Source organism: Adiantum capillus-veneris, chromosome 27 (assembly GCF_014529385.1).
Source record: "Adiantum capillus-veneris isolate H3 chromosome 27, ASM1452938v2, whole genome shotgun sequence".
NCBI classification, from domain to species: domain Eukaryota; kingdom Viridiplantae; phylum Streptophyta; class Polypodiopsida; order Polypodiales; family Pteridaceae; genus Adiantum; species Adiantum capillus-veneris.
The window spans coordinates 81805091-81877179 of record NC_140957.1 but is presented as its reverse complement, the minus strand read 5'-3'; the positions used below and the strand labels follow the sequence as shown (position 1 = coordinate 81877179).

At 41.0% G+C, this 72089-nt stretch overlaps 1 pseudogene; it reads right to left on the bottom strand.

The window, feature by feature from the left end:
- Window positions 1-19904: 19904 nt before the first annotated feature.
- LOC147422274 (uncharacterized) lies at window positions 19905-68852 on the bottom strand (annotated as a pseudogene).
- Window positions 68853-72089: the final 3237 nt, after the last annotated feature.

Genomic DNA, 72089 nt, shown 5'->3' with positions numbered 1-72089 from the left:
GCATTACGAAGGCACGACGACGGCGAAGCGGTTGAGCGCGGCACGACTGCAGCTTCTTCTTCATCGCGGTGAGGAATCCACCACGAAGGCGAGCGTAGAGCGGTGAGTGACACACCCTTTGTTTTCTTGAGCTTGCTAGTTTAGGCTTGTTGTGTGCTTGGAGCCGTTTGTGGCTCACATACGGTGTATTGGTAAGTCCCTTGCTTCGACAGTGCGGCAAGGAGCGCACATTTTTGGCGCCGTTGCCGGGGATATGCCCTACACTAAGCTCGGTTAGCACTTTACGCTTCCTTGTGGTGCAATTTCTATCATAGGAAAGGCAGGGAAGGAGTGTGTGGAAGGTTTCTGTTTTTTGCGTTTTCTGCAATTGACGCGAGCGAGTGGGTGGCGATATTTTTCGAAAATAAAAAACGTGACTCTTAAAACGTACGGGTTGGTTTGTACAAAAGATAGATCGGGATCGTTTTCCCAAGCCCAAGCCCAAGCCCAAGCCCAAGCCCAAGCCCAAGCCCAGGCCTCAGTCCTCAGTCTTATGATATATACTAGACTCACTCTTATATATATACCCTACTCCCTCAAGAGAGAATGAGAGCATGTGGGACAAGTCCTCCACTCTCCTCCTTTCTCTTCCCACTTGCACCCTTAGACTTTCTAGTTTGGGCCTAGTTCCCTACTGGAAATTGACAGTTTTAGGGATTCCGAGGGCATAGAGTGACCAAACGGAGGGCTATAAAGCACGACACGACCCTCTGACCGATACGCTCGTTTCGAGCTATCACACGGCCCATTCCACGACACGCTCTAAAAAATCTAGCAAAAAAACAAACAAAAAACACGCTAAAAACTAGTCACAAGGCCTCCTAGAGCAGCTTTTTGACACCTTAGGGTATCAAAAGCACATGCACTTACGCTCTGGGCGGGTGCTAGAACACGAGCATATTGAGGGTGCCTCTGTTCATACGGACACCCATTACCCATCCACGATAAGCTCTAGACCCTCAGCGGGGACACAAGGTAGCACCACCCAAGACCCTAAAATAGCCGCTAGTGATTCCTCCTCCGACTCAGAAATCATGGAAGCATACCCTAACCAAAACACTGAGAGAGAAGTCCATGCACCTCCTGAAGCTCCACAGCCTAGTACTAGTATGTTTAGCCGTTTGATGGAAACATTAGGTAGAGCTACTCGCTCGGAACCTGATGCAAATGAAGCACACGAAGAGGATGGGTTGGACTCTGACACACCTCTACGATACCCCATTGAGTTAAATAGTGCCTATGGAAAAGTGCTATATAACGCCTTATTGGACACGGGTGCTAAATACAATCTGTTATCCTATGGGGTGTGGTGTCAGTTAGGGAAGCCACCTCTATCTGAGAGTATTATCCAAGTCAAGGGTGTCAACAAGAAAAAAACTGCGGTTTTTGGAATCTGGCACACTTCTGTCAGTTATGACAATGGGGTGGTAGCTCAAGACTTTTTGGTCATGCCTACTGGAACTATGGAGGGTAATATAAACCTAGGCCGCACGTGGATGATAGCCACCAAATGCACTATTGATTGGGGGACTGGGGGTGTTACAATGCAAAAACCAACTCTTAGCCCTACCACTCAAGCCATAGTCCCTGAGATATTGCCCAAGGAAATAAAACCCAAGACATTGCATGTCCAGGAGGTTGAACCATACGTCCCCATAGCCCAACTCTCTAGAGCTTCAACTAATGTAGTTGAAAGAAAGCTTGAGACACACAAGAACCATCCTAATATAACAGAGAAAACATACAAGTGGGTCCCTAAAGCTTCCTTAGTGACCATAGCTAGTGCTAAAAAACAGAAGCCTTGTAAGAAACGTACCACTCGCTCCAAGAAAAGTAAGAAAATGTTGCGATGGATTCCTAAACGACTATTGGAAGCCCAAGGATACTATGAAGGAAATGATCAAATCTGGGTGCCAAAATGTAGATTGTGCTCTTACCTATCACCTGACCCATGTAAACCCAATCCCGTAGCTCCAAAACGAATCAATGATCGTGGAAAGGAAAAAATCACAGAATGCTACACACCCGCTCCCGAGCTAGTTTGGGTACCAAAGAAAGAACGATTTGTTCCACCTAGCTCAGGAAGGGGGGAGTCCCATGAAGATTCTAGCTCCTCATGTAATACATCCATAGAGGTAAAAGCTTCTACACAGCCTCCATCTATAGTAGCGGACCTCCATGAAGCTACAAAAGAATCCACACCTCCCAGTGTTCAAGAATCACCTAATGAACCACTTCAAGTTCGATCCTGCGAGAGTACCTTACCACCGTTGCAACTTGACAAGGCACCTAGGGTAATAGCAAACTACTGGCAAAAATCCTCACCTATTACCAACTGGAACAATTGGTTTCAAAGGGTGACAAGCTCATTTCAAACGGTATGATCTACCCAAGGAAGGGGGGAGTGTTTGCTGACAGTCATCATTCACTTGTTTCCCTCTCAACCTTTTTCCCTGACCTCTCAATTCCAATCTTAGGGAATGTACATATAAAGCTTTATACTCACAAAAAAAAAAAAAAAAAAGAGCAAGAGCAATTAGCAAACGAGTATGCACATTAAAAGTCAAAACATTGACTCAGACCTACACATGTCACATCTGGTACAGTGAAACAGAAACCTATGCCATGAAACACCTTTGATCCTCATCACTTGAGTGATGGAGGGTAGGTAAGATTAGTACGATAGGAGTGTTTCTGTTTTAGAGTTGAGTGATTAGCAAAGTTCTCTTTTCCCACTGATGTGCCTCCTGGAGGTATTCCTTGTGTTTCCTAGTGTGTACAGGAGCGTATTGCTATTGATAGGATTTGGACCTTCATGGAACCTTCAAATCAAGCGCGACCATCAACACAAACAGGTGTTTCTTGTCCATTAGCATTGCCCTTATCTTTTTTGCATCCATGTTTGTCTGCTTTGATTGTGATTGGTAGCATAATATTCAGCGCATTGGCTTAGTATCAAACATTTAATTCAATGTAATCTTTTGTCATAATCACTTGTTTAGGTGTAAAAATCAAGCAGTCCGACTAAGCTAGTTTGACCAAGTTAGGTGTTAGAGATTTTCTCTTAATACCATGGGAAATGCCTTCCTAATAAGCAATGGTTACTTAGGTTCTTAATCCGATTTAGGCAGCATTGTATGAAATGTACTAGGGCTTTCTAGTGGGCTTAACCCTATTGACCTTTAGCTTAAGTATTATAAAGGGAGTTTACTAATGTGATGAGCCTGGGGAGTGTAACAGTGTTATATGACCCCCCAAAGTTACAAAATTTAAATGCTGAAAATGAACAAGCAAAAAAATCAAAGTGCCACAATGTAAAATTTTAAGCTGGAAGAGAAATCTCAGCTTGATTTGGTACTTCACTCACATGTATCGCCTATGGTACTAGAGCCCTAGAGGTTCCCAGTGTGGGCGCTTTTCCTTGAAAAGCAAAAAACCCAAGGCATACAAAATAAGCACACACATCATAATTGAATCACTGTGAAAAGACTTTGGGGGGTCAAAGAAAAAGTAATCAGTCAGGCGATGATTTCATGAGAAATTCCTTTTATGGTAGCTTAACTACAAAGTCTTCTAGGTATAGCCTCTAGTCAGCCCTTGAACATGAATACTTGGCTCTCGCGATTAAACAACTTAATTGACCACTGAAAATTAAGAAGCTTACCCATGGTATTAATATTCGATCTCTAGTGCCTTTCGACCGTCAAATTAGTGACCCCAGACTTGTTTAATTTTTTACCTTTACATCTGTTTATGCATTTGATTACATTGCAATTTAATGTTCATTGCTAACAAATTGTTTGAAATTCTTTTACCAATCAATGTGTCTATCTAAAACCGCATATGCTTTTTAAGAGAATGCAATTACTGTGCCAATGTTGTTTGATTTTGCAGTGACTGAAGAAGGCTAAGGACATTCATCTCAAATGCTCTTCCACCTCGACGAACCAGCTTCAACTCAATAGCTTCCGAGGACGGAATCTACATCAGGAAGGGGGGCATGTTAACCCTCACGGCACACGGACACCGATCACCTACGATGGACGCGTATTATGTATGATTTAGAGTCAGGTACCGGGCTTGTCGGACCAATAGGGAAAGGTAGAGTGATCGCCGATGAGAGGCGCACTTTAACTTGGACATTCAAGGGATTAGTTGGTTAAGCATGGGCGCCCAAGTGTGAATGGGGTGAGCTCCTATAAAAGCCAACTAAACCTAATTTTTACTCATTCTCTCATTTGTGCAATTGAAGAGTGCTCTTGCTCCATCTCCATCTTCTTCTTCTTCACCTCCTTGTGTGTGTGTGTGTGAGAGAGAGAGAGAGAGGGAGAGTGTGTGTGCGATCGAGCATTACGAAGGCACGACGGCGGCGAAGCGGTTGAGCGCGGCACGACTGCAGCTTCTTCTTCATCGCGGCGAGGAATCCACCACGAAGGCGAGCGTAGAGCGGTGAGTGACACACCCTTTGTTTTCTTGAGCTTGCTAGTTTAGGCTTGTTGTGTGCTTGGAGCCGTTTGTGGCTCGCATACGGTGTATTGGCAAGTCCCTTGCTTCGACAGTGCGGCAAGGAGCGGCGCCAAAAATGTGCGCTCCTTGCCGCACTGTCGAAGCAAGGGACTTGCCAATACACCGTATGCGAGCCACAAACGGCTCCAAGCACACAACAAGCCTAAACTAGCAAGCTCAAGAAAACAAAGGGTGTGTCACTCACCGCTCTACGCTCGCCTTCGTGGTGGATTCCTCGCCGCGATGAAGAAGAAGCTGCAGTCGTGCCGCGCTCAACCGCTTCGCCGCCGTCGTGCCTTCGTAATGCTCTATCGCACACACACTCTCCCTCTCTCTCTCTCTCTCTCTCTCACACACACACACAAGGAGGTGAAGAAGAAGAAGATGGAGATGGAGCAAGAGCACTCTTCAATTGCACAAATGAGAGAATGAGTAAAAATTAGGTTTAGTTGGCTTTTATAGGAGCTCACCCCATTCACACTTGGGCGCCCATGCTTAACCAACTAATCCCTTGAATGTCCAAGTTAAAGTGCGCCTCTCATCGGCGATCACTCTACCTTTCCCTATTGGTCCGACAAGCCCGGTACCTGACTCTAAATCATACATAATACGCGTCCATCGTAGGTGATCGGTGTCCGTGTGCCGTGAGGGTTAACAGCAAGTGAGGAGGAGGAGGGCAAGAGAAGAAGAGAAGAAAGGTGGGAAATGTGCAAGAAAGACCCGTGGTTGAAATTTGAGGACCAGTATGCGCGCCGGTATAGTCATTGATATGAGCGGCGGTATGAGTGCCTCAAATTTAGAAATTAATTTTAAAAAAAACTTGATCTCCCTCCAGATTTACCAACGCAAGCCATTTAAGCCTCATTATTTGACGTTGGAATTTAAGCAAGCTCTTGTAGTGATGTGTCTATGGGTGGATGCACGGTGACCATGTGAGCTTCATTGATGACCATAAAAATGTATGGGGTCCAACAAAGAATGTGTCTATGGGTGGATGCGAGGTGACTATGTTTCATTTAGGACCATACAAGGAAGGTATGTGTCTATTTCATGAAGTAGAAAACTAGTGAGGCATTTATGCACGTCTAAACTTATGAGGAGACATTTAGCCCTCTAAACAAGATGGCTACCATTCATGTATTTATTGCACTGATTGTAGCTTCAAGATGCGTGTGGAAATAGATGGATGTAAAAAATTCTTTCTTGAATGGAGACTTGGAGGAGCTCACATATATGATGCATCCATAAGGCTATATGGACATGAGTGTATGTGACTTTATATGCAGGTTAAAGAAAGCCTTATATGGGTTGAAGTAAGTACATAGGGATTGGCATGCGATGATTGAGGCATTCCTAATCTCTTAGGACTTTTAGATGCCCGATGCAGAACATTCTTTGAATGTGCGAAATAATGATACAAGAAATGTGATTATTTGCTTTATGCGGATGACTTGATTGTGGGTAGTGCTAATGTGATTGAAGTAGAGGGTGTAAATGCTCTACTTATGCAAGAATTTGAGATGAAAGATATGGGAGATTTGCATTACTTTTTAGACATTGATTAATTACAAACAAGAGTGTGTATGGTTGTCACGAAGGCAGTATGCTTTGGGAATGTCAATAAAGTATGGTATGGTTGATTGTAAGTCCAACTCCTCCCTTGGAGAAGTGTTTTTGTCCTAAAAAACAAGAGTGATGACACACTAATGTTTTCCACAGTGGAATCCTTCATGGATCCAGCTACTTGCTTGATAGGAACACGATTCAGTAGGAGCCTCCATGAAACCAAGAGTAACCTTTTGATTTTCCACATTGTTATCCATTTGCAACCATATTTTCTTACCGATTCCTATCCAATCACAGTGTATAGAATCCATTTAGAATGCACACGAGCATGCTAAATGAGTTATCACAACAAAGATGTACCCAAAAGAGTACCTCTTTTCACTTTCCATGAAAGTAACTTGCTGACATAACTCATGAACCAAGTTTAAGTCCTTGACTTGTTCTGAAATTTCATCAGTAAAACAACCCCACCATAACTAGTGTTCAAGGTTAAGAATAATTTATACATAAAGATACTAAACCTAGTTGTTGTAAACATGTTTTAATCAAATTCCAAGTAGAGCAATAAATGCTTACTAATTTGATTGATTGGTGATAACGTACGCACTTTGCATATCCTTTAGCACAAGATTACACTTTGTAATCTGACTATCCCATTGGATAACTGACAGTACTAAGGTGTTTTTCCCCACGGGTTACAAATTGTCTTCCGAGATGATTGGTAAACGGGGATCACAATAATGTACAACATTGATGAGGAATCAACAATGTCCTAAATAACCATCTTGGTTAGCTTGAAATATCCACAAGCACCCAAACAAATCCATGACCTCTATTGGTGATTGGTACACCCAAAAGTAATCTCATAGAGATACTACACATAGAGCACAAAATGCTTCATAAGCAACTAATGTGATGAATATGCATGCCGCTCCAAATCGGCCTTTGTTTAACACTAGGGCCCATAACACCTAGTGTGCATGCATTTAGCAAAAAGTAGATCCGAACCTGTATATCCATGATCATCCTTGCCAACACTTATGGAGAATGTGATGCTCCTAGCACACACTAAAGAGGAGTGTAAATAGTTTTGAAAAGAAATTAAATCACTTCTAGGTACAAACAAGGAAACTTTTTCATTAACAACTCATAGCCATGCTATATGCATAAACAACCATCCATTAATGTTGTTTAGCAGCACTTGTACCATAGCAAGTCATTCTGAGTATCATGCAATTTCTTGCCACTACAATTGTTTGAGACACATCGGGCTAAAAATGGTCTATAAGATGGATTCAACCAGCACCTAGGGACTTTGTCGTGACACATACTTGAAATAGTGGACGCTAGTGTCAGTCCCAGATATTCATATTCTCCAGATGTGAAATATGTCTCATGTAAGGGTGTCTGAAAAAACAACATCCTTTAAGTTGTACTTGTGCATGGAGGTAACTCCAAACACTCTATGACGAGATTGAGAGGGACCCTCATTAGCCTTGCTCCACACTAGCTAAATCAAACTCCTTGAGTTCCTAGACCATGTTGCATCCCGTGTAAGGACATGTGCCAAATAAACCCGACAAGTGGGTCTGTAGCTGCATAATGCAAAAATCTATGTTGGACACTACAACCCAAATTTTTTGGGTCTTACCTGACCTTGTCATCTCGCTGAAGAGCAAAAATGGATGAAACATAGAAGTTTATGCATCCTACTTGGAAAAGGAAATATACAAAAATATAGAAATAAAACTAAATCAGGTGCATCCTTTGATGTTTAACATAGTGTTCTCTTATTCATAGTGAAAGACATCTAGTGCTATAGATAAAATAGAAGACCCACTCAAGTTTGAATCATATTCACAACTAGATCTTATCTAGACCCAAAAATCCATAATGTTGGATTTTGGTGAACAGTCTTACTGTCTAAAATGTTGGTTTCATCCATACACCTTGGTAGAGACAAGCCCTTATGAGTTTAAGACGTTTAAAAACTCAACTTGACTTTCACACTTAGAGTGTGGAGTGCTAAAATAATGCCCAAAATATCACTAATAGAAAGACTCTTGCTTGTCCATTATAATCGATTGGTACTCAACTGGATAGAAGTGCTCGATCTTGAAATCAATTACTGGTGAACTACAAACAGATGGATATTAGACATGAAAAAAAAGGTGGTAATAGATGGCTCTTAGCCCTTCTGTATTGTCATAGAAAGATTTCAATAAAATCATGTCCAGTTTCACCTTTCTTGCATAGAACCTAGGAAGACAGAGAGAGAGAGAGAGAGAGAGAGAGAGAGAGAGAGAGAACTCTAGGCTGAGGAAAACCCCTTATTTGAATGTGTGGTAGGCCCTGTGCAGACCATGTCTATGTCTTAGCTTACTATATAAGCGAACAACTACATGCCCTCAAAGAGAGATGATTACCTTATCCTTGAAGTGTACGACATGTACGTGTACCTTGCTCTTGTAGAGAGAGGTACCATAAGTCACATCATTACCCTCTTACCTTGTATGTGATTGTGACTGTATCCGAGTAACTTTAAATACGACATTTTGCAGTGAGTAACATAAAAAATGTTTTAACTTTTAAGAGATCATTTACTTACCTTGTACTTGACGGAGTATTTAGTGTTATATTGGAAGCGTATACAATGATGGAGCATCATACATCCAGCGGACTAGTATGCCGTGGATACATACAGAAAACACAATAATAAGCATGTCGCTTCAATGAGAGTCACAACCATGTGAGCCGTTTGTATACGTGCCGTGCACGATTACATTGGCATGGATACATCATAGAGCAACGTTGCATAAATTGTGAGTGTATATCCATATAGTGCTAAATACATGTGCCATTTTCATTTATCTAAAGTCAATCAAGAATACCTTGGCACAGAAGAAAAGTAGTGCTTCACATGAAGACAGGAAAAGCACTATTCTTTATACAGTGGCTTCTTATGGAGTCTGCCCAAGCACTTTGCTTTGCACAGTAGAGAGATCTTTCCAAAAATGAAAAGTAAAGCATAGAAAAAACAAACATAACATGAAAGTTGACTAACCTTGTCGCCCACTTGTGGCAAGGTTTTTGGTAGTGCGCTCAAATCTGCTCAAGTGAGTGAGCGTATGTATCATATACACGCGCATGGGATGTAAAAACCTGCAACATCTTGGCAAGTTTTCCCAAGCTCGTATGCTAAGAGCATATTCCAAACTGTGGAAATCGCGATGCCAAATACCAAAAGGAAAGTCTTGCTTCACATAAGTACTCATGTTGTTCTAGTGGGCATAGCTACTAGATACTCTTGCCGATTTACAATTGCATAGTAAGAGAAAGTCGATCGTGCTGAGCATTCACAGATAATCAACCTTGTCAAATTGTGCAATGTATTTGAAAAGAAAAAAAATACTTGCAAGGTATGTACCTCATACCTGCTTAGCTTGATTACTGTTGTCCTTTACCATATGGATTTGTCTTGATTGACGGATGTGAGTGGTGGCGGAAAGGAATGGTGATCAAAGTAGTTCTGCAGTGTGTTGTTGAGCAGGTACATGATCTGCTAGACGAGGATCTAGCTTTACATGGATGGGAGGGCGGGTCAGGTATGTCGTGAGTGTTGATTGAGCAGGATGGTGAGCACGAAGGTGCTCTATTTGCTGTTCTTAGAGATGCTTTGTTGCGAGTGGGTAGTTTTCCAAGGAGTGCTTGGAGTGGTAGAGGTATGATGTTGACAGTTTGGATATGCAGTTGGGTGTGTGCCTTAGTGTGGCACTATGCGAGGGTGTTGCAGGTGGATGGAGAAGACCAATGGAAGGTGTTTGACCCAGGTGGTCGGTGAGAGGTAAAGCAGGGGGTTGGGCAACCCTCATGAGCAAAGACAATGGGTAGCAGGTACCATTGGTGTACATACGTTAGGTAATTTTGCAGCGTACAAAAAGTCTGTTTTTGGGGTGCAGAATTTTAGTGCAATAAGGCCATGTGTGGTTGAACATAAATGTTCAACGAGGGGGTGGGCAATGTTGGTGCAGCCAAAGTTGGTCGAAGCTAGTAGGTGGTCTATGCCATGCAAAGGCAGCATGTGAGTGCAGTGCAGAAGGCTAGGGCAGGTACCAAGGCCCTAGGAAACCAAAGGGTAGCGGAGGTGTATACTCGAAGTGGGATTTTAGACCAAAGGTGTGCTGCAAAGATCCAAGCAAGCAGGCAGCCTATTGTGCCCGAGATGTGGTTTTTATGTGTGAGAATGTAGTATTTAGTGTGATTTCCAAGCCAGTCCAGATGGCTCGTCAAACGGAGCCCCGGTGCTCAAGATATTGCAGTTTAAAGCTAGAGTGTGTAGCAGATCCCCGACGGACAGGGCAACTAGGGACAGGTGGATCGGGCTGATGTCAGAGTATACATGTGTAGTGCTCGAGTTGTGGAGCGTGCATGTCTTCTCGAAATGCGAATCGGAGCTCTGGTTAGAAAGATATGGTCAGTTGAATATTTTCTAGGGGCCCTATCTGAGCTCATTTGACTGCAATGGGAAATGTGCCATCTGGCGTCTTTTGAGCCTCGCTAAAGTTCTCGGTGATAGAGTGAGCCATGTGGAGTTAGCACGAAGTGACGGCACGTGAATTGGAGCTCGGAAGGGGGAGTTGTTGTAAGTCAAAGTCAACAGTTAAAAAAATGAAAGCAGGGTGCCAGACGATTTTTTGGTTTTTTGCACACACTGTTCGAAGGCACACTAAAGCCAAAGGGGAATGAGGTCTAGGTGGTCTGGAGTCGGCAAGAGGTTCTTCCCATAGGATTTGATGGTCTGTGCATTGAGCATGGGAGCAAATAAATGCTCCATATTAAAAGGGACACAATGGGAAAGTTTTTAAGAGGTTTTTTGAATACTCAAGGGAGGCCATGGAAGGAAACTCACAATCGAATGCCACGTGGCGGAAGGGAATTTCCCCACATGCGAGATGCGCTGCAAGTTGGGCGGGGTATGTAGCCCAGGGCGTGAGCCCTCTTTGGGTTGTGTGAAGGGCAGTGGGCTCCTTTGGAGCTCATGGCTATGGCACAGGGCTGTGGCGGCGCCTGGGGCGCTGCATTGGGCGGAATGTCGGCGGTTTTGGCAGTAGCCGATGAGGTGGAGCGGTGCGGTGATGCGCGAGTTGGTGGCGCACTGGCGGCCGGTAGTGGTGACGTGGCATACCCGTGGGGGGTCCCTTCCCGCGGCCCTAGGGGCTCCAAAATTTTAAAGGAGAGAGAGGAGGCAATAGCGATATGGCTATTGCCTCCCCCCCTCAGGTAAGAGGAAGGTCCCATGGGGATTAAGCATACAGAGAGAGGGCCCAGAGGTCTACAAGGTGTGCAAAGCCAAACAAAGCTAAGGGCCAAAGTGAAGGCCAATTGGGCTAGAGAGCAAAAGGGTTGATAGAAGCCGGATAAAATCAAAACAAGGGCAAAAAATGGAAGTCAAGGCCAAATGAGGGCAAGGAGGATTCTGATAGAGGGAGAAGTCAAAGTCAAAAATTGAGTAGTTCAAGGCTAAGCCCAAAGATGGTAAAAATTGAAGGATAAAAAATAAAAAAATGCTAGGGGGAAATAGCGACATCGCTAATGCCCCCCCCCAAGTGCAAAGAGTGAAGAAAAGAGAGCAGATAGATCAAAGCGGTGCCCCCTTTCCCAAGAGATACCAAAAAAGGGTGCCCCATGGACCAATGAAAGTGCAATTTCCCAAATTGAACCCCCTACCCTATTAAAGTCAAAAAATGATCAAATAAGTGGCTTCTTCTTAGTTTTTCCTTGGCTTTTGGAGCCCGTTTTGAAGCCTGCAAAGTAGAGCTTTTGGACAGAGGAGTGTGCATGTCAAAGCCCTTTGTATCCCTCTTGTGTAAATGCCACGGTGATGGCATTGCGAGTCTATATAAGTGTTTGGTGAAGTGAAATCTAGCCACTGTTGCTCCTTTGCGCTGTTGTTTCCCCTTCCCCCTATCTCTTTCTCCTGCTTTCATGGTTCTCCTCGGTGCCGGTTGTGTGGAAGTGTGTTCCCCCCCGGACGGACGGTGTGTTGTGTGAGAGAGTGATATTGAGTTACTGTGTGTGAGTGTAAGGGTGGAGATAGACCATGGCAACATGTGTGCATCGTGTGGTGGTTTTGTGGAGTGTGTGAGCAATGGAGATCAAGCAGGCGGTGGTCTGCTAGTGTGAGTTGTGTGTTTGAAGGTGTTTTCCGAGAGGATAGGGGTGCTATGAATACCCTGAGCTATAGACAGTCCCTTGTGTTTTTGACGGGCGTGTTCCCCCATTCCCCCTCTCCAACGTTTTCCAATTCGGAATGAAAAAAATAGAGTTCAAAATCCCTCAAAAATATGGGTCTGTCTTTTCCCTTCCAAAAGTCTTCCAAGTGGTCCCCTCTTGACTTCATGTGCAATCCTTGTGTCCACAAGTGAATTATGATTGAATTTGATAATATTTTGTTGACTCCAACTCAATAATGAAAAATATTATCCTCCCTTTCACTATTAACTTTTACTCTTCACCTGTCGTGATCGTCAGGTAGTGACTGTCAAGTAGAATAATGCAAAAGATTCTCCTTCGTTTCACTATTAACTTTTACTCTTCACCTATAGTGATCGTCAGGTAGAATTAGCATCCTGTGATTTTTTCCTTTTCATAGGGTTTGTTCCTACCTCTCCTTATTTTGAGATCCAAATGTGTCAAAACCATAGCTATGTACAAAATGAATACATAGGTTTTTTTTTTTCATGCATCAAGTACATACCAAGAGAGAGATGGAGCAAAATTTGAAAAACAACCCTTATTAGCCCTCCCTTGAAGCTAGAGGCATTTATGTCTCTAGCTCTATACTTGATTCTTCTTCAGTTGAGGTGGAGGAGTCTCCATCCTCACGGATTTCCACCATAGGTGCTTGATCAAACCTCAAAAATTATTGTTTTAACCTCCATCCATTGGCACGTGTTGTGGAGCCTACCCTCTAAATCCATCAATCCGTTAATTGTCATTGCTGTAGTGCTTTCTAATGACAAATGGCCCCTCCCATCTAGGTGAAAACTTTTTATCCTTCCTAGTGTCAAACCTGTTATCATACCTTAGGATGAACATACCTTTCTTGAGACCTTTTTCCCTAAGTCCCTTGTTGAAGGTAAGTTGATGTTGCTCTATCTGTGCTGCATAATAGTTGATAGAATCTTCTCTATCTAGTTGAAGCCTCTATAGATTAAGAATGTGGTTATGAGGATGAGCATTACGGCATTCCATCTGCCTAGCTAACACCTTGAGACTAGCTGTCTGGTAAATATCTAGATGAGCAAGGCAAAGAGGAAAAAGACCCAAAGAACCCCCCAGATACCCAACAAAGATATATAATAAGTGTAGTATGTACCCCCCTCCAAAACCCAATGAGAAAGATGGAGGGAACTTAGAGATAAAATAATGTGCTAGATGTCCGCTCTGCCAGGGAGCACTGGAATGGTGGAAGTATAGACACAGTTGCAAATAACAAACACGACACGGGCACAAATATGGTGATGATTTGTAACAAAATATTATAGTGAACGCTTACGAACCGACACAATGAGAATATACACAAATTGTGTTTGTATTATGACGTCGGAGCGTAAACCGCTTTTACAAATGTTTGCTTTATTTTCAATGGAGCGAGAGAGAGAAAACTTAGCTTTGAAATCACTACGTTGAAAGTAAAAACTCAACGGAGAGGCTCAGATTGATTCTCACAACCCTTGAGGATTAAGTTTTCCAGAGGTTCACTATTTTTGTTAAATTACATTTTTTTACGAAAGTTTGCTACGAGTGGCTATATGAAAACGATAGGGCGTGAAGTGTGCGAATAGCTAGGCAAGGAGTCTTCCCTTTAATGGCAATTGTTGCTTTGTCTCTGGTGCGGTTTGATAGTAGTCCAAGCTAGCTTCAATGGCCGTCTTTGTAATAATGCTTGAAATATGTGAATGAAATAAAAAACTAGTGGGAGAGCACCTCTCACCGTTTGTTGATGGTGACCCACTCTCTCCCCTTTAATTTGGATGCAACTTCGTTATCTCTCACTCTCGCTTGGTTTGTGTGCAGGGCAAAACCCTCTCTCTCTCTTTTTCCCTCTTTCGAGCCCGCACGGCGACTCTATCTGTCTCTTTATGTTTTCTGTGGGGACTGTCCCTTAGAGGGGTTAATGACTACTTTCAGGCAAAAAGAAGCAAATCATTTTCTCTCTCTCTCTCTCTCTCTCTCTCTCTCTCTCTTCGTATGAGTGCTCGCGCTCTCTTCTTGCACGGTTTAGACAACCTTAGTGGGTAAGCCTACTCTCTCTCTCCTAGTCTCTGTTGCGGCTTGCAACAGAGCCTACAGGCTCTCACACTCCTTCTTGGGCTGTTTTGCAGCCCCCCAACCATGTTTGGCTCCTCCCTCTTCTCTTTGATTGGCCTGCAGCCCATGTGGGCTCCTCTCCCTTTATTCCTTGCTATGCAGGCTTGGATGCAACCCCAATTCTCTCTCCTCAATTTCACACAGAGAGACAATCTCTCTCACTCTATTAATCACTCTCTGTAGCAAGCATACAATGGATCCCTCCCAGATTTGCAGCAAGGCCGAGGCTTCTCTCCCTCGTTCAATTTACAACAGGGCCTCGTATGCAAAGCACTCATATAAACTCCCTCTCTCTCTCTTTGTAGAATTGAAACAGAAAACGGAGGTCTTTCTCTCGGCTCAATGAAGAACACACACACACAATGGTCATGATGCTCATAGCTTGCTCTTCCAGCAGCGGCAAAGCACAAATGGAACCCCATCTCCCTCTTCTCTCTCACGAGCAGGCACGAGCCCCCAAAGGTATCCCTCCATTTTATTTTATTTTGTTATCATGCCTGCTCTAAAAACTCCAACCTTATAACTTTGTAAATGGAATAACCTTATAACTTTGTAAATGGAATGAGCACTTGAAACCAAAATGTAAACTACAAGAATCATTTTGGTATTTCATGTTGATCCGTGTCACGACCATCATTTGCGATCCTCCTGTCAAATTTGAGTTTCTCGAGCACTGCAAAAACGGCCAACCTTCCTCGACCAAGATTAAGCATGGCATCTCAAACAATCACAATATTGATAGTGATAATACTGATGCAAACAAATGCAGCACAGTGGCGGTGACAAAAGTGCGTATGCATGCCGTGGTGCAATGATGTGGGGATATAAATATAGCATTCGCTCACGAAAAAAATGCAACAATGGTATCCTGCGGGGAAAACTAGCCTGCTAGTGTGAACCCAAAATTTTAGATTAGACGTGTGCCTTATCCATTGGGCTACAAAATCATAAGCAAATGGCATGGGTCAATAGTGATAAAAATAATATCAGAAAGGTGCATAAGTCTAAGAGTCATGGATAAGATGGGGGAATCAAATGTGGTAGGGTCGGTGCTTTGCAAACTCTTAAGATGACTATTTAAACCCTCAAATCCCAAGCATTAAAATTTTGAAACATATCCCAAGGGTCATCATGGATGGACGAGGTTGTCACCAAGGAAGTATCAAAATTTGGGGTGAAAGATCCAGATAGGGCCATCAAAGCGAGCGAATCAGCAACACGGTTATCTTGACAAGGCAAAAAGTTAAGGGTGGAAGAGGTAAAATTCATGAAGAGGTTACGGGCTAAAAGGCTATAGTAGTGCATCAAAGGGTGAAGGGTGCGGGCATGGCCATGAAATTGGTGTACCACAAGCTATGAATCTCCATAAATATGAACATCTGCTGCTTCCAAAAGAAGTAGTGCTCTCAAACCAATCAAAAGTGCTAAATACTCTGCAATATTATTACTCAAATGATTGCCTAAAAGAACCCCCAAGAAAATAGCATCCCCCTTGGGTGGGTATATGACGAGACCAAAACTTCCAAACTTCTCTTCACCGCAGGAAGCTCCATCAAAGTAGAGAGACCAAAGAGAAGACTCGTCACCATCTTCTGCAACAAGGAACAAGATCACATCCAATAAGGTTTAATTTTATCAAAATTGGTTTTCATGGAAAACCATGACCTTTGCAAGTTGGTCTTTGTTCCTAGGAAAGACCTTCACAATACGATAAGGACCAGACCGCACATGACTCAACTTCCCGGGGAATAACTCATGGCGTGCATCATATAAGAGAACTAATTGCCCATCCTCAAAGTTGTAGGTTTTAGCCTTCTTTGCTCTTTTTTTTGTTTGATGCTTCTTTGCTACCTCTTGGTGTAAATAGGCCCTCAACCTCCACTCATCTAGGTGCTCTAATGTCCCCAACATCTCTTTCAAACTCTCTTCCAAAGGCAAGGAATGTGCATGCATAAACCGCAATTGGCAAGCTTGTTCTCAATTGGTAGCACACACTCTTGACCATAGACCAAAGAGAAAGGAGTGAAACCTGTGGCCTCCTTAAAAGTAGTGTTATATGCCAACACAACTACTGGTAGTTTCTCATCCCAATCCCGCTTGTTCATAACCACTTTTTTCCTCAAAATAGTGACTAGAGTCTTATTAGTTCTCTCAACTTTCCCATTGGTAGAAGGCTTGTAAGGGGTGGTTTTAACAGGTCTAATGTTAAAATAAGAAGTGATATCCTCAAGAACATCATTTGAAAAGTGTGTCCCCCTATCAGATACAAGTTCTACCGATGTCCCAGAACAACAAATAACATGCTCAGTCAAGAATGAGTAGTGCGTGCATCATCACTCCTCACCGCTCTAGCCTCAAACCACTTTGTCAAGTAATCAGTTGCAACAATGATGTAGGATTTCCCATGCTTAGATGTAGGAGTAATAGGCCCAACATAGTCAATGCCCCTCTTCTTAAATGGTAATGTGTCAATAATAGGATTGTTAGGGCATAAATGATTCTCAAGGTGAGTGGATCTCTGGCAAACATCGCACCTCTTACACCACTCAAAGGAGTCCTTAAACACACTAGGCCACCAATACCCAGCTCTCAAAATCTTCATTGCAGTCAACTTCTTTGCAAAATGCCCCCCACATGCACTATCATGACATTCTTTTAGAATTTTAAGGATCTCTTCCTATGCAACACAATGGCAATAAATGCCCTCAAACCCCTTTTGATATAGAGACCCATCAATAATGGAAAATTGCTGTGCATGGGTGACTAGTATTTTCTTAGCATCCTTACTCATGTCTGGGGGAAATTCTAGGGTAGACAAATAATGAGCAATTGGGTCATACCACTCCCACGAAGGCTCAATGTGAAACAAATGAGGTTCATGCATGAGAGGCTGATAAGCACACAGAGACACATGAGTCAAGCAATCCACAAGCTTTTGCAATGCATGAGGTTTGGATTTAAGTACATAATCAAAGGTTTGCAACTCAACAAGCCATCACATGATACATTCAGGGGGCTCCAACTTATTCATCATAAGTCGTATTGAGTCCTTCATCACATATATAATGGAGTGTTGCATGGATAAATATGTGTGAAACTTCCTAGCACTCTCAGCAATAGCTAAACAAGATCGTTCTACCCAAGTGTAGCATGTCTCCGCGTCTTTAAGCTTGCCACTATACTATGCAACGGGATACATTTCTTTATCGTAAAGTTGGGCAATGCAACGAGATAAAACTGAATGTGAGCAAGCGAAAAATAAATGAAAAGGTTTGGAAGCATCTGGTGGCTTAAGAATAGGGGCCTTAGTAAATGCACTTTTGAGGGAAGAAAAAGAGGTCTCTAGAGGTGTCCCCCAACTAAACTTTTGCTCAACCCTCAAAAGGGTATCAAGTGGTAAAATAAGATGATCCATATATTTAATTAAGCGGCTATAATGCTTAGCAGCCCCAAGAAAACCCCTAACCTGACAAAGAGTGGTAGGTGCAGTAAATGCAAGGAGGGACTCAACCTTTGTAGGGTCCATAGCTATCCCATGTGCACTAATAAGGTGTCCCAATAAAATGCCATAGGAAAATCCAAACACACACTTGCGAGCATTCAATGCAATGGACTTCTCTTCACACTTTTGAAACACATAATGGATGGATTTAAGAAAATACACTCGCGTGGTCCCCACGCCTATGTAGTCCATACACATTTTGGGAAAGTCTATAAAGTCATCACAAAAAATCTCATGCTTATACTTTAGATAAGATTCCCCAGCATTGCATAACCCAAATGTCATGACATGATATGCAAATGTCCCAAAGATGGTGGTAAAAGTGGTTTTAAGCTTGTCTTAATTAGCTATGGCCATCTGGTTGTATATTGAGAACCCATCCATAAAATCCATAAATATCCCTCCCAGCTTAAGCATCTAAAATTTGATAAATAGAATGCAAAGGGTAGTAGTCTTTGATGGTATCCTTATTAAGTTGTTTATAATCAACACATATACAAAGCTATTTGTTTTTCTTAGGTAGAACAACAATAGGGGAAACCCACTCAGTGTTATCCACGGGAAAGATTAACCCAGCCTCTAAAAGTTTTATTGATCTCCATATAAACCCCCTCTCTATAATGCTCTAGAAATAGACATTGACGTTGACGCACACGAACAACACCAGGATTAAGTGGGATGCGATGCACAACTAACTCGGTTAGGAAACCTTTAAACTTCGTGTAATCCCATGCAAAACTGTCCTAGTAATCTTGACATAAACAACTAACCTCCTCCCTTACTGGTGACTCTAAAGAACCACCCAAAATCACGACTTTGTCCTCCCCTTTTATAGGAACCCTCATAGTGTCTTCCTCTCTAGCCAGAGGTGGAGTCTCCACGTTTTCATCAAGGCTAATCTCAATAGCATCATGGTAAATACAATAAGAACTAGGTGTACAAGATGAAATAGAACTACGGTCATCATCAGCATCACTCTCAATTTCTGAAGTAACACCAGGACTCGTAATAGAAGAAGGGTAAGCTGGCAGAACTATCCGTGAAGATCCGGTACCCAACAAAAATTGTCCTCTAGGGATATCAATAACGCAATCGGTCCGCCATATCCAAGGTCTCCCCAAAAGAAGCTGGTATTGCCCAGGTCCCAGACTAAGCCGCAAAACTTAACAATCAATCTCCATAGTTCGTCTTGCCACAGTAATGGGCAAACCCTTGATGAAACCCTCAGCACTCACGGAACGGTGATCACCCATGCGTAACTGAGTAACTGGAACCCCATTAAAAGATAACCCAAGCTTGGAAAAAGTTGTGTAACTCAAAACATTGACATCGGACCTGCCATCAACTATAGTATGTGGGATCACAAGTTGGTGGATCATGCACTCCACTCAGGGACACTCTCTCTCAGCAAGAAGGGAATCCACCTTTTGAACAGCAGGAACAATAAGACTCACTCTCTTTGAAGAAACCAAATCTCTGTAGTACCTTCTTAAAAGGGCACGGCTAGAAGGAGAAGTGAGAAGGTATTGTGGAAGGGACATGGTAAAATCCACTCGATTAAGAGCAGCAACAAGGTCAAAAGAAGGTATAGGAGGGAATAACTTACTTGGGGTAGGGTCGAGAATGGAAACAACAACACGAGTGGGTGGGTGGGTAGCAATATCGGGTGTAGGGTCTCTCTCCTCCTCAACAATTTTCTCTTTTCCATTTCATGTAATGGCATGCACAGGCAATGAAATAGAATCAATCATATTAACTTATGGATTAGTGGTTGTTGTGGGTGCCAAACTAGAAGAATCCATGGTTGGAGAACTAGGAGACCCTCTTTGTAAATGTGTCCAACTCAAGCCTCGAGGTCTCTCATTCCTGCTACGATGGTTCATGGGTCCTGGCGGTGGTATTGTTGAATTGTTATGCCTCATGTGGTGCATCTTAATATAGCAATTTTCTTTAGTATGTCCCTTTTCCAAACATCTCTCATAAGTGCAAATGACTGTGCGATAGTCTTTGGAAAGATGGCCGGGTACGCCACAAGCATGAGACACAGTCTTAGTGGGATTAGGCTCACGGCGGTGAGCGGACAACAAATTTTGTTGGCGCTTTAAAAAGTTCACATCTGGAGTCACAGCTTTCATGTTTTCATTTAATTGGTTCATGTAATTAGTCATCATGTCTTTCAAGTCCACAATACTAGATGCAGTGCTCTCATAACCATCCCCACCCTTGTGATGCATGGAAGGTGTAGTGGTAGAAGTAGATTGAGGATAAGTCACAAAAGGTTGGGGAGCGTGAGAAACCGGTGCCGAGAGATGTGGAGAGGTGAATGAAGAGGAAGTGTCTATAACAGGTGTGGGTGTTGGGAGTAAAAGAGGCGAGGGTGTAGCTTGAAGTTGGAGTGGGGTAACAGATGGTAATTGTAGAGGTCGTGTCGATTGTAATTGGGGTACATAAGATGGGGCTGGTAAAGATAAACTAGGAGTGGACATGGGTAAAGAGTGTGGTACTAGCCATGGGTAATACAATGGAGATGGTGTTGCAACTAGTTGTGGTTCATAAGCGCACCTGTAGGAAAAAAGAGAAGAAAAAAAGAAAAAAAGAGAATGCTACCAGTGAAAGTGGATATTGACAATGGATGGGGTATGGCTTTCAAGAGTCTAGGAGACCAGTTGTTAGTCATGGATGGATACAATTATTCATTAGAAAGGACTAAACAGGGTGCATCAGCCAAGAAAGCAGTAACATGGCAAATTCAATTGGTACCAGGTGGGTAAGTATTCAAGAGAACCCTATTGTAGCACAACCTACAGCTAGAGGCATCAAATACCTCAAGCTTAAGGGGGAGGGCTATATGATGCATGGTTTTTAGGACCCCTTCTGAAGATGCAATAAAGGCACAGTCAGTTGTCGGGCAGATGAGGATACTCTAGTCCAAGGGATCTCGAAAGAGAAGAAAAAATCTACTTCACAAGCACCACAGAGTAAAAAGTGCCATGGGCAGAAGATACGTGGGAACGAGCTCTTATGCATGCCTACAACCTATATCTTACTGAATAGCCCATTCTAGGTGTGAATTTCTAGTGAAATTTACACGAGGATGTTCGTGTGGACTCACAGCACAGCATACTCCGTTTTCACTTTTTACCGACAGTAAATATTTTTTACCACAGTAAATATTTTTTACCTATAGTAAATATTTTTCACCTACATGGTAAATACAAATCAATTTTTACCTGCAGTAACTTTTTTTACCCATGGTAAATATTTTTTACTACACAATAAGTATTTGGTAGGTAACAGTTCACTGTTACTAGAAGCAGTGATTGGGCATCAACAATGCAGTTACAAGAGGAGAAAAGGAGAAAATATTATGGTAAAGGTGAGTCAACAGGGATAAAGACTTTTGATTTGAAAAGAGACATGCTGATTTTTTCAAAGAACACATGTCAAAAGAAGCCATGGTTGAGGATTTTTTGAGAATTTGATATTCAGGAGGACCCAGCTGCCACCCCCCCCCCCGCAGGTCCCCCCCTGACATGTGCAGAACCTCTAGTTTCAACATCCACCTTACCTGCTCTTAAATAATGGTCAAGGCCTTATCCCCATGTGTCACAATCAGAAAAATCAGCATTTACCCTCCCCTCTCACATCACTCTAGAGAATATCTTGATGGTGACATATCAGGTGACCTCAATCTGTTGACCACCCTAAGCAAAAAGTAACCCCAATCAGCGGATTTAAGCATGTTTATCCCTAATCCAAAACCCTCTCAGAAACCTATATAAGGAGGCCTTCTCTCACTCAAAACCAACACTTCACCCACTTCACCAAGCAACGAAGCTATGACGACATTGCTCACAACGAGGAGCTATGGATGGAGCTCTACTCTCTCTCCCTTTCTCTCTCTCCCTCTAGTATGCTACATTAATAGCCCTAAAACCTAAATAAGGAGTCTTCTCTCATGCTCCATGGCCACCATCCTCACCATCATTCTCTAAGGTATTGATGTGTTGCTAGTAGGATCATACCTACTTGCTGGGTTGATTGTTTTTGACAAGGGATTATGCCATCCTTGGCTTGCTTCTCTATATCCTTGTTATGTATGATCAGATGCCGTTGTATTGTTAAGCTAATGTCTTGTGTATATATATGCTACATAAAGTCTCAAAGCTTGGTTTCTATGTGTTTTTCCATATGTTTTGATGCCATCATAATGCCAGAAGTTTCACTTGCCTATGTGCACTATGTGTGAGGTCCCTAAACGTCTTAATTTAGGGTGGTGCCCCCTTTGTTTTGTTCTTTGCTTGTTTGCATGAGGTGTGGTTTGTGGAGTGTGCACGAGTACAGAGGCCACCCGATTGCACTGCCCTTTTTCCGCTATCATTTTGGTGCCCCCATGGAGGAGGGCTACACAGACCTTCAGTTCACAAGCAATGAAGATGTGCAATCTACAACATGGAGGAATGGCGTGAGGAGTTTGCAAATTGGAGAACAGAAGAGGAGGAGGCTTTAGAGGCCTTAAAAGCTTTCATCGAGGTCTTGTTACCAGGTTGCAGTGTCATTGAAATTCAAGAAGTAAGTTCTTCTACATGCCTTGTTCGTGATCGTCGCCAACGAAGGAGAGTGAGAAGAAGAGCTTGATATACCTCTCCTCTCAACCTATGAGTGCTCCAGAAACCTCCAACGCACACGAGCTTGAAATATTCTACATCAACATACACGAAGGTACTGTGACACACATTAAGGGAAGAGAAAGCATCACCAGACCTCTCTTTCCTGAGGAGCCGACTAAGAGGAGGAAGATCACCTCTACACCTAAGTGGCCCAAGGCCGCAGCGCGTGCTCAAGCGTAAGGTAACATTTGGCTTAATCTCATTAATAAGGGATTACATGACCACTACAGGCAAGAAAAAGGCTAGTGAGCAACCAACTTCAACCTCCAACTTGCAACCACGACTCTCACCCTAAATCCTTCTGAAGCAAAGAGGCGAAGGCTTGCCTACAAGATTGCCGCCCGTCTGCGAGTGCTCCCAGTGCACTTTGTGAATCCAGACACCACCAATCCCAAGCCAACCTCCTGTCCGCGTGAAGATCACTTTGGATATTGTCCAAAGTGCTTTGGAGAGACGGGTGAAAAGACTCCCTGCCCTACCTTTGCTGCTAATTTTCAAGAAGTTATCTCAATCTAAGGAAACTATCTTAGTTGATGATGTGCTGCACATTAATGGTGTCACTTTCATTCGTCATGCTGATTATGGTAATAGCATCCAATTGTTGCTTGCTAAAAGGCTCAGCATTGTACAAAGTGTTCCATCACGCCTTACGTCTTCACAGATGCATCAGGAAGATGTCGAAGTGATTGAGGTGCTGACCTTCTGTGGCTGATCAGGCTCATTGGTCCCAAGGTGGTGCAACTAAGCTAGGTTCTTGTGTGTAAGTATGGATGCCAATAATGAGAATGATGATCCCCGCATGTTTCCTTTCCATTTTGTGCGTCATATCCGTGTGAATATTTGTATTGATAGAAAAATCTTTATCAGCACAAAAAATAGCCGTGTTGTTTGGAGCCGAGAGACTTGGGGAAATCTTGCACTCTCCTCATCCTGTCATTCCTACCCTTACTAGACTATTACCATTCCTTTGATGTGTCGATCTTCATCTTATTTTGAGCTAAGTTGTGCTAAAGCTCCAAATTGTAATTACCATACTCTATTTTAAAATAAATTGGAGCTGTTTGTGTAATTGTTTACTCTCTCACTTATGGCCTTCCCTAATTTTTATGGTAAGCCTGGGGAGGTTGCTCCAGACTTTTTGGATAATTTGGAAATGGCCTTTCTGGTATTGGGAAGGGATGACGAAGCTACTAAGTTAAGGGCCTTTCCTTTGGTCTTGAGGGAAGGTGAAAAATTATGGTATCGAACATTGGCACCTGAGGAAAGAAGAGACTTGGAGTCCTTAAAGATGGCCTTCATCGAAGAATTTCGTCGCCATGAGCCTCCAGAGGAGATATGGAGACAACTCTTAGAGCTACGCCAAACATCACCCAATGACTATGGAAGCTATGAAGGAAAGTTTTCCAACCTGTGAGAGAAATGGTGTGCATCACTAGGTGAAGGAGAAAGGGCGCCAGAATGCCTAAAGAAGGACTGTTTCTTGGCAGGGCTTTACCCCATCCTTCAAGAAAAGGTAAAAGGTAAATTCCCAGATACCTTTGATAAAGCTATGACTTATGCAAGGGAGAAGGATAGGAAGTTAAAATTCCAAGCTCAACTACAAGGGGGAATGGAGCCTCCACCGCTAGCTCAACCTACGGCAAGGATAGTAGCAGGGACAGGAGCAACAGACCAAGAGTCCTCTCACCAAGAATTACTTCAACAAATCACAATCAACTAGAGAGCCTGTCCATCAATCTGGTTCAAGGTGTTAGGGCTCCCCCAGCCAGGAAATGAACGAAATAGACAAGAAGGACAAAGGCAAGCACGTGAGTACATTTGCTACAACTATTGAGAGGTAGGTCACGGCATGTATTATTGCCCCCATCCACGACGCTATCAAGGAAATGGTAATCAAAGACGGCCTCCTCGCCAGCAAGTCACTCCTCCTCGAGCTAGGCCACTAAATGGACAAAATGCACACGTGGCTCCACCAATCCAAATATTGAGACCCCCTCCTCCACCACCACAAGCACCAATAGAGATCCCTCCACTACCATCGGGAGGGGAGGACAGGGCTGTCTCTGTCATAAGTCTTGACAATAGTAAGGATAAAGGGAAAGAAAAAATGGAGGAAGCTGTTGCCATGCCAATAAAGAGAGTTAGGAGACAAAGAACTGATGAAATGGAAGCTTCAGAGCCGGATAAAGGGAATGAGGGTTCCTCCCAAGTGATAGGAGACAAGAAAAGGAAGAGTAGTTCAAGGAGGCACATAGGAGTAGAAGACTTTCCACTTGGGGTAGGATCCATACCTTACGACCTGGTAGCAGATGTGAGTAAGCAAGGACCAAAGATTTCATGGCAGCAACTCCTCCACCTTTCCCCAAAGATGCGTAGAACCTGGTCTAAGATGGTCAGCACCAGGAGGGATAAGGCAAAGTCAGTTGGGTCTATTAGTGCAAGAGGCATGAAGGATATCGTGCCAGTCATTGATGTAGAGATTAAGAGTCAGCGAGTCTCCAATGTGTATGTAAATGGTGGAGCCGAGATTTGTGTTATGACAGAGAAATTAATGCACAGGTTGGGTTTGGAAGTAAACGAGCAAACTTCCTTACAAGCTAAGATGGCAAATAATGTAAGGGTGGCTTGTGTGGGAAAGGTTAATGGAGTGAAGGTTTTAGCTTTTGGTGTGGCAATCTCAATTGATGCTTATGTGATCCAAACTAAGGGGGAGGGCTATCCGCTAATCCTGGGAAGACCTTGGCTTATGGCTATGAAAGCTAGGAAAAATTGGGAGACAGGTTCCCTTGAGTTGCGACCAAATCATAAGGTAGGTGGCAAGCAACAAAAAATTGTGTATGACATGAAGCAGGGTAGACAACAAGACCTAGAGATGGAGACTTGTATGGATGAATGGAGCACAAGCAGCTGCTCTTCATCTGAGGATGAGTCATCTGAGGATGAGTCATCTGAGGAGGATGCTAGCTCTTTGTAAGTCATGGGTATAATACTGCGAAACCCAAAAGGAGAAGGTGGTCAAGACTCTCTAAACAAGGAAGAATCCACAGGCTTAGAGGAGATGCTAGCTAAGGGCCTACTAGAAGAAGAGAGAGAACCCTATTTGCAGGTACTAAAGAAGCATGCTGGCCTCTTTATAACTGATTACAAGCACATTAAAGGAGTGACGGTAACCCAACACCATATCCAATTAAAGGAAGGTTCCAAACGAGTGGTGCAAAGGCTAAGTATATTAGGGCTAGTGCAACAAGATGCACTCTTAAAAGAAGTAAAAAGATTACTCAAGGCAGGATTTATCTACCCAATGGAAGATTCTGAGTGGGTGTCTCCAGTTGTGGTAGCACTAAAGAAAAATGGGATGTCGAGGGTATGTGTGGATTACAAGGCTCTAAACGCAGCCACAAAAAGGGACCATTTTCCTTTGCCTTTTCAAGATGAAATACTAAATGAAGTGGCTGGTCATGAAAGGTACACAGTGTGTGATGGGTACTCAGGCTACTTCCAAATGAGAATTGCAAATGAAGACCAAAGAAAGACTACCTTCATAACACCTTGGGGGTGTTTTGCTTATAGAGTTATGCCTTTTGGTTTAACTAATGCCCCAGCTACTTTCCAGAGGTTTATGAACTTGGTGTTTCAACCTTACTTTCGTAAGTCCATACGAGTCTTCATTGATGATTTTTGCATTTACAGCTCTAGGGAAGTACATCCGTCCAAGGTTGATGAAGGTTTCACCCGTCTGGCCCAATTGGGTGGGCAATTGAATAAAGACAAGTGCCACATAGGTGAGAGCAAGGTCACTCTACTAGGCCATGTTGTGTCTCAAGATGGTATTGAGGCTGACCCTAAAAAGGTAAAGACATTGTTAGCTTTACCTACTCCTTCAAACGTGAAGCAACTAGTCTCCTTCATTCAAAAGGTTCGCTACATGGGACGATTCATACATCTCCTTTCTCAGGCAATCTATCCTTTGCAGCAACTCACTAAACACACTACATTGACATGGAGTGAGGAGGGTGAAAGGTGCTTTCAAGAAGTTAAAACCATTTTGAGCTCATTGCCTGTCGTCCTAGAACCCACATGGGGTGAATTATTCTATGTAAATCCTAGTGTAGGTCCAGAAGCTCTAGGAGCTGTCTTGATGCAAAAAGACCGAAAGACATCTCTCATGAGACCAGTCTACTTCTCTAGTAGAGTGATGACAGCTGCTGAAAAGGGTTTCAGCGCAACTGAGCAATTGGTGCTAGCTCTTAAGTTTGCAGTGGAGAAGTTTCGGGCTTACTTACTTCCGAGACAATTTGTGGTGATCACAACTGAGGAGGTTTTTCCATATGCCCTACAACACATGGAATTGTCTCAAAGAATAGCAAAGTGGGTGGTGCAGCTTCAAGAGTTTGACTACACACTACAAGTAGAGGATTCCACCCGTGCTTGTTTGGCAGATGTCCTCACACAAAGGTGTTATGAGAAGGCCAAGAAAGAGGCACCTAGTAAGGTACCGCCTATCCCAGAGCCTGACGTTCTACTGGGAGCACACAGTCTGTATTTTGATGGGGCTTACAAGAGGACCAAAGACAAGGCATCAGCAGGCATAGTAATATTAGGTCCAGAGAAGGAGAAGATCTTTGCAAAAGGGTTTCATCTAAAAGAGGTTCATTCTAACAATGAAGCAGAGTACCATGCCCTTGTTTTAGGGTTACAATGTTGTCTTTCTCAGGGCATCACAAAGCTAAATGTCTTTGGTGAATCCATGTTGATTGTTAAGCAAATGGTTGGTGTATGGGCCTGTAAAAATGACAAATTGTCTGTTAAGATGAGGGAAGCAAAGGCCTTGTTGAAGGGTTTTAAAGAAGTTCGAGTGCACTTTGTACCTAGTGCTCAGATACGACAATCGCTTTGATCGCAGGAAGGATGGTAAGTTCTTGCTTAAGTGGGAAGGCCCTTTTGTAGTGATACAGAGATTCTCAAATGGTAGTTACCAACTAGGTGACCTAGATGGTAAGGTACATCAGACCCCGGTAAATGGTTGGCGATTGAAGGCCTACCAATGTCGTCTTTCACAGCCATATGCTGGTGAAATCAATGCTAAGGATGGTTCAGAGGAGAGATCATCATACTCGAGCTCCAACTAAGGTACCAATCATATACATAGTCGTTTCAAATTTAAAAAAAAAATTAAAAAAAAGAGAAGAGAAAAAAAAAGAATTTAAAAAAAAGGAAAAAAGAGAAGAAAAAAAGAAAAAAAGAGAATGCTACAAGTGAAAGCGGATATTGACAATGGATGGGGTATGGCTTTCAAGGGTCTAGGAGACCAGTTGTTAGTCATGGATGGATACAATTATTCATTAGAAAGGACTAAACAGGGTGCATCAGCCAAGAAAGCAGTAACATGGCAAATTCAATTGGTACCAGGTGGGTAAGTATTCAAGAGAACCCTCTTGTAGCACAACCTACAGCTAGAGGCATCAAATACCTCAAGCTTAAGGGGGAGGGCTATATGATGCATGGTTTTTAGGACCCCTTCTGAAGATGCAATAAAGGCACACTCAGTTGTTGGGGAGATGAGGATACTCTAGTCCAAGGGATCTCGAAAGAGAAGAAAAAATCTACTTCACAAGCACCAAAGAGTAAAAAGTGCCATGGATAGAAGATACGTGGGAACGAGCTCTTATGCATGCCTACAACCTATATCTTACTGAATAGCCCATTCTAGGTGTGAATTTCTAGTGAAATTTACACGAGGATGTTCGTGTGGACTCACAGCACAGCATACTCCGTTTTCACTTTTCTACCGACAGTAAATATTTTTACCACAGTAAATATTTTTTACCTATAGTAAATATTTTTCACCTACATGGTAAATACAAATCACTTTTTACCTACAGTAACTTTTTTTACCCATGGTAAATATTTTTTACTGCACCATAAGTATTTGGTAGGTAACAGTTCACTGTTACTAGAAGCAGTGATTGGGCATCAACAATGCAGTTACAGGAGGAGAAAAGGAGAAAATATTAAAGGTGAGTCAACAGGGATAAAGACTTTTGAGTTGAAAAGAGACATGCTGATTTTTTCAAAGAACACATGTCAAAAGAAGCCATGGTTGAGGATTTTTTGAGAATTTGATATTCAGGAGGACCCAGCTGCCACCCCCCCCCCCCCCCCCCCCCCCCCCCCCGCAGGTCCCCCCCCTGACATGTGCAGAACCTCTAGTTTCAACATCCACCTTACCTGCTCTTAAATGCTGGTCAAGGCCTTATCCCCATGTGTCACAATCAGAAAAATCAGCATTTACCCTCCCCTCTCACATCACTCTAGAGAATATCTTGATGGTGACATATCAGGTGACCTTAATCTGTTGACCACCCTAAGCAAAAAGTAACCCCAATCAACGGATTTAAGCATGTTTATCCCTAATGCTAAACCCTCTCAGAAACCTATATAAGGAGGCCTTCTCTCACTCAAAACCAACACTTCACCCACTTCACCAAGCAACGAAGCTATGACGACATTGCTCACAACGAGGAGCTATGGATGGAGCTCTACTCTCTCTCCCTCTCTCTCTCTCCCTCTAGTATGCTACATTACTAGCCCTAAAATCTAAATAAGGAGTCTTCTCTCATGCTCCATGGCCACCATCCTCGCCATCATTCTCTAAGGTATTGATGTGTTGCTAGTAGGATCATACCTACTTGCTGGGTTGATTGTTTTTGACAAGGGATTATGCCATCCTTGGCTTGCTTCTCTATATCCTTGTTATGTATGATCAGATGCCGTTGTATTGTTAAGCTAATGTCTTGTGTATATATATGCTACATAAGGTCCGTAAGCTTCGTTTCTATGTGTTTTGCCATATGTTTTGATGCCATCATAATGCTAGAAGTCTCACTTGCCTATGTGCACTATGTGTGAGGTCCCTAAACCTCTTAATTTAGGGTGGTGCCCCCTTTGTTTTGTTCTTTTCTTGTTTGCATGAGGCATGGTTTGTGGAGTGTGCACGAGTACAGAGGCCACCCGATTGCACTGCTCTTTTTCCCGCTATCACCATGATGTTATACAATTTACCTTATTGTCTCCCTTGCAAAGTCCGAATGCATCAATTCCCCATTTCTCAAATGTTCCATATGCGATTATAGGAGTGTGTGGCTCATATGTGAACCTCCTATCACCATTATTCTGACACTCTTTTTGCATGTTTTGCACTAGTGATGCACGTCTCTCTGTAAACTAGCCCACACAAACCCGGCTTGTAGAACCTTCCTATTGGTGATGTCAAGTGCAAAGTGCGCTCCACAAAGACCATCATGGAAATTTGTAGTTATTTATGTGATTTTCCTAGAGAGAGGTACATGCCTAAGAATTTGATCCTTGCCCTTGCAGTAGACGTCATCATTGATAAGGCGGTATTCTATTGCCTTGCGCAAAGCCACTGCTTGTGGCCCTTAGCAAGATCTTTAGGACGCTCTCCTGTGTCCAAGAAACTCATGATGTCAGGCATAGCATCGCTACCTTGGAAGAGAGGCATCTTCAACTTGATAGCACCCACCACTGGAACATGTTGTAGCTTCTCTCTAGCTAGAGCATCTACTTCTTGATTTTCTGCTCAAGGGACATGATGTAATTGTACAACTTGAAACTTCCCCAAAAATTCCTTAACTTTGTGCAAATGGCCTAGCAAGCTATGATTTTTACAAGCCCACGTTCCTTGTATTTGTTTTATTAAAAGCATGGCATCACCAAATACACTCAATCGTTGAATGCCTTGTGAGTCACACACCATTCTAACCCAAGAGTAAAGACTACATATTCTGCTTCATTGTTGGATTGGGAATCCCAGAGATGCCCAATAGAGAATACTTTTCCACTTTGTTCATTGAAGAGGACAATGCCTGCTGCAGCTTTGTCCACTTTCCTCTTATAGGCTCCATCAAAGAAAAGAGAGTGAGTCCTCTCTATCTTAGGGACTTCCAACACAAGTGTTACTTCCTTTTCACTAGTCTTGATTTTCAGCTTCTTTTCATAGTGGCAATGGGTGAGAATGCCTCCTAGACTCGCTCTTGTGGAGCTCTCCACTTGCATTGTGTAGTCAAACTCTTAGAACATTTTGATCCATTCGGAAATCCTAGAAGAAACATCCATGTGGTGCTGCATTACATAAGGAAATACTTCTTCCATTGTTAAGATTATGAATGGTCTAGACAATGAATAAGAGAAAAATTTTGTGGTAGCAAACATTAATGCAAGCACCATGTGCTCCACTTCCATGTATCCCTTTTTTGATGGAGTCATCATGCGACTAGAGAATTCGATAGGATGCAATCCTTTTGCATCAATATCGCTCCAAGTGTGTCATTTCCCACACTAGGGTTTACATAAAATGGCTTGTCTCACTTTGGAGGTGCAATGGTGGGAAGTGAGGCTAGAATTTTTTTTAACTCATTGAACTCTTGTTCATTTTCTTCACTCCAAGTGAACATTTCTTGATGGGTAATTTGTTGTAAAGGGAGAACCACTTGAGAGATCAGGTGAATGAATCTACTCAAACACCTCACCTTTTGAAGAAAAAAACCAACTGCTTTGTTGTGGTGGGAGGGGGCAAAGCCACCAAGGCTTGAACCTTGCTTGGGTCAGCTTTAATTCCCTTGGCAGGGATTACATAGCCAAGAAGAGTAACCTTGCTTTCACCAATGTGGCAGTTCTCCACATTGAGTTGGCTACCCACAGCTTGCGGCCTAGCTAGACCTTCGTAAACTTTCTCTAGATGAAGAGGGCGAGATCTATATATACAAAAATCATCACAATAAAAACACGGATTGATTTTCCAAAGAATGGCTGAAAACAAAATTTCACATAGTGTTGAAAATTGGCTGGAGCATTGGTGAGACCTAAAGACATAACTTTGTAAGCAAAACATCCCCATGGTGTGATGAAGTTTGTCTTCTTTTGATCTTCTTCAGTGATGCTAATTTGGAAGTATCCTGAGTAGCCATCACATACCATGTAGCACTCATGTCCTGCTACATCATTGAGAATTTCATCTTGAAAAGGAAGAGGAAAATGGTCTCTCTTTGTGGCTGCCTTAAGGGGTTTGTAATCAACACAAACCCTCCACTTATCATTCTTCTTTGGTGTGACTACCACTGGAGAAACCCACTCTGAGTCTTCAACACAATAGATGAAACCTCCTTCTAGGAGTTTCCTTACCTCTTTGAGCAAAGCGTCCTGTTGAATTACTCCTAGCCGCCTGAGCTTCTACACTGTAGGTTTACTTCCCCCCTTGAGCTTAATGTGATGCTGAACTACTGTGATGCTAGTGATTTTATCATATTTATAAGAAATGAAAAATGCAGTAAAATTACTTAGCATCAAAATATAATCTACACACTCTTTCCCACACAACTTACTAGAGAGAATTCAACTTAGCTTACTTGCTTCTACCAGAGGTTGTATACCTGGTGTCTCCCCTTGGTTTGATGATGATGCATAAGGTTTCTCCATCCTCTTAGAGTCCTTGAGAATGACCCCCATCCCCTTAATGCTATTGTCGCTTTCTTCACCCACTGTTGACTCCTCCTCTGAAGTGGTTGAAGAGTCACTACTAGAAAAATCATCCCCAGAGGTTTCTAGATCCATGTCGCATTGCCAACCTATCTTCATATTATAAAGTATTGGCTTCCCTTTGCCATCCTTAATTTGGATTATGCCAGTGTACCAGTATTGCTTAGCTCTCATAGCCATAAGCCAAGGCCTCCCTAGAATGCTAGGATAGCCCTCCCCCTTGTGTGGCATGACAAAAATGTCCACTTCCACCTCGGTGTTGAATGCATTTATCCTAAATGCATTTATAACACCAGCACATTGAACTTTTACATTATTTTCCATCTTGGATCGGCATGGTGCCAACCTACTCACCTCTAAAACGGTGCATCATGTTTTCACTCATGACGTGTATTTGTGCACCACCATCTATGTAGATGTTTGAGATATATTTCCCCTTGGTGTGGGCATCCATCACTAGTAGTATGTCATATAGATTCCTCCTAGGGATAGCCCCAACTATCTTTGGCTTTGGCCGTCTTTTGTGCTAACCATATTTGTTCATTGTCTCCTCACCCTAGGTGTTAGGTGAGGTAACTGGGCCAGGTGATTTCTGGGCCCTGCACAAAAACATCTTGAGCCAAATCATATGGTTTAGATCATTCACCCAAAGAGAAATCTACAATGTCAAGTTTACTTCCTGACGTGGATGGATTTTTTCTAGATTCCCCTTTAGTTTTCCTCTTCTCTTCCTTTTGGGAAGATTCACCATGCCCAACGAACTTTACCTCCATGGCATCTACTCCTTTAAACTTGGTCTTACCTTTTGCCACTCCCTTGATATCCTCTTCCACTTTCTCCTTTCCCTTACCTTCAAGACTCGTGGGGGGGGGGGGGGGGGTAAGGGTGGAATGAGAGGTTGTGGTGGTGGTGGTGGATGTGGTTGAATGGGTGGGTGTAGTATTTTCACCGGTGGTGCTTACTATGGTGCCCTCGGTGGTGGTGGTCTTGCTCTCGGTGGTGAAAGATGGTTTTATTTGGCTCCTCTGTTGAAATTCTACCTCCATGGGAGTGGGTAGTAATACATGCCATGTCCATCCTCCCCACAATTATAGCATTAATATTATTGGCTTTGCTTTTTTTTCCCTCTCCCTTGCTCTTGATTGAGATTGTGTGCATGCCCTTGTTGCACCAAATCCACAAATAGATTCTTAAGCTGAGTAATGATGCGACTCAACAGGTCTTGCTTCTCTTTTAATGTCTCTTGTGGTTGTGTTCTTTGAGTGGCTGTTGCACTCACTGGGGTTAGTTGGACTGAGATTGATTCCTCTGACTCGTTGACTCTTGCTTGCATGTGCAGCTTCTTGTCTTTCAGGTGGGCTAGTTCCACTACCAACTCGTACGTTGCAACAAATCTCCCCTTCACCTTCTCTTTAAGCGTTGACCAAAGGCCAACAATGAAATGGTCGTTCTTCAAGAAATAAGGCACTCATTTAGCTTCCTCCAGTGAGGCAACACATCTTTCCACAAATCCACAAACTTAGATTCATAAGTGGCATACTCTAGTAGACCTCCCTCCTTTAACTATGTCAGCAGCTACCATAACTTTTTTGAGGTTGTGCCTCCACCGAACCTCTTCACAAATGCAACACATAGTAAGTCCCATGCATCCTTGGTAGCTTGGGGCAAAGCATTGTACCAAGACTTGGCCTCTACTTTAATCTCAGTAGAGAAAAACTTTGTAGCCATGAGGCGTCGTCATCCTTGTTGGAAACCATACAAGCGATGTCAAAGTTATCCAAAAAATCGGTGGTGATATCTTCTCCCTTCTCGCCATTCAATGTGGGAAAAGAGACACTTTCCATGATAGTAAATCATTGAGAAGACAATCACAAATTTTTTATTTTTTAAATTTTTCTTATGGAATGACTTAGTGATTCATAAAGGTTTATACATGGGTGGAGAACTTGCATAAGAGCTGAGAAGAGCGCAAGGCTAGAATAGAATAAATATGCTTACATCAAAAGAGTGGTAGTAATCAAGAAGGGGCAAGATGATGGGACATGGGGATCTAAGGATTCCATCAAGCATCTCTGCTCCAAATAGGAAAACAATCTATTACTGGTAGAATATCTTCCTATTATTATACATGTTTACATGCATGTGTTGCAAGAAATAGAAAGGAAAGAATTTTGGCCTATTGTTATTATATATGTTTGGTGTAGGGCAAGGCTTTGACCCCACTAGATTTGTATACCTTAAGTGCTCACAAGGTGACACCTTTACCACGGGTCTCTACCTCTTGTTGAAGTCCACATAATCCTCCATATTGGGTTCAAAACAAACTCAGCGAGAAGAGTCTACCTCTATCAACTTTCCATCTTGCATGCAGCGACAATGCTTGGATGGTCATACCTGACTTGAACTCTCTAGGCCTAGAGAGAGTTTAGACCCGCTTGCTTCCACCCTTTAGGCTTTGTGGCTTGTACTTTGTGGTTGATATAGTTGACAACTCTTCTCTAACGATTGGAGAGAAAACACTTGGTGCTACAAAAAATATCACTGATGTGAAAGTACTAATGCGGTTCTCAAAATCAAAACTCACCGTTCTTTTTTCACCTCCTCTATTGCACTCATTGATAGAATGCTTCAGTTGACAACATTGATGGAATTTTGTAGCCCTCCCTCCAAATGCTATTGATTTGTGATCATCACGATCAATGCAAGATGGGGAGCTTACCTCTTGGATATCAACAGTGCTACAACCTGGTGGTATCACTTTGATGAAGGTCTTGAGTGCTTCTACAGTCTCCTCTTCCTCAGCCCTCTAGTTTGAAAAATCTTGTAGCCACTCATCCATGATTGATGGTGATAGCCGTTTTTCGGCTCTTTGTAATGGCCACAATGACTTACCTCACCCTACCAAAACCACCCAAACACTGTGGCTATCCCTACCATTTCACTGTACATAGGCGTGCGTGAGTTAGAAGACTTTTTCCATATCTCCTTACTGAAATAAAAAACCCTCAATTAGCTAGGCATTGGGCTAGTTGAGCCAAAAAAATAAAAAATATAAGTATATTATGGCCCATGCGTATGTAAATATTTCTTTGTATATAGGGCCTAAATAAATGATTTTTTCATAATTATTTTGGTATTTATTTAAATATTTCTAACTAGGTGTGTGTTATTTATGCTCTGTACATTGCCTCACCATTACCACAATTTTTCTTACCATTTTTCATACTCTTTATTCCATATAGAAATATTTTCATGTAAGCTTCTCTTATATTTGGTGTAAATCCACCCCAACAAAATTCCAAAAAAACTAGTTTTATTTATGTGTATATTTTTTCACTATTGTGATTTTTCCCTTCCTACATCTATTTTGTTTTTTTTTTCTAAAAAATTAGAACACCAAAAATATTTATCTTTTTATGGTAGCCTCATAATGAGAGAGATTTCTTTTGACCCCTTTATATTTTTTTCACTTATATTATTTATATTTGACATGTACATATTTTTTAGACCCCTCAATATTTGATTTTCTTAGTTGTACTATTCACTTATATCATGATTTCAACAATATCTTCAATTATAGACCTACCAAATAAGGTCAAGGGTAGGTGGCATGCATACATGCACTATGGAGGGCTCACTCTTGGAGGTATTCAAAAGAATCATCCAAAGAAGGACCCCACAAAGACCTTGTGCAGTGGAAAACAATGGTCGGTTTTGCTGAATTTTTAAAGTTCACTTGCTCTCCGAATTTGAAACAGTGATACAAATAAAAGTTGTAGCTCGTGGGTTGAACTTTTGCCTCAAATTTTTTCATATTTTTTTGAGCTACGAGCTGTGAGCTATGATTTTATTAGTGGACCCCAGTTTTCCCATGCTATGCAGCCACACTCTCTCTTCCACTTTATCATTTTCCTCTTTCACACACACTTCTCCACTCATCATCCCCACCTCTCTCACCACTCCTCTCTGCACCCTACTCACCTTCTCCTCAACCTTGAAGAATAAGAGAAACCATGGTGAACTCATACCTCCCACACACAATTCCATTCCAAAATTGACCACCTAGTCTCATTTTTCCTCCTCCAATTTACCCATATCTATCAAAAAACCACAAAATTCAGCCTCTTCTCTTAAAAGACAGCATCATGGTGGTTGATTACTCAGCTTCAATTACCTTGTCTCTCAAGGAAGGTCAAGAGTGCAGAAAAAATGTACCGTCAAAGCTAGTGGACCGTCAACAAGCGTCAAAATTGGCCCTACTCAAGACACTTGGAGCATCAACCTTGTAAGAAATCCACCTTTTCTTACCCCTTAAGAGTTTTTCTTCCTTATTTGTATCCTACATGGATACTCCCATTGTAAATATCCAATTCCATTTGTAAATTAATACTAACTCTACTAACACTAACCCACTATGAAAAGTCCTATCACCTCCATTTCTCTCCTCTCTCTTTCCCCACCAACTTCTTGATAATTCCAAGCAAAAGAAATTAGATAAATTGCTGAAAATCTAACCCAACCATGGTTAGAGGAGTAACCCTAGCCTTCAAAATTGCTATAAAAGGAGGGTGTAGCTAGCACAAAAAGGGGGAGCCATAAGCAAGAGCACTATGGTATAGCTTGAGAAGCCAAGCTCAACCTCTCTAGAAGGAGCTCTTGAGTGGAAGCTCATTGTCTTATGCATGTGCATGTGTTGTAATAGGGGATTAGCAAGGGAACTCTATGCCATTGTAAGAGAGAGAGTGATCATTCAATTGAGAGTAGGAAATCTATCATTTCTCCTACTAGTGTAAGCCCAACATTTGTTGAATCAAGGAGGGTGGATTTGGACTAAGCTTGGATACTTTGTCTCCCTTCCAACGTGAAGTAATGGACAACAATGATGCGTAAGTGTCTTGGTGTTTTTTGTTAAGTTCTTGATAGCTTGTCTCTGGTGTTGTCATCAATCTAGCCATAAATCCCACATACTGTAAGAGGGCGACAGGGTGGAGAGGACTCCCCTGGCCTTAAGACAGTGATTGGGGTGGCTTTTCTTGTGATGTGTGGTGGTGAAATTTACGCAAGCTATGTTGAACAAATACTAATTTCACTTTGATTTGTCATGACAGATTTGTAAGAAGGTATTAATGCAACAAGCACCCCCACCCCCCTTTCTCTCTCTTTCTTCAATATATAGTTGTGTTTGCTTGATCATTGCCGATACGTTTCAAAGCAGCCCGAGCACTATCTCTCTCTCTCTCTCTCTCTCTCTCTCTCTCTCTCTCTCTCTCTCTCTCTCGTGTTTTAGTGTGTGAGAGTGTTCCATTGGTGTTAGGGTTAGTGTAAATTCCTTGCTTGTTTGTGGGTTGCTCTAACGATTCTCCTCTTTTGCGTCCTAGTTCGCTCTTAAACTAGGTGGTGCCCCTTGTGTAGTTGGGATTTGGCTGTGGGTTTGTTGTTTTGGTTTGTGTTGTGTTGTGCCCGAGCCCCATTGAGCAGCACGGGAGCCTTGAAGGGTGTCTAGAGGTTGCTCTTCTTGTTGCCCGCCCCGGACCGCCTCAAATTGGTGCCCCCACTGAGGACAGGCTTGTGTATGTTTTGTGAAGGCTCAACCTTTAGCATAATCAAGTAGCTTGCATGAATCACACGAATTTGTATGATCCCTTCATTCCCATTGCAAGGCAAAAGGTACACATAATTGTTAGTACTAAGTTGCAATTCCAGCGAGTAATTCGTAGAATTTTAGGTCCTCTTAGGTTAGCCGAGATAAACACTTCGGTAAATCCTTTTATTTTGCCTCTCATTAGGTACGATATTAGCTTGTACGTCTATATTTTTGTGTTATTTTAAGCATTAGGACATGCATAGGCCATGGATAATGGCCCAGGAATAGAGGTTTTCCCTTTCAATTTCACTCCACACATTAGAATAAACATTGCAATTAGTAGGAAAATCCATTTTCAACAACGTATGGTGTTCATGTTTGGTGCCCAAAGAGTAGGAGAAATTCTCGCATCACCAAACCCTGTCATCCTACCTCTTATTGATTATCATAGGTCGTTTGATGTGAATATCTTTATTTTGTTGTAGAATAGATTGCAAGCTAGAAAACATTATTGTGTAAATCTTTTTAAGAAAGAAAAACAAAAACGGGTGTCACTTTGAAATCAATTCAATGGAAAGGCAACGCCAAATGTCTGGGTATCCTCTTTTCTTTGGAGAGCCTGGAGAGGATGCAGAATTATTTTTAGCGAATTTCAAGATGTCTTGCCGTATCAAGAGGATAATAACTGATCAAGAACGTGTAGAAATGTTTGAGGTGGTCCTTAGGAAAGATGCTAGCACTTGGTTTGACTCTTTGCCTGAGGAAGTTAAGGGGAATTACACAGAAGTTTTGAATCGTTTCAAGAAATACTTCTTTGATCCCCAAAACACTCAAAAATTATGGCAAGACATTGTTTCTCATAAGCAAAAAGACTTAGATGACTACTACTTGTACAAGCAAGAGTTTCTACGTCTTTGGGCTCTATGGATACGAAATGTTGCTAACCCTGGTGATGGTGCATAATTTTTAAAGAAGGAGAGGTTCATAGCCGGACTCTTTCCTGACCTTAAGGTAAAAGTTGAGGCGGGTGCACCTACTACTTTTGATGCAGCGGAAACTAGGGCTGCTGAGAAGTATAGGAAACTCAAGTGCTTAAGGGGAGAGGTTCCAATAGAAGTTCTTAGACCCAAAGGTAAGTCACAAGCATCAACATCTAGGGAGATTCCTGAGGTAACAACTGAAGTGATTGAGAAGTTAAATGAATCTTTAAGCAGCCTGTCAATTCACCTTGCACAAGCTGTAGGTCCAAAGGGACAAGCAAAGAAGTCAGAAGAGAGAGAGCCACGAACTAGGAGAGTCTTGCAATGTTGGAATTGCGGAGATTTTGGACATGGGATGTATAATTGTCCTTGGCCCCGTGGAGAGCCAGGGAGACCTAACTTGAATTACCCAGTGATGAATGTAGGAGAAGGAGCTGGTCAACAACCAAGGCTTCTACAAAGACCAAATGGACCAAGACCACCTCCACAAGGGGTAGAAGGAGTTCCACCTTTGCCAGATCCAAATGTGCATGTGGTAGAGGTGACAAACTCAAATGAGGTTGACATGGAAGCGAATGGCATTAAGCGTGGCCGAGGAAAAGGTAAAGAGAAAGAGGGTGTCCCATCATAGAGTGACCATGGACAAGGCAAGAAGGCAAAGGAGACCAAGGAAGCTAAGAGGACTCGACATCGTATCAATCTCCAAGACTTCCCTCTTGGACATGGTATGGCTCCATACAACTTGTTGGAAGACATGCGAGGTAAGGGTCCTGATATCTCATGGCCTCAGTTTCTTGCATTATGCCCACAAGTTAGGAGAGATTTAACAAAGGCAGTTAGCACTAGGAGAAAGGTAAAAGAGAGTTTTCCTGTTGTAAAAATTGCACATGCTGAAATGAACGAGGATATTACACCTGTGCTAGATTGTTACATAAAAGGAAGATTGGTTAGGAAAGGTCTAGTGGATGGGGGTGCACAAATTTACATCATGACAGAAGGGCTCATGCAAAGACTAGGCATGCACATCCATGAGACACCTGAAATCAAAGTGAAAATGGAAAACAATAGCAAGGCTAGGTGCGTAGGCATTTGTAAAAATGTTTTTGTGGAGACCTTTGGCATTAAGAAGGCAGTGGATTTCTATGTCATGTCTACCAAGGGAAATGGTTACCCATTTATCCTAGGAAGACCATGGCTAATGAAAATGCAAGCTTTGCAGGATTGGGAGAGTGGAAAGCTAATTTGCAGGAATGACAATCACAAGAAGGTTGTCTTTGACATGAAGGAGCAACGCCAAGAGGAGCTCCATGAAGAATCATCTCGAAGTGAGACGGAAGAAGATTGGAATGAAAACACTTCAGAAGAAGAAAGTAGCGGCAACATTACTGAAGAGGAGTCCTCCATTGAAGTCATGGGGGTAAGGTTTAAGCCAAACAACCAGGAGACCTCTTCTCGAGGTTTGGAAGAGGTAGGTTCCCAAGAGAACCAAAAGGTGGAAGATGAAGGAATGTTAGAAGGTATGTTGTCTACAACACTTACAAAGGATGAAAGAGAGGAGTTCAAATGTGTGCTAAGGAAATTTCCGAGGCTTTTTGCTAAAGACTACACCGATGTGCGTGGAGTAGATGTTGTTCAACACAAGATTGAGTTGAAGCCAGAGGCCACACCTAAGGCTCAAAAGCTACGAAGGGTAGGAGTCATTAAGGAGCAGGCTCTACTCAAGGAGGTAAGAAAGCTTCTAGCAGCAGGTTTCATTTATCCAGTGGAGAATTCAGAGTGGGTCTCTCCCGTTGTTTTCACTCCTAAGAAAAACGGCAAGTGGAGGGTGTGTGTGGATTATCGTCCACTTAATGGGGCAACAAAAAGAGATCACTTTTCCCTCCCATTTCAGGATGAGATACTAAATGAAGTAGCTGGTCATGAGAAGTACACTGTGTGTGATGGCTACTCGGGTTACTTTCAAATAGGTATCGCATTGGAGGATCAATTGAAAACAACCTTTATCACTCCTTGGGGTTGTTATGCTTTTAGAGTCATGCCATTTGGCCTGACAAATGCTCCTGCAACTTTCCAACGCTTCATGAACATGGTGTTTCAAGCATTCTTTGGAAAGTCCATTAGGGTTTTTATTGATGATTTTTGCATTTATAGCTCAAAATCATTGCATCTACAAAGGGTAGAAGAAGGTTTAAAGAAGCTCTATGACATGGGAGGTCAACTCAACCCCGACAAGTGTCACATAGATGAGGATGAAGTGATCTTGCTTGGTCACAAGGTTTCCTATAAAGGCATTGAGGTGGATCCTTCAAAGGCAAAGGCTCTTATTGAGCTCCCCTCACCCAAGAATCTCAAAGAGGTCATATCATTCATTCAAAAAGTGAAGTATATGTCATGCTTTATTCACTTAGCTTCGGAGTTGCTTCATCCTTTGCAAAAGTTGACACAACAAGTAGAATTTGCATGGTCTGATGAGCTTGAAGAGTATTTTTGTAACACTAAAGTCATTTTGTCAGAGCTACCAACACTCATGCCTCCTTGTTGGGAGTACACATTCTTTGTTAGCTCTAGTGTTGGAAGGGAAACAATTGGTGCTGTGTTGCTACAACAAGATCTCCATAGTACAAGGATGCGACCCATCTACTTTGCTAGTAGGGTCATGAATGCTTTGGAGAGAGACTACACAGAAGCAGAACTCATGATGCTTTCTCTCATGTTTGCGGTGAGAAAGTTTAGATCCTACCTGCTACCAAAACCTTTTGTAATTCGCACTGCAGAGAATTTGTTCCCTTGGGTGTCATCTCAAATGAATCTTAGTACTAGGATCTCAAAGTGGATTATGGAGTTGCAAGAGTTTCAATACTCTTTCAAGGTAGAAGATAGTGTGCGTGCACAATTGGCAGGGATTCTCACTTATAGGGTGCATGAAAAGGAGATTAAGGTGCCTGAAGTAAAGACCCTACCATTATCACCACCAAAAAGTATTCCTAATGCTTTTACCTTGTTCTTTGATGGAGCTTTTCGTCGAGCCACAGGAAAAGCAGGGGGAGGGCTAGTGTTGCTCAACCCAAGTGGAGAGGTGGTCATGAAAGAGAAGTTCAATCTACCAGGTTCAACTAGCAACAATGAAGCAGAATACGACACACTACTTCATGGTTTGAAGATGTGCATTGGCCAAGGGATAAAACGTCTCATGGTAAAGGGAGATGCACTTCTCATTGTTAAACAGATTTTAGGCATTTGGGCATGCAAGAATGAAAGCTTAAGGACAAAAGTTCATGCCATTCGTAAGATGTTTAATCAATTTGAAGAAGTGCAACTATATCATATTCCGAGGAAACAAAATGAAGATGCCGATTTACTTGCACAACAAGCAGTTACATGTGTTGAGAGAGAAGTGCAGGTCATCATGGTGGCGGCTGCTGTGAAGCAACTGAGGTACCAGGGATTGGAGTCATTGGCTCCCATCATTGGCTACATTTTGGAGGGTGAGTTTCCACCAGACTTCACAAAAGCTCAGAAGAGGAGACTCATGAAGAAGGCAAGCATGTATCTCTTCCTAGAAGGCTCCCTCTATCAAAGAGGGAAGGATCAAGTGTGCAGAAGAGTACCAACTATCGAGGAAATTCCAGCCATTCTAAAAGGTTTTCATGAAGAGGCCTGTGGTGGTCATTTTGCCCAAGAATCAACTGTGAAGAAGATTTTGCTTGCGGGGTATGTTTGGCCAAGCTTGCATGTGGATGTTCAACATTGGTGTAAAAGCTGTCACAATTGTCAGATAAATGGAAATAGAAGGTTGGTGCATGGCCCGAGGCAAATAGTGCTTGCAAATGGACCCTTTGAAAAGTGGGGCATTGATGCTATGGGTCCTCTGCCTAGGACAAAAAATGGTAAACTCTACATTCTAGTGGCTGTAGACTATATGACTAGGTGGGTGGAAGCACAAAGTGTGGCAAAGGTAAATGAGAAGACAGTGAGCAAATTCGTCTACACTTACATTTGTTGTAGATTTGGCACACCTTTGGAGATTGTTTCTGATAATGGTCCAGGGTTTAGAAAGGGATTGCTCACAGAAGTCTGTGAAGAACTTCACATTCTACATCGTCACAGTACACCCTACTATCCCCAATCAAATGGTTTGGTAGAAAAAGCTAATGGTGTCATTGCAGGCATCATTAGAAAGATGGTGAAAAACAAGAAAAAGTTGTGGGATGACTTCTTGGATGGTGCCTTGTGGGCGTATCGAACCACATATAGGGAAGCCACGGAGTTCACACCATTTCACTTGGTCTATGGTCAAGAGGCTTTACAGCCAATTGAGCTAAACATTCCAACAATGCGACTTCATGGCAAATCAGCACAAGATGATCAAGAAGCATGGATGGATCGACTTCTTACCTTAGCTGAGCTTGAGTGGAAAAGAGAAGCAGCATACGAGTGCTATAAGAGGAAAGCCACACAGACAAAGGAGAAGCTTGACAAGAAACTGAAGGACAAAGGCATCAATGAAGGAGATCTTGTGCTAAGGTATGACAATCGACTCGATAATCATTTTGATGCCAAATTTGAAACAAGATGGCAAGGGCCATACATAGTCAAGAAGGCTTTCAATTCAAGTTACTATCAGCTTATGGACTTGAATGGTAAAGAGCACTCCAGGAAAGTAAACGGGTATCGCTTGAAGCCCTGTTTGAGTCGCCTTCTACCAAAGGATCTACCAAAGATCTGTCAAAAGGCCACTCTCTCATGTAAGTATTGTTACATGAAGCATGAGTGTAACTCTAGCCAAAATTCTGAGGGGCCAAACAATAAAGATCTCGTCAAGGACTCTGAAGCACTCTCTTTGGAAAAGATGCTCTATGATGGTACATGAATATACCATCATCCAGGGGGAGGGCTAATGATAGCCGTTTTTCGGCTCTTTGTAATTGCCACAATGAGTTACCTCACCCTACCAAAATCACCCAAACACTGTGGCTATCCCTACCATTTCACTGTACATAGGCGTGCGTGAGTTAGGGGACTTTTTCCATATCTCCTTACTGAAATAAAAAACCCTCAATTAGCTAGGCATTGGGCTAGTTGAGCCAAAAAAATAAAAAATATAAGTATATTATGGCCCATGCGTATGTAAATATTTCTTTGTATATAGGGCCTAAATAAATGATTTTTTCATAATTATTTTGGTATTTATTTAAATATTTCTAACTAGGTGTGTGTTATTTATGCTCTGTACATTGCCTCACCATTACCACAATTTTTCTTACCATTTTTCATACTCTTTATTCCATATAGAAATATTTTCATGTAAGCTTCTCTTATATTTGGTGTAAATCCACCCCAACAAAATTCCAAAAAAACTAGTTTTATTTATGTGTATATTTTTTCACTATTGTGATTTTTCCCTTCCTACATCTATTTTTTTTTTTTTTCTAAAAAATTAGAACACCAAAAATATTTATCTTTTTATGGTAGCCTCATAATAAGAGAGATTTCTTTTGACCCCTTTATATTTTTTTCACTTATATTATTTATATTTGACATGTACATATTTTTTAGACCCCTCAATATTTGATTTTCTTAGTTGTACTATTCACTTATATCATGATTTCAACAATATCTTCAATTATAGACCTACCAAATAAGGTCAAGGATAGGTGGCATGCATACATGCACTATGGAGGGCTCACTCTTGGAGGTATTCAAAAGAATCATCCAAAGAAGGACCCCACAAAGACCTTGTGCAGTGGAAAAAAACGGTCGGTTTTGCTGAATTTTTAAAGTTAACTTGCTCTCCGAATTTGAAAGAGTGATACAAACAAAAGTTGTAGCTCCTGGGATGAACTTTTAGCTCAAATGTTTTCATATTTTTTTGAGCTACGAGCTGTGAGCTATGATTTTATTAGTGGACCCCAGTTTTCCCATGCTATGCAGCCACACTCTCTCTTCCACTTTATCATTTTCCTCTTTCACACACACTTCTCCACTCATCATCCCCACCTCTCTCACCACTCCTCTCTGCACCCTACTCACCTTCTCCTCAACCTTGAAGAATAAGAGAAACCATGGTGAACTCATACCTCCCACACACAATTCCATTCCAAAATTGACCACCTAGTCTCATTTTTCCTCCTCCAATTTACCCATATCTATCAAAAAAACCACAAAATTCAGCCTCTTCTCTTAAAAGACAGCATCATGGTGGTTGATTACTCAGCTTCAATTACCTTGTCTCTCAAGGAAGGTCAAGAGTGCAGAAAAAATGTACCGTCAAAGCTAGTGGACCGTCAACAAGCGTCAAAATTGGCCCTACTCAAGACACTTGGAGCATCAACCTTGTAAGAAATCCACCTTTTCTTACCCCTTAAGAGTTTTTCTTCCTTATTTGTATCCTACATGGATACTCCCATTGTAAATATCCAATTCCATTTGTAAATTAATACTAACTCTACTAACACTAACCCACTATGAAAAGTCCTATCACCTCCATTTCTCTCCTCTCTCTTTCCCCACCAACTTCTTGATAATTCCAAGCAAAAGAAATTAGATAAATTGCTGAAAATCTAACCCAACCATGGTTAGAGGAGTAACCCTAGCCTTCAAAATTGCTATAAAAGGAGGGTGTAGCTAGCACAAAAAGGGGGAGCCATAAGCAAGAGCACTATGCTATAGCTTGAGAAGCCAAGCTCAACCTCTCTAGAAGGAGCTCTTGAGTGGAAGCTCATTGTCTTATGCATGTGCATGTGTTGTAATAGGGGATTAGCAAGGGAACTCTATGCCATTGTAAGAGAGAGAGTGATCATTCAATTGAGAGTAGGAAATCTATCATTTCTCCTACTAGTGTAAACCCAACATTTGTTGAATCAAGGAGGGTGGATTTGGACTAAGCTTGGATACTTTGTCTCCCTTCCAACGTGAAGTAATGGACAACAATGATGCGTAAGTGTCTTGGTGTTTTTTGTTAAGTTCTTGATAGCTTGTCTCTGGTGTTGTCATCAATCTAGCCATAAATCCCACATACTGTAAGAGGGCGACAGGGTGGAGAGGACTCCCCTGGCCTTAAGACAGTGATTGGGGTGGCTTTTCTTGTGATGTGTTGTGGTGAAATTTACGCAAGCTATGTTGAACAAATACTAATTTCACTTTGATTTGTCATGACAGATTTGTAAGAAGGTATTAATGCAACAAGCACCCCCTCCCCCCTTTCTCTCTCTTTCTTAAATATATAGTTGTGTTTGCTTGATCATTGATGATACGTTTCAAAGCAGCCCGAGCACTATCTCTCTCTCTCTCTCTCTCTCTCTCTCTCTCTCTCTCTCTCTCTCTCTCTCTCGTGTTTTAGTGTGTGAGAGTGTTCCATTGGTGTTAGGGTTAGTGTAAATTCCTTGCTTGTTTGTGGGTTGCTCTAACGATTCTCCTCTTTTGCGTCCTAGTTCGCTCTTAAACTAGGTGGTGCCCCTTGTGTAGTTGGGATTTGGCTGTGGGTTTGTTGTTTTGGTTTGTGTTGTGTTGTGCCCGAGCCCCATTGAGCAGCACGGGAGCCTTGAAGGGTGTCTAGAGGTTGCTCTTCTTGTTGCCCGCCCCGGACCGCCTCAAATTGGTGCCCCCACTGAGGACAGGCTTGTGTATGTTTTGTGAAGGCTCAACCTTTAGCATAATCAAGTAGCTTGCATGAATCACAAGAATTTGTATGATCCCTTTATTCCCATTGCAAGGCAAAAGGTACACATAAGTGTTAGTACTAAGTTGCAATTCCAGCGAGTAATTCGTAGAATTTTAGGTCCTCTTAGGTTAGCCGAGATAAACACTTCGGTAAATCCTTTTATTTTGCCTCTCATTAGGTACGATATTAGCTTGGACGTCTATATTTTTGTGTTATTTTAAGCATTAGGACATGCATAGGCCATGGATAATGACCCAGGAATAGAGGTTTTCCCCTTCCATTTCACTCCACACATTAGAATAAACATTGCAATTAGTAGGAAAATCCATTTTCAACAACGTATGGTGTTCATGTTTGGTGCCCAAAGAGTAGGAGAAATTCTCGCATCACCAAACCCTGTCATCCTACCTCTTATTGATTATCATAGGTCGTTTGATGTGAATATCTTTATTTTGTTGTAGAATAGATTGCAAGCTAGAAAACATTATTGTGTAAATCTTTTTAAGAAAGAAAAACAAAAATGGGTGTCACTTTGAAATCAATTCAATGGAAATCCAACGCCAAATGTCTGGGTATCCTCTTTTATTTGGAGAGCCTGGAGAGGATGCAGAATTATTTTTAGCGAATTTCAAGATGTCTTGTCGTATCAAGAGGATAATAACTGATCAAGAACGTGTAGAAATGTTTGAGGTGGTCCTTAGGAAAGATGCTAGCACTTGGTTTGACTCTTTGCCTGAGGAAGTTAAGGGGAATTATACAGAAGTTTTGAATCGTTTCAAGAAATACTTCTTTGATCCCCAAAACACTCAAAAATTATGGCAAGACATTGTTTCTCATAAGCAAAAAGACTTAGATGACTACTACTTGTACAAGCAAGAGTTTCTACGTCTTTGGGCTCTATGGATACGAAATGTTGCTAACCCTGGTGATGGTGCATAATTTTTAAAGAAGGAGAGGTTCATAGCCGGACTCTTTCCTGACCTTAAGGTAAAGGTTGAGGCGGGTGCACCTACTACTTTTGATGCAGCGGAAACTAGGACTGCTGAGAAGTATAGGAAACTCAAGTGCTTAAGGGGAGAGGTTCCAATAGAAGTTCTTAGACCCAAAGGTAAGTCACAAGCATCAACATCTAGGGAGCTTCCTGAGGTAACAACTGAAGTGATTGAGAAGTTAAATGAATCTTTAAGCAGCCTGTCAATTCACCTTGCACAAGCTGTAGGTCCAAAGGGACAAGCAAAGAAGTCAGAAGAGAGAGAGCCACGAACTAGGAGAGTCTTGCAATGTTGGAATTGCGGAGAGTTTGGACATGGAATGTATAATTGTCCTTGACCCCGTGGAGAGCCAGGGAGACCTAACTTGAATTACCCAGTGATGAATGTAGGAGAAGGAGCTGGTCAACAACCAAGGCTTCTACAAAGACCAAATGGACCAAGACCACCTCCACAAGGGGTAGAAGGAGTTCCACCTTTGCCAGATCCAAATGTGCATGTGGTAGAGGTGACAAACTCAAATGAGGTTGACATGGAAGCGAATGGCATTAAGCGTGGCCGAGGAAAAGGTAAAGAGAAAGAGGGTGTCCCATCATAGAGTGACCATGGACAAGGCAAGAAGGCAAAGGAGACCAAGGAAGCTAAGAGGACTCGACGTCGTATCAATCTCCAAGACTTCCCTCTTGGACATGGTATGGCTCCATACAACTTGTTGGAAGACATGCGAGGTAAGGGTCCTGATATCTCATGGCCTCAGTTTCTTGCATTATGCCCGCAAGTTAGGAGCGATTTAACAAAGGCAGTTAGCACTAGGAGAAAGGTAAAAGAGAGTTTTCCTGTTGTAAAAATTGCACATGCTGAAATGAACGAGGATATTACACCTGTGCTAGATTGTTACATAAAAGGAAGATTTGTTAGGAAAGGTCTAGTGGATGGGGGTGCACAAATTTGCATCATGACAGAAGGGCTCATGCAAAGACTAGGCATGCACATCCATGAGACACCTGAAATCAAAGTGAAAATGGAAAACAATAGCAAGGCTAGGTGCGTAGGCATTTGTAAAAATGTTTTTGTGGAGGCCTTTGGCATTAAGAAGGCAGTGGATTTCTATGTCATGTCTACCAAGGGAAATGGTTACCCATTTATCCTAGGAAGACCATGGCTAATGAAAATGCAAGCTTTGCAGGATTGGGAGAGTGGAAAGCTAATTTGCAGGAATGACAATCACAAGAAGGTTGTCTTTGACATGAAGGAGCAACGCCAAGAGGAGCTCCATGAAGAATCATCTCGAAGTGAGACGGAAGAAGATTGGAATGAAAACACTTCAGAAGAAGAAAGTAGCGGCAGTATTACTGAAGAGGAGTCCTCCATTGAAGTCATGGGGGTAAGGTTTAAGCCAAACAACCAGGAGACCTCTTCTCGAGGTTTGGAAGAGGTGGGTTCCCAAGAGAACCAAAAGGTGGAAGATGAAGGAATGTTAGAAGGTATGTTGTCTACAACACTTACAAAGGATGAAAGAGAGGAGTTCAAATGTGTGCTAAGGAAATTTCCGAGGCTTTTTGCTAAAGACTACACCGATGTGCGTGGAGTAGATGTTGTTCAACACAAGATTGAGTTGAAGCCAGAGGCCACACCTAAGGCTCAAAAGCTACGAAGGGTAGGAGTCATTAAGGAGCAGGCTCTACTCAAGGAGGTAAGAAAGCTTCTAGCAGCAGGTTTCATTTATCCAGTGGAGAATTCAGAGTGGGTCTCTCCCGTTGTTTTCACTCCTAAGAAAAACGGCAAGTGGAGGGTGTGTGTGGATTATCGTCCACTTAATGGGGCAACAAAAAGAGATCACTTTTCCCTCCCATTTCAGGATGAGATACTAAATGAAGTAGCTGGTCATGAGAAGTACACTGTGTGTGATGGCTACTCGGGTTACTTTCAAATAGGTATCGCATTGGAGGATCAATTGAAAACAACCTTTATCACTCCTTGGGGTTGTTATGCTTTTAGAGTCATGCCATTTGGCGTGACAAATGCTCCTGCAACTTTCCAACGCTTCATGAACAAGATGAATACAATAGGTAGCATAGGGAAAGAAGATGAGAATGGAACAAGACCGTAGGAAGCATAATGGAGGGATGGGATTTGATGGCGAGGAATATCATGAGTGTATCCATCATTCTTATTCTTGAAATCATGTCTTCAATCCTTTATCACAAGTGTATGGAGATATGGTTCTCATTTTGTGCATGGTGGTGGTGATGGTTTTGTGATTATGTGATTAGGGTTCATGCTACTAGCATGTAGCACAAGGGTGTGTATGTGGATATGGCATAGTGTGCATATGGGATAGTGAGTGTGTGTCTGTGTGTGTGTAAGATGTATTGTGTGTGTGTGTGTGTGTAGTGTGCATGTGTGTGTGTATGTGTAGTGTGTGTGTGTGTGTAGTGTGTGTGTGTAGTGTGTGAGAATGTGTAGTGTGTGTGTGGGTATGTGTGGTGTGTGTGTGTGGTGTGTGTGGGTATGTGTAGTGTGTGTGTGTGTGTGTGTGTGTGTGTGTGTGTGGTGTGTGAGAATGTGTAGTCCCCGTTTACAAAAGATAAGTACTCCTTTTATACGCCAAACAAGTGATTAGGGAAGAGATTATCAGCAAGAGGATTTATTACAGAGTAGCCTCAGTTGGGGGCATTCTTCCAAAAATGAGAGAGCTTCGTGTGCCCTGCTTATTGACCAATTTCTTTCTAATCGCCTTTATTATGGAGAGCTTTGTCTCCATTCCCCCTTCCATAGCTTGAGTCCAAGAGCTTCCTTATATTATTTGAGAGAATCTTGATAAAATAAGAGAAAATACAGCAATAATGGAGTGAAAACTATAAGAAATTGTGTGTGTGGAGTTGGATAATCATGACTTCTTCCCATGTGGACAAATAGGCTCCACCATTTTGACCATAGCTCCCAAATCGTAGCTTCAAAAATTATAAAAGAAATAGGAGCCAAAAGATCATCTCAACGCCTAGAGCTTTGCTGTTGAAAACTTTTTCCAATTTGAAATGAAAAAATAGAGTTCAAAATCCCACAAAATTATGTGTCCGTCTTTTCCCTTCCAAAAGTCTTCCATGTGGTCCCCTCTTAACTTCATGTGCAAGCCTTGTGTCCACGAGTGAATTATGCTTGAACTTGATAATATTTTGTTAACTCCGACTTAATAATGCATAGGATTCTCCTCCCTTTTACTATTGACTTTTACTCTTCACCTAAAGTGACCGTCAGGTGGTGACTATCGGGTAGAATCAACATCCAATGATTTTTTTCTTTTCATAGGGTTTTTTCCTACCTCTCCTTATTTGGAGATCCAAATTTGAAAACCATAGCTATGTACAAAATTAATACATAGGTTTTTTTTTATTTTCATGCATCAAGTGCATACCAAGTGAAAGATGGACCAAAATTTGAAAAACGATCCTCACTGATATATATGACCAAGTCAAGAAACTCAAGTAAGAAAATTTAATTCAAGATGAACTTATTGAGGACTTCAATGCTTTGAATGTGGAATCATCATGTACAAATTGCAAAGAAGCTGTCAACATGTATAACATCAATGATGTAGTTTATAAAACAATTCTCACACTATGTAAGGAATGGCTCAAATCTTGCTTGAAGCATAAAATAAAGAAAACCTCTTTTCTAGATGAAGTAGTAAAATATATGTAGTGGGAATTCAACTTCAAAAGCAAAGAATTGAGTCTAAAGATTTTCCATGGTCTATATATGTGGCAAGCCTACATATGGAAAGAGCTCTCTACTTGAAGAAGTGCCACTTCAACAAAGAAATACCTATCAGTTTATGTTTTTACTTGACAAACCACTGTAGGGACAGTTTTCATTGGAGCAAGGATGACAATGCTTTGGTTGGGATCTTGGATTTTGCTAGAGGGTCAATAGATCTTGGGTGTTTCTTTATGGCATTTGTGGATTTCACTAAATTCACTAATTTGCAATGTTCATTCCAAATATTGGGAGATAATGTGAGCTACCATTGTTGTGGTGCCTTGCATCACTTTCCACTAGCTCCTTCCAAAGGAGCAATTCAGTTCCTAGCAGTTGTTGCCTTCTTGGGACAAGATAAAGCTTTTGAAGAATTAAGAATAAGATCAGAGAAACATCCCATGCCACATTGCTTCAACTATCAAACGAAGGCATGTCAAACTTACAATATTTGAAAGCTAGCAAAAGCTCTTTGGTCAAGCACTACATTCATACATATTGTTTTGAAGACCGCAAGCTTGTTAATATCTTTGGTAATGGCTCCTTGGTTGTACAAGAAGGACTACAACAAAAAAAATTAGTCCTATTCTTGGTTGAGCGAGTGGAGGAGCAAACAGCCTTATCAATCAAGCTTCTAGACTTTGCTAAAGCCCTTGCTAATATAGAAGAGAGGGTTGGTCTTCAAACCCAACAATCCACGTTGCAACTAGATGAGAATGTGCCCAGTTAAAAGGAAACTTATTCACAAGAAGAGGAAGAAGACGAGCGCATTTATCATTGAAGGACTATATTGGAAATGGAGAAACATACGTTTTGAACTTCTTATACATGTTAATGTTTTCTTTTTAGCAATTTGATACTCTTACTGCTAGATATTGTTTCATATAGAATTGCTTGAGTCTATCTTTTTCATATCAAGTATTCAATGTATAAATGGTGAATCCTTAGATTAAAAATATAAGACTAACGTAAACTTAATGGCTTAAGAGCTTGACTTTCATAAGTTTTAGACATTGTATTATATGAGTGAGAGTTTGAGCTCTAGACAACATACACAGACTACATGATTAGAATTTTAAAAAAAGAATCAATCAAAATTTGAAAACCATGAATCAATTTTAAACAAAAAAATTTAAAACTATTTTAATTTTCAATAAATTTTTAATTATAGAAAATATCATTTTTTTCTCTACTATTGGCATGGAATACCTTTTGTGATGAATACTAGCCTCAACAAGGCGTGCTTCCTCTCTTCAATCAATACGTTCTTCGATCAAAAATTAATTTGTGCAAAGTATTTTTTGATCGAAGTTTCTTTCGATGGAAAAACTAGGAAATAAATTGGTTTCCCATTTTGGCTGATGTGGCACTGTATAATACGCACGTATAATATGATGTCATGTAAACTATGCTTGTATATGATGTACTATATATGTCTCCTATAATTTATAATGCAACTCAGTAATCTAAGTGACAAATAATAGTGAATACAAAGAAATTATAGAGTAATGAAAGCATAAAAATTATGCGTGATCAACTAAGGTGTTCTTTACAAGAAGAATACCACCTGCAAAGTATGACAAAGGTGAAACCACCCTTCAAGAAAAATTGTATCGATCAAGTGACACAAGCCACCACAATGAAATAAGAAGAGCCCAAATACAAGAAATATTGGCAGAGGAAGGTACACCCATTAAAATCATGAAGGCACCACAGTTGATCTCTTTAGCTAAGCAATTGGGTTGTAGCACAAAAGGACCATTGAAGGCAACCACTACAAAGGCATACATAAATAAGGTGAAAGGTAGATAGAAAAAATCCCTAAGGTACTATTGAAATTACTTAAACCTTGATACACATGCTAGCTTGAACATACATATCCATGGTATCTAATCAATTTTTCTTTTTATTACTTCTTGCACGTTCATATCTTGATGGAGCTCAGTTGACACAAGTTTTGAAAATTTTTCTCAAATTAACAAAGAAAACACCTAGATTTTATTTATCAATTTTTTGAGAGATGTTTTCGCAGTTTGTACACTATATATGAAAATGAAATTTATGCTTCTTCTTAAGATCGCCTATTGTTTCTCTTGTAAACGTTTCAATTACAATTTAAGGTTTTGTTAACATTAGATTGTACTTGTATAGTTTGGGAAAAAAAGACAAATTCGTGTCCTTTTTCCTTGATTAACTCATCAATTGTCTCATTTTTCTAGAGTTCTACTCCATGGTGAAAGTTAGAATCTATCGTAAACCAATTAAGACTCTTTTGGATCCTATATTAGACAAGTGGTGGACCTTCAAAAATTTATGATTGAGCTATAGATTATCTTAGAAAAGTGAAAAGTCTTAAAATCAACACTTGAGTTTCCTACTTATATCATTTATTTGTACAAATGGAAGCTAATATTCCGAGATCAACTACACATGCTACTAGAGATTATAGGTTGGCCATGTGCATAGATATATCATTTAACCTAGCCAAGAGAAACTAGTTAAAGGTCCACCAGTCAATCTCAAATCCATTGATGTCCTGATGAAGTATGAAGAGAAGCCAGGTGTTCTTAATCCAATTGGATCATGAAGAAAAACAAGGTATATCACCAAATAATTCAAGGCATGAGAAAGAAATTCAAGGTCCACCACTTGTTCAACTGATATGTTGTAGCATGGGGCTCACAAGATCTATCACTTTTTTTACTTGAAATCCTTAAAATTTCAAGAATCAAGAGAGGCTATGCCCATTAATCATTAGCTATGCATTGGTTTTTTTTCTAATATCCAGCACTTTCACAATATTAGATCTATGAATGCACTAAGAGAATCAAGGTCCATCACTCATCCAAGGTTAGATCCATTGAGACATAAGGATAAACAAAGTATCTTACTTGTCTAAGTTGGGCATGGAGAATCAACAAAAGATCCACAACTTGTATGACCTATGATATATTGTAGATGGCATCTATAAGGCTCACCATTTGATCTTAAGCTCCACCATCTATCCAACCTTTATTTTGTTGTAATATGGAGATCTGGTTTTCTTGCTCACCACCTATCCAAACCCTAGTCCATTGATGATTGAAGAGAAGCACGGTCCACCAATTGTCCAAGGTATGCTTCCTTAAAACACATAGAGATTAAAGTCCACAACTTCTTTAAGCTTGAAGAGAAGTAATGTCCACCATTTGTCCAAACTATGCTTCCTTAAAACAGCTAGAGAGTAAATTCCATCACTTCTCTAAGTTTTTTTACAATGAATGACTACAAGATGAGAGTGGAGAGAAGCAAGAGCCACCACTTATGCATGTTAAGGGCTATTGAAGCATAGAAAAAAGAAAGGTACATCAGTTGTCCAAGCTATAAGTAAAACCACTTGATATAAAGTCCCACACATATGCTACTTTTTATAATGGATAGTGTTTTTTCCTATCATTTTCTCAACTTATGATATGTTGTAGCATTGGGGGTTCAATGTCAATGTCCATAAGCTAGGCTCCATTGACACATGGATGGAGGTAAATTCTACCACTTATCCTAGCAATCAATGGAAACCAAGAGGAGAGACATATACACTTGGGTTTCACATGTGGTGGCATTGTAGAGATTGGTTAAGAATTTTTGCACCTTAAGAATAATGTTGACAAGTAGTACTTACTAATTGGCTTAGATCTAGTTGAAGTTTATGATATTGAGACTAAGAGAGAGTGAAACATAAAAAAGGTTAGGTTTTCAATTTGAGTTTTTGTATGGCAATGAGTATACTGGTAGATGGATTTTTCCATCTAATACTACCATATGATATACAGTGTAGAACTCACATCTATTATTTCATTGACATTAAATGTTCTCGTTTTTCAATTTCAAAGTCATTATAGGAAAATGGATTGGCTATATGCATGAAAAATTTGAAGTAAACAATTGAGCTACCCGAACAACCTCATCCAAGATCTTGTCCAAGGCTTCAACCACCTCCTTATCACCTCCACTTGCTATCAAGGACATCAAAAGAGTACTTATCTTGGGTCTAGATGGATTTCTTCTCAGAACAACTGAAACAAAAGATGGAGATTCTATGCCCACTTACGTTCAATAAATGCGCTTGTGGAGGATAAAGATGAATTTTTTCATGGGAAGCGACTAGATGCATGCATTTTTTTGGATTTTCGTAAAGGAAAATTTGAGCTATGGATATGGAGTTTCTATAACTTAACAAGAGTGCAACATGTCATACAAAAGTGCTTTCCTAAGCATTAGACCAAGTTCAAGATGATTATGAGTAACAAGAATTGCCAGAATCCAAAACATCATGCTAGGATTAAGAAGGGTTTATCACAAAAAATTAAGTCGTATTTGGAAGATGTTTGAGGATTTGGATGCAAAGAATACCCTTTTTTTTTAATGACACTACAAACAGGGTGATGTGGAACATGTCGGGGACATATCTTATATTTTCAAAGAGGCAAGCATCTAGGTGACTTCAAAGCTTCTTGGTTGCAAGAAACAATGATGCCATGGTTGGTAGGATTGTCGTTTGCAAGAGACAAGAGAGAATATACGTACAACACGATTGTGAATCGGTACTATGAATCTGAGACAAATTATTTCCTTCTTGTGTACTTGTCGATGCAAAAACATTGATTAACAATGACCTATTGGGTGTCCACAACATGTCTCCTTCATTTTTATAATGGGTGTCTTTCAATATTTGTATAATTATAAGATACAAATTTTATCTTAGAGAAAAGGGTCAACTTGAGCAATTTAATAAAGTGCAGACTGTTCTAGGGGGATTTTAATGTATTACTAGAGTGCATCCTATTGTAAGGAGACTTCAATGTATCATTAGAGTGCACCCTGTTTTTTGGAGACTTTCTTTTTTCTCAATTGGGATCTATGTTTGATCATTTAGTAAACAATAACTATTTTTTGTTTCTTTAGAAACTCTATGTTAGTCCATCTCAAGGTTTCATCTATTTGTAACTAAGAGAAATTGATGTTTTGATGTCAAAATAAAACTTGCAAGTGTGGAATGGAGAATTCATGGAATTTATATGTGAGACAGAGATCTCTTTAATGGATACAGATGTTTTATTCAAACATTTTATCACTACGTCCTTCATGTAAAAGAGGTTTAGGAAATCAAAAAACCCTGAAAGGAAAACTATGGAATCTAATTGTATGTATTGTTGAGTTGGCCTAAAAGTCAGTGTATGCATGCGTGTCTTAATGAAGGTTTAGATCTAATGAGATTATTCTTAGAAGTTACCTTCTCCTATTCAATACGAAATAGCTTGTTATAATTTATTCTCTTATAGGTGGAAAATGTTTCATTATGTGTATTTTGAATCTAATTGCTTTGACCTTCAAATCGAATCTCATTTCTTGCAATAGAGAACCACTTAGAAATAGTCAATGGTAATCATTTTAACTAGTTTTATCACTATGAGTGTATCTTCAATAAGAAGTGGACTTTGCATTCATCCATAAGTCAAGGGAACCTAGCTTGGAAAAGTAGTGGGCTTCGCATTCCTCCATAAGTAAAGGGAGGTTAGCTTAGATGAATGCACCATGAAACCAACACTACTATGATGTAGCCAATCATATGCTACATGTTTTATGTATGATTCCTGCCTCAAATGAGAAAGTCCTAGATTAGAGGTGGAACTTGCTTGAATGTCAAAGAAAAGTGGTTTGTATTCCTCAATGGGTCCTAGCTTGGACAACTGGTGGACCTTGAATAAACAATTTAGTTACTCACTTTGAACCTGGCTTGAGCAAGTGGTGGGCCTTGAAACCAAGCTCTTCACATTGAAATAAGTCATAGGTAGGACAATAGAGCATAGACAATGATAAGGAATGCAACGTACTAGTTTCTTAATACTCTTGATGTCAAATGTTGTTCTCAATGTGTAATATACCTGCACAAAGAGGAATAAGAACTTAAGCAAATTGACTTCTTTGATAAAAATATCATTACCTTATACATGATAGGTTGAAAGTTGTCCAACCTGGGAACTGGGATTTTTTCACTTTACCTAATATAGTATTTCCAATTTAGGTGGTTGTATTTTGTTGTTTTCCCAATTTCTGGACCCTTTCTTTTCTTGAGATTTTTCTCTTTAGGTTTTGGTCTCAGCTTCTGTCGGTTCTCCTATAGCTTCGTGCTAAGGATTCGTTTTTCCATCACAATTTGCATAATTTGCACCAGGTTTTTGTAAGCTTCTAATTTGGTTGCTTCCATTTCAGGCATTGGACAATTTTTCCATTGGTTTTCCAACGTTGCCTGACCTTTAACCGAGCTTGGAAAGCTTGCAAATATGCAATGATTGGTTTGTAAAATTTATCAACCAGAACGGATTCAACCAAAATTGGTTTGGGTTCTTTTAAATTTGTTAAAGGAGTCTGCATTTTTTCTTCCACCTCCTTTCAGATCTTCCCTTTGATCTCCTTTTGTTGTTTTCTTCTCTTGAGTTTGTATCTTTTGCATCTTTCTTTCGTGGACTTTAAAGGAATTGTTGGATTTGTCAGATCCATTTGCATTTTTTTGCTTGTTTTTCTTGGTTTGTGATCTAGTCATCACTTGAACATGAATTATCGGTTCGTCTTCTGATGAGCTACTTGGCATCACTTGAACTATGTTTAAGGCAGTTTTCCCTTTGTTTTTTGGGTTTCTAGGGTAGTTGTCACACCCTTGCATTTTCACGCTCCACAATATACCTTTACAGGTCTCAAATTATTATTTGGTTTAGGCATTCATTTTTCCAATGGTCATTGGCTCCACAATTGTGACAATTTCAACTTTCTAGTTTGGGTATTGGCTTGACCATAAATGTTCTTGCCCTGGCACCCTTGGTTTGCCATAAAATAAACTGGTGATGTACTAGTGGGTGATTGACACATCGGCTTGATAGCGAGTGGAGTACGTTGGTTATACCAGTTTTCTTCTATCCCCATTATTACTAAACTAATCTTAGGAAATGGAGTAATGGGTACTAGCACATGTTCCTTCATTTGTTCCTCACACACCATGTACTTGATTTGTATAGATCTATTCCCTAGAAGTGGTGGTTTCTAACCCAACTCAAGTTGTGGTAGCTCCATATTCATGGATGATATTTTCATGGGTTCCATATTGGGCGTGTATCTATAAATGGGTTGCCCTTCTAGACTCATTGGCACATACTCGACAGCTCCATTGTATTTAGGCTTGTAGTAGCACCCATTTGTCTCATGATTTTTTCATTTTCCGTCAATGGTGCACCATTTTAATTGTCTTTGTTGTCCCATAGGTTGTCTCCAATTTGTTCCTTGCACTCGGCCTCACATCAAAATACTTTGCATGTTGATCATCATGTCATTCATGCATTTAAGCATGACCACTATTGCATTGGCAAGATTTGCATCTGCTAATCCTACTTGTGTTGGCTCAGTAGATGTGTTTTTCTTTCTTTGTGTATCTTTACCTTTGCTTTCCTCATTGCGGATCTCGTAATTATCAGTCAATTCAATCGCATCTAGATTGCACACTTCCCAAGTCATGTGTTTTTTGTTATACAAAATAGCATGCAAAATATTTGTTTAATAGCCCCTCTAAAAAGAGTCTTACAAGATGGCAAGAAAGTTTTTTTGAGCGACGAAAGAAACGAGCAAATCCTCAATAAAGTTATTTGTAAAATAAATTCAAGAGAAATTCAAGAGACATTGCACATCACAAATTCTTTGTTGATATCTTCCCAGAAGGGATACCATGTCTCAATAATGTTATCCGTGTAAAACAATGCATAACAAAAGAAAAAGATGTTATCAAGAACACTACGGTGAAAAATTCATAGAATGCTTCATTGGCTTATTGGTAATTACCTATTACCTGTCAATGGGGTTTCCTCCTTTCTTGCCTAGTTGTCTATGGATCTTCAATCATTGAATGCAACCCAATGTCTGTACTCTCACTCTCATCAACATGATTATCAGAATCATCAAAATATTCGGTGATAGACATTGAGCTGACTCTATCCCTGCAGAGAGTATCATGAGTCAAGGAAGCCCTTCCATGTCTTTGGGAAATAGGGCCAATTGAAAGACTACAATATAAAATGCGCTGATTGTTTCAGCATTTAATTTTTATCTGTAAAAGACACTTTCATTTGACCAATAATTTGAACTGATGATATTCTCATAAATGTTTAAAACACAGACTTTTTTTCACTTAAACTACAAATTTTTTTTCAATGAATGTATTAAACTTGATCACATTTATATTTTAAAAAATGAACAACTAGGCATGTTGACAAAGTTGGGATGCGAACGCGGTGCCGCTGACCCATTATGGTATAGCTGTCTAGCTTCTCCAACACGCTTGAGAGACTTTTTTGATCAATTATGTGTCCATATTTTAAAAATAATAGTGATAATCTTTCAAAGATGCCCCATAAGAGGTAGGGAGCAAGCAAAAGTCTGCAAGCACAGCTACAGCCTATTGGTAGCAGAAACGCTATACAATCCGAGTCGTTTGTCAATGATAGTACCAACATGAGGTCAAGATAGTGAGTGACAACGAAAGGGCCATGCATGGGGATGAATTGGCATATAGAGGCATTCTTTTTCACCTATCACTCTCACTGTAGGAGTGCCTAAGTGGTCTAGCATGCCTAACTGAGTCACCCCCCCCCCCACCCCCCCCCAACTACAAAGTTTTGGGTAGCGATCGTCTAGATCGTGAGAGGTGAGAATTTAGACCTTAGGGGATTCCTATGATTCAATTTTTACTTATAGTCAATAAGTATGTGGTACCCAGTTGTACAAAGTTGCCAAATTTAATTTAAAAAAATCTAAAGCAACAGTACTTGACCCCGATGCAACATCACTCGCATCCGCCGCTATTAAAAATGGCACTGCCCTTTTCTAGAATCGGTCCACATTGGCATGGACTAGTTTGGATTACAATCACCAATGTTTGGGAAAAGTGTGCCCCAACTTAACCTTGGGCTAGTTGAAAAATCATAACATTTGGTTGAAGGAATGGGAAAAAAGAGAAAATCCAATTTGAAAATTGAAAAAACAGTGCTAAACTGCAAGTAAATCCATATATTTTGAAAAACCTCCTCTTTGAATCTACCTTAACACTAGGTTGGTAATGGGACACTTTTATGTCCTGGGACACTTTTATGTCCTGTTAAGTGACCATTTTCCTTGAATTATGTCAAGAGTTTCAAAATGGATTTTGAGGTGCTATCTATCTAGAAAGTTGTCTCATGAGCTGAAAAAAACTCGACATTTTTTTGGAATATCAATTCCATCTTTAACATTGTCCTTGCACAACATTTCATAACCTAAACTGTGAGAAAAAACGGGTCCTGTTTTTGGCTTTTTTCAACTTTTTACAACTATACCACTCTAGAATTCATGTTTATGAGGTCTATAATGCTAGAGAACTATCTTTAGTAGTCCTCAACATGTCCTGATGCTTCTAGGGAGAAATAAATATTAAAGTTGTAAGTTATAACCACATTACAAAAAATGTCAAATCCTGTTTTTTAGCCAATTTTAGGTTTTCTATGATTTTTTTGGTGGATTTCATGATATCCAAATGCATTTTTTATTTTCTATGTCGCATATTGTAACATAAAGCTAACATTCCTTGAGTTTTGGGGCACCTAATACCCTATTTTGCATAGCACACAACGATGGTTGATTTTTTCAATTATAGAAGAAAACGAAACATTCTTGTATATCAAGTATAACTTTTTCAATATTGTTAGTTTCTTGTGACAACTACATGCATTTTGTAGGTAGTAACCATATCTAGTCATAAGGATCAAATTTGGCTAGATATTGAATAGTTTCTATGGGATTCTACAACTCATAATGTTGAACCCATTTTTTTCATGTTTGCTATATTAAACACTTCATCTTTGTCCACAAGATTCCCCTTGGTAAGAGATGTATTATTATTTTGACATGCTCCATGGCTCCTTATGAACATAAAGGACAATAGGGAACTAAGAAAACATGCATATATTATTTTTATTGAGCGTGGCTATAGAAACTTTGATGATATGTTTGCAGAATGGTAAAAATTCAACTTTTTTTGTACCTATTTATTTTGGCAAAACAAAAAATAGTGAGTGAGAAGCAATCATATGTTATGATCACCAACCCATTGAAGTTAACTAGGGAATTTATCTCAAGTCCTACAAAAATCCTAAATCTTATTTTTATGCAACAAAACGTAAGAAATGACTGTTTTGATGAAAATGCACTCGTCCATCAACTTTGGAGGCTTGGTGTGACCGAAAGATGAGAAATATTACAAGTTTCTTATTTTTTCCATGTGTAGTAGGCCTTGAACTATAACTTCATGAAAGGATTCTACAAAATGAGTGGATGTACTATGGTTTTGGAGGTTTTTTTCAAAACCCTGAAAGGACACTTTTATGTCCTGTTAGGTTACCAACCTAGTGTTAAAGGATATTTTGTATGCTTTTGAAATTGATTTTTTCCAAACATGGATGATCACAAAGGTTGTAGGAAGGCTTGTTGAATCTGATATTATTTTAAAAAAATTTAAAAACCTTTATGAATGACTTTGATTACATAGCATTGAATAATTTGTTAAACCTGTTGGAAGCGCGGATTGGTTCCAAAACCACCACGAATGTCAACTTACTCTCCAACTCTGTCCATGGTGACCCTTGCATTTGGGAATCCCTTAGCGTGCAATGCAATAAATGTGAGAGAGAAATTGTCGGTGTTGCGTGATATTAATTACTTCTCTATTTACATAAGCAGGGGAGAGCTAGAGAGGGATGAACAAACACAGAACTGGCGCTAGCCTACAGCTTTGTTACTAGGCAAAGAGGTGAAAATTATTAATGGTGGTCAATTGACGACATGCTCACAATATGCTCTCCCTCCAGCTGGTCATCTTTAGTATCAACCCTCACATCGGTGATGATTGTGCCTACATCAACTTTGTTGGCTTCTTCACCCAAATGACTCGTCACCTCATTGGCTAGTCAAAAGCGAACTGCTTAGCAGAGGCATATATCACGGCCCTGATGGTTTCCCATAATTTGACTCCAAATTGCATTCTGGAGCTTGCAATACAAACAGAAAATGAATTGAATTAAAGTGAGTCCTCAATTACCAATGCTCAAGAGCCTCTCAGTCACCTTCAAGCATCAATCAACGTTCACTCCTCAAGCCACACACAACTCCGCTCAAGGCCAAAACCCTTAACCATATGTACTCCGTATGTAGGTTTTTTAATTATGTTTTTAGCAAATCTTTTCAAGCATTGGGTCCAGTCCAACTTCTTTATGATAGCCATATGTTCTCTTCTTTGACTCTTGTTATCTACTGAACATAGTATAAGAGAATACTCTTCTTAAGGGAGTTCCATTCGTGACCTTCCACTTTGTAACCGATTCCAACATAGAGACACCTCCTCAAAATATAATGTTTTGCTCCAGAGGCTGGGGCATTCTGACAAGTATGTCTAAAAAGGCTTCACTCCAACTAACAGCTCTTCATTCAATTCTATTTTCTGCAACATCCACCAACAAGATGTTTGGTTAACCTTCGACGTTACCAATGACATAGTGGGATTTACACGTCGTGGAGGCTGCTAGCAATAAACTATTGGTACAATTCTAAAAACAATGGTTATCTTGTTTGGGCGTAAGGGGTGCCTCATGATGAGACAAGGAACTGTGTGCTAAAAAAAAAACTCTTTCAGAAGCAAAGCATGCAAGCATGTGTACATATGTTGGATACAAGACAAGAATAGGTTTGAATGACTCCATATGAAGAGATATGACTTTGTCTATATTTCAAAGTGTGGGGCAAAATGTGTACTTAAAAGGAACTCTCACATTCATTGGGCTAATTGTGGCAAATTCAATTGCAAGCTTTATGATCCAACAAGCAGTAGGTGGCTTGAGAAAGAATCTTATAGACGTGGATCATTCTTCTTTTCGTGAGATGTGTATGCCAACTCCATAAATAAACAAAGAATTTGTGAGGGAGAAAAGTATTCAAAGATCTGGACCAATATTAGGAAAGGTTGAGGAAATATTGGAGGGGAACTGCAACAGGCCTGACTGTATTGCAACCACGAGAGTGATTGGTGTATTTGGAAGTGGTCCAAAATGAAGGTTTCACTTTGTAGCATTTGTGGCTCGTATCTGTCAAGGGTGTTTCTCATATTAGCTCATATTTTCTCAGAATTGGCTTTTCTCGGTTTTCTTTGCTCGTTTATTGGAAAGAAACAATGAGACTAGTATTTCTATAAGAAACTAGGAAACTAGGCTCTATTGGATCCTCCTCCCAACCTCCCTTTATAGGTGGGCTCCTATCCCCTTGCCCTAGATGGATCCCCCGTCCACACTGCCTAGCCCGGCCCTTGGCCCTAGGCAAGGGCCCTTGGCCGTAGTCCTTGCCTAGCCTTGTTCTTAGGGTACAGGACCCGTGTCCTGACATTACTTCCCCCTTAAGGAAGAGTTTTTGTCCTCGAAAACACAAGTAGTAACATCTTATTAAGAATACTGGTGTTCTCTTTATTGACGTCCCATAAGTGACCCAGTTGTCTGTATGACCGATAATTGGTGCAGTGTGGAGGTTCAATGAAACCAAGATGAATATCTTGATTTTCAACATTGTTGTCCGTTTGCAACCACTTGGGTCTAAATGGTAACTCCATTTATAACTCAGTTGAGTGCTGTAAAGGAGTAACCACAACTAAGAGTCACTTGGGTTTAAATGGTAACTCCATTTATAACTCACTTGAGTATTGTAAAGGAGTAACCACAACTAAGAGTTGTTCAAAGGCATAACCAGCTTTCATATCTTCTGAAGGTACTGGAATAATGCAAGGAAACCTTGGCGTAACTGTCCATGCCGTTGTGAGCCAGATTTCCCACTCGCCTGTATATCTTGAACAGTCCGTTACATGTTCATCCCTATTGAAGGTTACTTGCCAACATGCTCTGTCAGCACACCTGGTAAGTCCTTGATGTATAAAAGTATTGACACAATCTCCAACCCCACCACAAGAGGTGTTCAAAGTCGAAAATCGTACTTAAGCAAATTCTAGAATAGGGAGAAACTCATCTATTTAGAAATGAGTTGTGTTAACGTATGCTCTTAACAGATCCTTTAGCACAAGATTACTCTTTGTAATCTGCCTATCCCCTTGGATGACTAACAGTATTGAGGTGTGTTTTCCTCACGGTTTACAGACAGTCGTCCCAGATGACTGGTAAATGGGAAATCACAGTAGTGTTTAACATTGGTGAAGAATCGACAATGTCCGAAATAACCATCGTGGTTAACTTGAAAAAATCCACAAACACCCAACCAAGCCATGACCTCTATTGGTGATTTATAGACTCAAAGGTAATCTCATAGAGATAGTGCACATAAAGTGCAAAATGCTTCATAAGCAACAACTTGAGGAATATGCATACCGTTCCAAATCAGCCTTTGCTAAACACTAGGACCCATAACCCCTCGTGTGTTTAGCAAAAAACAGATCCGAACCTGTATTTCCATGGTAATTCTTGCCAATACTTATGGCAAATGTGATGCGCCTTGCACACATTAACAGCAATGTAAATAGTTCTGAAAAGAAACTAAATACTTTCATTTGCAATCTTTTGCAAGCTTTGCTTAAACGTCTGAACGATAATAGAAGGTGAAACAGTGATCACTAGATACAAACAATGAAACTTTTTCATTAACATCTTATAGCCTCGCTATATGTATAAACAACTATCTGTAATGTTTTTTAGCAGTACTTGTATCTTAACAAGTCATTCTAAGTATCCGACAATTTCTGGCCACAAAATTGCTCCTGATACGTCGTGCTAAAATGGTCTAGAAAACAGATGTGACCAGCACCTAGGGACTTTGTCATGACACATAATTGGCATAATGGCGCCAGTGTCAGTCCAGAGACTCATATTCGCCACATGTGGAATATGTCTCAACTAAGGATGTCTGAAAAAGAACATCCTACAAGTACAAGATGTACTTGTGTGTGGAGGTATCTCTAAACACTTTACGACAAGAGTGAGAGGACCCTCATTCATTGCTCCACACTGGCTAAGTCTAACTCCTTGAGTTCCTAGACCATGTTCTATCCCATGTGACAACATGTGCCAAATCGAACCCTACAAGTAGATTCGTAACAGCATAAGGGAGAAAGGTAGATTGGACACTTGGCCCAAAATACTTTGTGCCGACATGCCCTTGGCATGGCTCTGTAACATTCAAGCGTACTTATACGTCTTGAAAAACGAAGCAAAGCATACTAAAAATGGAATAACACCAAATCAATAGATGCGTACCTGGAGATTTGAACGTAATGTTCACTTACCCGTATTAAAATGGGGAGGAGCACGTCTCCAACCTGAAAAAACAAACAGCACTGCACTGGGAACCATGGGTGTTGCCCTCGCAATCCAACCCCTTTGGCTAAAATCTACATGAGTCAAACCCTTTGGTAAGACCCTTTGTAGAAACAGCTCAACTAGCAGATAACGGTAACCAACATACTTAACTGTGTACAAATTGAATGGAATCAACTTGAAAAGTGTGTTTGTCTACTACTGCGTGGTAGATTGAGGAATTATTTCATTGAAAGTATAATTGGGAGAGATCAACTGTGATCCTCAATGCAGATCAAACTGTGATCCTTAATGCCTATGGGGTGATGTAGCAATCACCTGTCGGGTCTTACCCCAAAACAGTATGTCCATAGACACTCCGTAGTGCTATAGAGAGAGCAGGAGACCCACACAAGTGAACTACCGATCTCTTATGGACAGCCATGCTATCACAAATGATTGTTGCGTCTATACTCCGTGGTAGAGAGCAGCTGATGTGAGTTTAAGATTATCAGAAACTCAACTTGAGTGTCGCACTGAAAACATGTAGTGCAAAAATGACACCCTAAACCTCCGTAATGACAAGACTCTTGCTTGTCCGTTAACATCGATGTGTACTTCCGTGGGTATATCTTGAGAACAATCACCCAAAGAATGCCAATAGTTGGGTCTTACCCTTATCCTAACATCAGCCAATAGTGTGGTCTTACCCTTATCCTAACATCGGCTCTTAGCCCTTATGCAAAATAGTGTTCAATCAACAAACTGATGAAGACTAATTTGAGTAGCATCTTAGCCACGTGTTAGCTGAGAGTTAGAGCACCTTGGCTCAGGCTTACTCACGAGCAAAACATGTATCAAAAGCTTCTTAGAAGATTTTCATTTTTCCCTTAAAGAGCGTGAGAGAGAGATGAAGATCATGCTGGGCTGAGGAACTTTCCTTAAGGTTTAGAGTGGGCACCCAAGCTGTGTGCTCTTACGCATCATATGCCTGACTTGCAGCTTATCGTATAAGCATTCCACAAGTGTCCAGTATGACTCGCTCATTGAGAGAGGTATCACATCTTGATCTACCTTGGAAGCATTTTTTCGGCGGTGGTAGAATGGAATCCACCTAGCTATCATGCCATGCATACATAATTTTAAGCTCTTGGAAAAAGTGATGGCCTCAAATGTGAGAGCCATAACCATAAGGGCCTTGTACAGTTTAAACTGGTAGGGATTGCGTGAGTGAATATTCCCTAATTTGCTAGTTTCCCAAACTTGTGTGCCAATGCCCTTGACTCCAAGTCATTGGGCAGTACCTTGGCACAAGGGAGAAGCCTTGCTTCATGGATAATTGCCAAAGCACGTTGCTGTGCACAATGACAGTCATCGCCAAGCAAACTGTAAACATGGAAAAAATAAGAAGAACTTAACTTGGCTAACTTGGTAGTTGTTGCTGCAACCAGTTGTCATGAGATTCCAAAGGGAAAGCTCGCGTGAAGATGGCGCATAGCCAAATATGCCGTGTGAGAGAAACTTGTCGCATATGGGTATACGCCCTCTTGTATCATATACATCCGTTGTATACGAAATGAAATAATATGTAAATAGTTTGCGAAAGCCTTCCCAAGTTTGTATGCTCGTAGCACATGCCAAACGTGGCCAGCCTCAATGCAAGATGTATAAATACTAAAGAGACTCGACCTTGATCTCGTACATACTTGAGTTGATGAATGAGTTTCACGATTATCTTAGACACCCATTGCATACCATAGTTATCACGCCATGTGCAATAAACAGTACCAACTGCGTACCTTATGAAGTACACCTACCAATGAAGTGGCCGTCGTAAGAATCGAACGAGTTGGAATCAAGGTTCCTCCGTCAGTACTGTGTGTTAAGCCTCCTCCGTTAGCGTGTGAAAACTGTGACAAAGAGTCGTTCATGCCAAGGAACTTGCTTCCTTTTTCAAGTCCAGTAAGAGGCCATGCATCTCTCCTTTGATGTATGTTAGATATATGCAATAGAGATGATGCATGTTCCATCGAGGTCAAATACTTCATAAGCAATTGACAGCCCGCATTAAGAACTCCTACTGACCAAGCTTGTCCACCCTAAAATTGAACGTGTTACTGAGGGAAAACTGCAAATAGTACGAAAACAGTAACCCAATATTGGACTACACCGGTCGTGCTCATGAGCACCCTTGCACGGAGTCTTGATAATGGCAATATCAGTCATAGTCTTAGTGACCATTACTGATAGGCAACATTGCTGCCCTGCATAAACCATGAGGGTAATCAACTTGATTAAAAAAAAATTGAAAGAGTTTACCTTGTTTTTGGTCTTGTATTCAAAGCCATGTGTCGCAATCATGTGATGATGTTGGCCTACTTTGGCCTGTTGTAATTCATACCGAGGTCCAATGTTGTCATACGTGAGACATGTAAAGGAAAAGTAACCATGAGTTTCACCCTGCGCTTGGCATGCAGTCATTGCCAATTACTTTAGAAAATGCATTGGATCACATTCATAGTCCTTTCCTGTACCAATAGTGCACAAGCCTTGCCTGAACCGTAGGATCTAACATTGCAGGCGGAACCATGTCCGAGCAAAATTTCCTCTTCGAGCGGTGGAACCATGTTGTCGAATTCTGGATGGCCGTGTTAGCAACATCTGACGCGGTGTATGATCACGTAGAGTGGCACTTTCGGAACACACTTGCAAGCTGTTGTCATCGCAAAGAGAGCCGAGACCAAGGCCATGCCGTTACATAATGTCGAACTGTAGACAACAAGCCTTCATGGCCAGTAAAATTTTGCCTTGGAATTCTCCATGCTGAAATCCGATTGCCTACCCGAGAGTGAGGAGCGGGCATTGTTCATCTGATTATGAGCCCACTGCGGGGCCCTTGCATGCAGCTTATGCATGTTGATGCATGCGACGGTCCTGTGGGAAACCTCTCTGCAAAGAAAAAACCTAAAATAAAAAAAAAATATAAAAAATATGCATGTCTGCAGAGATGGAGTTCTCCGTCTGCTGTGCAGGAAGATCACCCCAAACCACTGGCCATATTGCTCCCCATGCCTTCGTCCCATGACGAGGATTTCCTAGCAGGCCGCTGGGATCAGGCCGAGCCCCAGAACTCATCATTCGGACTGGTTGATTTGCACCCTCCTCCTCGATTCCGTGCAGGTCTGCCATGGTGGATGGTACTTGGCACAGAGTTGGTGGCGTCCGTGGGAAAAGGTTGGCGTTGCTGGGCAGTTCTGCGGGCCCCCAAGTAGAGGATGACATGGCGTGTCCAAGCAACTTGTCCCATGCCTCCTACGTGTAGGTCTGCCAGTGGCTCCTTGTGCGCAGGTAGCCATTCCCATGGCCCTCCTCGTCTTCTCCATTGTCTAATACTTCGTGCTTAGAATCAAGGGACCATGCCAACGTTGCATCACCTTAGGTTTTCTTCCCTTGACTTCAGCCTACCATGAACGTCTTGCCGAGAGAGTTGCAATATCATGCACGCCTTTTTGCTGAAAACAAGGGAGAGAGAGAAGACTCCCAAGCAAGAGAGAGGCCATGCCTCATACCGAATCTGAGAGAGAGACCTAAAGAGAGAGAGACCTTCCTCCTCCTCCATAGCTCTCCCCTCCCCTGAGCTCTGATACCAATATAAGAAACTAGGCAACTAGGCTCTGTTGGATCCTCCTCCCAACCTCCCTTTATAGGTGGGCTCCTAGCCTCTTGCCCTAGACGAATCCCCTGTCCACACTGCCTAGCTCGGCCCTTGGCTGTAGTCCTAGCTGTAGTCCTTGCCTAGCCTAGTTCTTAGGGTACAGGACCCATGTCCTGACAAATTCGTCGGTTGGAATCTCCAACTCTGGGAATATGAAATGTACTGCCTCATTTGATGCACGCTATCTCTAACATTTTCTCTTTGTTTTGTTTGAAACTATAGATTTGTGCCACAATACTATGCTTTAATCCCATTTTAGAACAAGTAGCGACAAATCTCATGGCCAAAGTTTCCAAGCTCGTTATGGATCCAGGAGGTATTGTTCGGAACCAAGTCAAGGATTTTCCCTCCAAGGTCCTCCCAAATCCCTCAAACTCTGTATGGAAATCAGTTATGCGCTCTACTCTCAAAACCTCTTTGAAGCTGGCCAAGTGGTCATAAGGATCCCCTGACCCACTATATTCTTTAACCCACTTTTGGAAATCTGCTAGTTTGCTCTACAATTGTGTTCAACACCCACTCTCTTTCTTCTAGCTGGTGTTTCTTCAATTAATTCCTCAAACCAGCTATTTGGTAATTGTGACTAATGTGGATCTCTTCTCTTACTCATATCACTCATTTCTCTCCTCTTATAGGTGGTTTCTACCTTTATTTCCCTGTTGAAATCATTCAGGTGGCTACTCCTTACTGCACTTCCTCATTGATTGGACATGCTATCACAATTTCTAGCATTTGGATCCACGTCCGATTGGTTTCCTATATGATTCCCATGATCACTTCACAGATTGAGTGTCCCTGGTACTTGGTTTGTTTAATCTTCTTCAGAGTCATCATGAAAAAATTATTGTTGTAACAATCCCTAAGGAGATGAATCGGAAGTTTAGCTAATCCCTTTTCCTTGATTTTGAAAGTGTACTAAAAATTCAAGGGTGTCAATTGTCCTAATCTGGCATGGGTAGCCCATACCAAATCCGTAATATTAGTTTCTTCCCAGCAATAAACACCAAGTCTTGGGGGCTACTAGTGGGGATGTGTTTCAATGGTTTAGCATCTATTAACTCATACCCTTCTAGCTCTAACAAAAGAGGTCCCTCCTGTACAACCTTATCTGGTATTAGAGTATCAACCTCTAATCCCCATTTATCCACAAAATCAAGGTCATGTATCTTGCGATATTGTACTCCATTTTTGTCTACATACAAGTTGTCTTTTTTTTTCCTAACCTCCTCTTCAAAATCAATGGTATGGTCATCTATCCTCACTAAAAACTCCTCATTTGGGTCCAAATAAATATAGGCTTCGTACTTGCTAGTCTTGAAGAAAGTCAAGATGTGGTTGAGCTTGAAAGAGGTCCCCATTCCTGATTGAGTTGAGAAAGAAGAAATATTTGAGCCTGAATTGGAGTAAGTGTCTGACACTTGTTTTGGATGCTCTTCTCCTATTCTCTCCTAATTCAATTGAGTTTCTCAAAACTGTACCAAATCTTAGGTTCAAATATGAATTTACACAACTTAATTGAACTAATACTTCAAACATGCAAGGTTGTCTTTGATTTTAAATGCAATTATTTTGTTATTTGCTCTCATGTCCTTCATAGAGTTTCAATTCCCTGCACAACAACACCTAAATCCGTATGTGATTTCTCAATTTGTCAATTTTGAGTCACAAAATATACAAAAGTTCCTTTTTCCAGTGCCCAATAGACCCTATTTGCAAATAAAGTGAAACTTGACTCAATTTTAACTTAGGCGCGCCTAAGATGGCTACGCCTATCTGTGGGATCTACCTCAAATTTTATCAAACAATTGGGATCTCCACAGCTTGCCAAAATCAATCTTGTTATCAAATTGACAAAATTTCTTTTTTTGTGGGAGATTTATCTTTCCTGTGCCTAAGAGAAATCTTCTCTATTTCAACATATTTTTGGCTAATGTGACTTGTGCTAGATTTTACACGTGATTTCAAGCTTGTACAATTTGTTTCAAGAGTTTTGGACAATTCACCAATGTTTTATCACTGTCTTTTATCTCAATTTTGTGTTTCTCTGCTTCCATGATGGGAAAAAGAGTAAAGAGATTCAAGCTAAGCTTCTTTGAAGACTACACATTTATTAACTAGATCAGAGCTTCTTAATAGACCAAGCTTAATTCTAAATGTCTGTCAAATGCGGCTTTAAGGATCTAGAACTTATGTTTTTTATGCTAAAAGTGGGTATATCCAAAGTGATAAGAAATGGGAGTTTATGGACTAGAACTGTAGCTCAAAGTGCTCTACGAGCTTGTCTTTATGGCTTAGCAATTGAAGCTACAGTGAGGAAGTTATGCCAGTTTGAAGTTTAAGTCAATTGTAGATCTGTATGGGATTGGGCAACTACAGATGAAGGGTCATTGGTGAAGTAAGTGCATGGACCTGAAGTTCATCTTGTGAAGTGCGTTGGTCTTTTTAGAGTGGCAATCGGAGTTCTAGTTGTCGAGATATTGTCGATTTCAGTTCCACGGGGGTTGATTCCGTACAACGTTGGTTGCCTCGGTCATTGTTCCATCTGGGAGTTTTGAGCTTCAGCGAGGTTTAAAAATGCACTAGATTAAGTGGTCAAGGAGAATCTTGTCCACAATGTCATCACTTGTAGTGCATTGATTGTTTGGTATGCTCGGTAGGCAAAATTTTGTATTGACATTGGATTAGTCCACACAAATGCCACATAGGATAATGGCATGAGAATTTTGGATGACCTAGTACTAGGTATGGGCCTAAGACAGTGCTTCAATGTCAATTTGGATGATATGTGAGCATTTATTGAGCAG